Raw genomic sequence first — 58,712 nt, 5'->3', positions numbered from 1 at the left:
TACGTAATACGTAACTCGGTGCTTCGTTTCAGTTGCATCATTGCTGTGTTCACATGGATCTAGATATATTAATCAAACAGATCCGGATCCGTTAACATGTATTTTTTAGGTTAAGAAAAATTCATTTGGTTACATTACCTCTCTTTTTTCCATCTCTCACTGTGAACCCTAGCAACATCTTCTCTATTATCATTAACGGAATTGAGCCCTTCGACTAGCACTTCGGTGGTACATTGCATGGTTGCTTCCTCTGCAAGCTTAGTTGCTATTTGCTGGCCACCGTGAGTCACCTGATTCCTTGTTTTCCTGATTATTAGGCTGTAGTTTTGCTCAATGTTTTTTTTTTTAATATTTTGTTTTGTTTGATTATTTGCTTGAATGAGTAAAGTGAGTCGAATAAAGAGTTATTTTGCATGATTTATGGGTTGTGATATTGAGATGAATCGGTGAATTAATGAAAAATTTGGATGGGAACTTTGATGCCCAAATAATGATTTGTTATGGTGTAAAAGATTGTGTTTTTTTCCCAGTTTTTGGGTGGTATATCGAATCCATGTGTCGTGTTTGAGTTATTGTTTTGTCGAAAGCTTGTTCTTTACCGATTTGTTGAAATAACCAAGTCTTTGTAATATGGTTGTAAGTCCTGGTCTTTAGGATCTAGCACATAGTGGATGGCTTGCACGTTGTCACATGATCTGTAATTTCAGGTTAACCATTTCAGCCTTGTTTGGCAATATAAATAGCACATCACCTGCGACTTAAGGTGTGTACAAGATTGCTCCATATTCTTCTTCTTCTACTTATTTTGTCATGGTACCAGAGCTTGGTTGCACCACATCAACCATGTCTATCTCCACCTCCATGACCAACACCTCTTCTATTCCTCTGCCCGGCCTACTCCCTATTCCCAACTTCAGTCACCTCATCAACGTCAAATTGACGCGCAACAACTATTTGCTGTGGAAGGCCCAGTTCATGCCATATCACCAATGGTAGATGGCTCGATTGTTTGTCCCGCAGCAACAATCACTGAAACCACAACCTCTGGCACAACATAAGTACCAAACATGGCGTATCACCAATGGTTGTAACAAGATCAATTGGTTATAAACACCCTCTGTCCTCCTTATCAGAAGAGGTACTTTCTCATGTGTTGTTCCTTACAACTTCCGCCGATGTTTGGATTGCTTTGGAACACATGTTTGCATCTAGTTCCAGAGCAAGAGCAATACAAATTATATTGCAATTGTCCACCATCAAGAAGAATGATCTTTTTGTTACTGATTACTTTAATAAAGTCAAGAACCTTACAAACACTTTGTAGGCTATAGGACAACAATTAAGAGAATAAAATATTGTTTCATACATGCTTGCTAGTCTAGATTCAGATTATGATGCATTGGTTACATTGATCAGTACAAGATTCGATCCCATATCATTCACTGATCTTTATGCACACATGTTGAGCTTTGAACTGCTCAAGGAGCACAATATCAATGCTTTTCAAACACTGGGGTCATTTGCCAATGATGTGATACGCGGTAATCATGGAGGCCGCAATGCTACAAGAAGGTGAAGGCGGGACTGTGGTAGACCAGCCTCAGGGAACAGCTCCAACTCACCTCAGAACACAAGTAGCCCAACCTGACAAGTTTGTGGCAAAATTGGTCATGTCGCATTGAAGTGCTTTCACAGATTTAATCATTCATACCAAGCTGAAGACACTCATGCAGCTACAATGGTGACAACACCCCTCATATGCCATTGACTCAAACTGGTACACAGATTCTGGAGTAATCGACCACATCATCGGTGACCTTGACAAGCTGTCAATTCAGGAGAAATACCATGGGAAGGATCAAGTCCAGGTGGCAAACGGATTGGGTTTGCCTATTCTTCACACTGGTCACTCTCATATTTCTACTACTTCTCGATTTCTAAAAATGTCCAATATTCTACATGTTCCCAACATTACTAGAAACTTGCTATCTATTCATCATTTTTCAACAAACAATAATGTTTTCTTTGAATTTCATCCTACCTGTTTTCTTATAAAGGATCGAATCACGAAGAAACTTCTCTTTCAAGGCAAATGTAAAGGAGGATTATATCCTTTGGTGTCGTTCGACAATGCCTTGAATAAGAAAGCTCTCACAAGTGTTAAGGTTTCTCAAGACCTATGCCATTGTCAACTCGGTCAACCTTCCTCCACTATTGTTTAGCATGTCCTTCAAGAAAACAATCTCCCTCTATTTGTCAATAATGACAATTCCACTATCTGTAATGCTTTGTGGGATAGAAAATACGTGCCTTAGCGTCGTGTCGGTGAAGAGACACCAGGCGATATATATCGAATCACAAATGTAATTTATTTTGTTTATTTTATTTTTGTGTATTCTTCCATTCCTAATAGAGGCAAGCCTCTATTATTAATTACCCCATATTAAAATTTTGGAAACCTCCGATTAAGAGCTCGAGTACAAGTAAAGACAAGAACATTACGAATTATTTATTTTTGTTTATTATATATATATATATTACATCATTTATATATGGAGATATAACTTATATATATTATAGTGTTGTCACTGCCTATGCTTCGTCACAATGTTGCATGCCTCATTGCCCGCCTTGATATGTATCATACCTTATTGCCATCTTGAGATGTATATCTCATAATCACCTTGAAATTTGCTATTGACTCAAGATAAACATTCTTGTCGTTGATTTGAAGTGATCATTTTTACCGTTTCTTCAGGATGAGTATTTTTTCATTTTACAACATTATACATGGTACAGGTCATCTTGAAGGGTTTCACATATAGGAAATAGTCAGTTGCTTTGGGTTTTGCTTCCTTCCAATCAAGGTCCTTCATAACAACAGTTGCATGTTGATAACTATGGATATATATATATATATATGTGTGTGTGTGTGTGTGTGTGTGTGTGTGTGTGTGTGTGTGTGTGTAAATATTTAAATGTGAAGCAAGCCTATTACTGATGGACAACACGTTGCTCGAGAATAGTGTGTATGCATATAAAGGCCTTCAAGTGTTTCCATTGGTTGGGCACGTACATGCTTGCATGCATGCCTATGATGCCTTTTTTTTTATTTACCACTATATATATATATATATAATTGAGAGGAAGCATAAACATATATCCATTTTTTATAACTTCAAATGCAACATTTTGGTATCCATATACAAAAGTAGATCCAAAAGAATTTTTCATGGAGTATGGATCATTGCTTTTATAACTTCAGTAGCATCCTTCAATAAGCTAGTAGGTGAGGAGGAACCATGAGGTATAGGATACATTTCTCCATCAAGACAAGTGAAGCAAATATAATATTCTTCCACATTTGGATTAGCCCCTGTATCAACAGCAAATGTAGCTTCAGAATGTGCATCTTCTACATGCTCAAAAGGATCCATGTTGGCAGTTAATTTGAAGAATCTATCAAAGTAAGATCCTTTCACCAACTTGATTTTTTTTTATTTTTTATTTTTAGCTTGTGATCGAAATGCTCCCCCTAGTTGTTCTTGACACGGAAGAGCAAGCTGTTGACGTTACAAGTGAGGAACTTGTGTGGCCCTGCTTTCATGGCCAATGATTCAACATTAAATCCATCGGCGGGTGTAGGCAAAGATGAAGAGGAGGAAGAGGAACATGGTTTCTTCGTGGACCCATCCTTCTCCACTGGTTTAAGAAAAAGCACTTCATGACTTCTTTATGTAAAAGTCGCCCACCAAGCTCTCCAATGATTGCTTCAATTTCAGGTTCTTCTAATTGATGAAAACCATCTTGATAGTATCCCTTCAAGACGTCTCCTTATAGTTCTTCTACAAAAAATTCAGTCATAGAAATCGAGTTTCTCCCAGTCACATTCACCTTCCACACTGAAAAGGTCCCAAAAGGATCTGTCTAATACAGTGACAGCATACCAGTATAGGGATCAAACCCGACAATGAGCTTAGACAGCCCAAATAACCGGACATTGGCAGTCTACATATACTTTTGTTGCATTCCGGCGATGTATTGAGTGATGTACTCAATGGTGCCAGGATCCTCTACAGTGAGACGATGACTCTGACATTCGATCCTTACCTTGTTGACATGCACATCCGCCTTCAACCCTGTACATGCCAATGCGATGTGATTGTCTTGGTTGATAATATTCTTCACCGTCCGAGAGTCTTGCAAATTGGTAGTAGACTTCATCTCAACACCTAGAATGATCGTGTCAGTGCCGCAGACGCCAACAACAGTGTTGCCCTTGAGTACGGCTTCAAGGACTAGGAAGAGGCGGCCTTCAGAGAAGAAGACGGTGATAGCGCAATCGTAGCAAGCCATGGATGGATCAATCAATGAGCGATCTCACAAGGATTCTAGGGTTTCTTCTCTTTGATCTTTGGATGGAGTTCTTAAATGAAGAAAAAAAAGAGCTTGGAAGAAAATGCCATTTTTAGGGTTATTTCTCTCTCTGCTAGCAAGTGGTAGCACCTCTTTATTGAGGATCATGTCTCTGATATCCTTCATGGAAACTCCTTTTCCCACCTCTTGATCGATGAAATCCAAGAATTTTGGAACTCTTGTCAGCAGCCATGGCTTCTACATTGGCATCCATTTCTTTAAGTTCGGAATGAGATAGAGTGCTCGGGGAGTAGAACGAATGATAAGATACAAAGACCAAGAAGAGAAGAGTAGAAGTTTGGAAGAGGAGTGTGGAGTTTTTAGAGATAACTTGTAGGATACTTTGCATTCAAAAATAGTCTACTGAAGAACATAAGACTACATCCAAATATAAAGACTCACAAAAGCGAACATACAGACAGCCCACAAAACATTAAAGACCAATACAACAAAGACAACAAAGACAACAAAGACAATGACAAATCCTTTAGATATGGTTCATTCCAATCACATATGGTGTAGTAGACATCTTGATGCATGAGAACTACAAGCCACCGACAAGTCAGCATAGCCCGCATTCTGTCTACTCACTAGTGCTCGATGTATCTAAGTGATATTCAACATGCTCTCGTTACTCAGAAACTCTTCAACCCAAGTTGTTCTGCAAAGTATTTGTGCTTGTGCGATGGCAGAGCTTTTGTAAATATATCGGCCACTTGATCATTAATGCTGCAGTGAATTAATTTGATTACTCCTTCACTAATTAATCCTCGGATGAAGTGGTAATGAGTATCGATGTGCTTTGTGTGACCTTGTAACATTGGGTTCTTGGCAAGAGTGATCGCTGACTTATTGTCATAGAAGATCAATGTGGGTTCGACTTGCTTCTCATTCATGTCTTGTAATAACCTCCTCATCCATACATCTTGGCAAGTTGCTAAGGTTGTCGAGATGTATTCGGCTTCAGTGCTGGACAGAGCCATTATTTCTTGTATTTTGAGCACCATGTAACTGCTGTTGAACCAAGATGAAAAACCCAGCCCAAGGTACTCTTACAGTCATCTACCGAGCCACCCCAGTGGCTATCTATATATCTGGGGAGATTCAATTAATTGGTATGTTCATATAGCAACCCAACATTGATTGTTTCTGCCACATAGTGTAAAATGCGCTTCACTGCACCAAGATGATGTTTTGTTGGTTGATGCATGTAACATGAGACAACAGAGACAACAAACATAAGATCTGGTCTGGTATGAGTGAGGTATAGAAGGTTGCCCACCAATTTTCTGTATCTCCTTGCATCGGCTTCACCCGAGTCATCATTCAGGCTGAATTTGTCAGTTGTATTCATTGGGCTTGCCATGGTCTTGCGATGAAGCATCCCGGATTTCCTCAGAAGATCTTCAGCATATAGTTTTTGTGAGACAAACACACAATCATTCTCTTGTTGCACTTCAAGGCCCAAAAAATAGTGAAGATGTCTGAGATCAGTCATCTCGAAGGTTTTCATCATGCAATCTTTGAACTCATGTAACATTTCAATAGATGAGCTCATGTAGATGATGTCATCTACGATATAGACAACAGTAGGATGTGTGAAGCTCCATGAAGCTTTTTGTAAAGAGTGGGCTCGTTTGTGTTGCGTTCGAACCCAACTCGTGGAAGTGTTAATCTACCTTGTTGTACCATGCCCTGGGCGCCTGTCGTAGCCCATACAATGCTTTCCTGAGCTTATATACCATCCTCTCTTGTCCCTTGATAACAAATCCTTCCGGCTGCATCATTTATACTTCTTATTTCAGGTCCCCATTCAAGAACACCGACTTGACATCTAGTTGGTAGATGGGCCATCTCCTTTGAGCTCCGACAGCAAGAAAAATACGAACGGTCTCCATGCGAGCGACTGGAGCGAATACCTCGTCGAAATCAATGCCCTCCTTTTCCGAGTATCCCTTTGCTACAAGAGGGGCATTTTCTTTTGTGTAGCACACTTCAGTGTTATATTTGGATTTGAAGATCCATTTTAAGCCAACTGCTCGCTTGCCTTCCGGTAGATCGATTAATTCCCATGTATGGTTGCGGTAGATAGCAGTGATTTCTTCAATCATGGTGGCTTGCCATCCTTCATCTTTGACAGCATCTTCAAATGTAGTGGGATCCATGGTAGCAAGAGTGAAAGAACATGTGTTGTAAATATCTTATAGTGCTTTATACCTTACAGGGGAATCTCCTTCTGAATTTGGAGATGAGTTCTCGGAATTTGATAGAGTGGAGTTGTTGTCTTGTTGTGATATCTCAGACTTGACATTAACTTGGTTTGTGTTTCGCATGTCAATAAACACAAACTTAGATGCAATATCGTGAGGCTGAGTCATGTCCCAACTGACGTCTTCAAAGAAGCTAACTTCTCTGCTAATTTGGACTTTTCCTGTTGAAGGGACAAGCATTCTGTAGCCTTTTGTCTCCTCACAATACCCAATGAAAACATGTCTCTGTGTCTTGGAATCAAGTTTGCTTCTTGCATGTGAGTTAACGAGCACATGGCCAATACATCCAAAGACTCAGAGATGTTCTACAAAGGGACTCCTTCCATTGAGTGCTTCATATGGAGTTTGATGTTTTAGAGCACTAGTGGGCGATCGATTTAGAAGATAAATTGCTGATGTGGCTACTTCTGCCCACAGAGAAATGGGAAGCTTCATCTCATGCAACATAGTCCGTGCCATCTCAATTACCATTCGATTTTTTTCTTTCTGCCACCACGTTCTGTTGGGGCGAGATGGAACCGTGAGTTGTCGGTGAATGCCATGCTTTTCACAATAACGAGCAAACTCTTTAGAGGTAAATTCTCCATCCCTGTCAGTGCGAAGAGCTTTTAGAGGAAGACCAACTTGCTTCTCTTGTAGTTGTTTAAAGGCTTTTAAATGATCCAGCGCTTCTGATTTGCATTGTAAGAAGAAAGTCCAACAATACCTGGAATAGTCATCAGTTAAGAGAAAGTTGTATGTATTACCTCCAAGAGATGTCATTTGCATGGGCCCGACCAGATCACCATGTACAAGTTCCAAAGGTTTCATCGCACGCCTGGCTTGTCCATTTGGAAAAGAATGTCTTGTTTGTTTTCCTAAAGAACAAACTTCACATGGACCAACCAGTGCTATGCGAGGTAGCCCTTTCAAAAGTTGTTTTTGAGCCATCAGTTCCATACTTCTAGAGTTCAGATGCTCGAACCTTCAATGCCAATGTTTGGATTCTTTAGTCTCTCCCAGTGCCATTTGAGCAGACCCGATATCTCCACCATCCAGGGGAAACATCCTGTGGGTTGTCATCCGAATGCATGCAATTGCTATGTCTACATGTCGGTCTGAGATTTTACATTCACCATCTTGAAACTGAACTGTGTATCCAGATGTCATTAGTTGACCCATACTGGGAAGATTGTGGGCCAACTTAGGAACATACTAGACATTGGTGAGCAAACTAATCTTCCCGGCATTTGAATAGAGAGGAACGCTACCAATACCAGCAACCTTCAAAACCTTACCATCTCCAAGTCTCACAGTTTGCTGAGAGGTGTTTACCAAATTCTGGAACAACTCCTTGTTTCCAGACATGTGGTTGGAACAACCACTATCAATGAGCCATACTTCACTTGCTTCTTCACTTCCATTGACCATGAACAACAGTCCTTCAATTTCTTCGTTTTTAGTTTCTTCTCCTGCGTTTTCAGCAACATTGGCTTCTTTGTCATTATACCAACATTGAGCTTTTGTATGACCGAACTTCTTGCACATATAACACTAAACACCAAGTCTTTGTTGTTGCCTTGATACAAGGTCAGTCCCTCTACCTCTGCCTCAGCCACGAAAATGTCCCCTGAAGGGGCCATGAACATTGCCTCTCTCTCCTCTAAGACTAGTTTCAGCAAGGAAGTTGGTTACAACTTGAAAGGCAGTTTCTTCTTCTTGTCCTGCAGAGAGTAAGAGGATGGCCTCATGACTTTTCAGTGAACCCCCCAGCTCTTCAACAGTTAGCATGGCCAGATTTTTTGCTTCTACAATAGAAGAAACAACATGGGTGAACTTGGGAGTGAGGATCCTTAGAATTTTTCCCACCACTGTTGACTCAGGTACATCTTCGCCAAGCATTCTGATCTGATAGACCACATCCAAGACTCTGCTGATGAAGTCTTGGATTCTCTCACCGTTTTTCATCTTGGTAGTCTCGAGTTCTTGCTAAAGTGAATAAAACTTGACAGAGAGTATTTTTGTGTTTGCTTGGTACTCAGTTTTAAGGATGTCCCAAGCTTGTTTGGCAGTTTCAGCCTCAACAATCCGAATGAGAATCCTCTCATCTAAGCCTTGCTGAATGAGGTAGAGAGCATCCGCATCTTGCTTCCTGATTTCCTCCACTAGTGCTTCAGCTCCTTCCTCACTAAAACCTTTCTCAATAAGAGGCCAGAGTCTTTTTGATCGAAACATTGTCTTCATCTTAAAAGTCCACAAGTTGAAGTTTTCGCTATTGAAAATGGGAACATGTGTTTGTGAGGTGGTGCTGCTCTTGGCCATGGAAGTTTAGTGAAAGAGAGCTTGAGCTATGATACCACTGATAAGATATAAAGACCAAGAAGAGAAAAGTAGAAGTTTGCAAGAGGAGTGTGGAGTTTTTAGAGATAACTTGCAGGATACTTTGTATTCAGAACTACTCTGCTGAAGAACATAAGACTACAGCCAAATATAAAGACTCATAAAAGCAAACATACAGACATAGCCCACAAAACATTAAAGACCAATACAACAAAGACAACAAAGACAATGCCAACTCCTTTAGATATGGTTCAATCTAATCACACATGGTGTAGTGGACATCTTGATGCATGAACCTTACAAGCCACCGACAAGTCAGCATAGCCCGCATTCTGTCTACTCACTAATGCTCGATGTATCTGAGTGATATTTAACAACGAATGTTTCTTCTCTTTAGGATTTTTTTTTAACCTGTGAATCCAATTCTTCAGGTCGGATTCATTCTGCGGACTTGGCAGCGACGATGACGATGGCAGCAGCGGCAACAACGACAATGATGAGAGTCTTGGCAATGGCTGCAGTAGTAGCAACAATGATCTCTCTCTCCAGCGGCAGCTTCAATATCTTCTTTGGCGACAACAGTAAAGTGGCAAGCGGCGATAGGCAACAACGACAGGCGAGGAACAGATGAGCGACAACAGCGGTAGGCGTGAGCAATGTAGCATAAACAACATGATTCTTTTTAACTTTTTTTATGTAGATATATATAGGTATACGAGGAGAGCAAGACCTTCTTCTTCTTCTTCTTCTTCTTCTTCTTCTTCTTCTTCTTCTCTTGTCTTCTTCAAAACCTCCTTTCTTCAATCTTCTCCTTCCTCCAATCTTCTTTCTCCTCGCTTGTTCCTCCTTCTTCTTTCTCTTTTCTTCACCGGTCCCCTCATTCTGTTCTTCAGCCAGTCCCTTTTTAAAGACTTTCACATGGCGGTTGCGCGGTTGTGTCGATCGTAAAGCGGCGCGACATTTGTAAGGCGACATGGAGCAGTTGCTACAGTTCTTTTGATTATGGGACCTGAGCGTGAGGACCACGACCAGCATGTTTTCCTATTTGTTTATTATTCATTATTTTTTTATGATTATATATATTACACATATATATTTTATATTATAATTATATATTAAATATTTCATATTCATTATTTTAATTATTTTTGGATGATCGTGGGGTGGCCACGCCCCACTTCCTCAATTTTTTTATTGTATTTTATTTTATTTTAATTTATTATATTTATATATTATTATTTTAATTTATTATATTTATTTATTTATTTTATCATCATTTAATTTTATATATATATTTGATTTGATTTGATTTTTCTTTTAACTTTATCTGATTTGGATTTGTTATTATTTATTTATATTTATTTTATATTTATTATATTTATCTGATTTTTTTTCTTTATCAATATTATATATATATATATATATATATTATTTGTATTATTTATTTTTTTATTATTATTATCATTAGTTTTTATATATATATTTTTAATTTGCCTCGTGATTTGTATTCATAGTTGATCTTGGCTTGAGATCGTCTTGAGATATGTGCTCTCGGCTGATTTTCAGATTTAGGTATTTTAGATTGATTCGAGATCTATACTCTTAGCTAATCTAAGGATTTGTGTATTTTAGATTGTCTCGAGCATAGTAGTCAAATCGAGATTCGAATCGTGAATCGAAATTCTAAATTTACGAATCGAGAATAGTGAATCAAATCGAATCGTAAGATTCGGTTCAATATTTATATATATACATATATATATATATATACATATATATATATATATATATACATATATATATATATATATATATATACATATATATATATAACATGATTATACCAAAAAAATAAAAAATAAAAAATTCTAAGTCATGTATTAAACATAAAATATATAATTAAAAACAACTTAGTTCAAAACACTTATCCACCAACCAAGTTAATATTTTAAAAACTAAAAAAAGCTCAAAGGCCCAAACTCAATTGCTCAAACTATGAAATTATAAGTTTCATGTCCATGATGCCATATCAACACTCATTCAAATTTGTAACCCTTCATCGCCATCATCCTCATCTTCTACCATAACATCTTCTTGCTCCTCTTCCTCTGTATTAGCTTCGTCATCATCATCTGCCTCCTCTACCTCCTCTTCAACTACAAAGGCTTTTCTTTTTCTTTTCCTATCAAGTTTTAAGTTTCTTGGTTCTATATAAAATACATTATACATTATATAAAATGTTAGAATTCAATATTTTAAATAATGAATGCTTATGCATTTAGAGAGTGAGTTATTTACCTCGTTTTCTTTTGTTATTCGATCCAAGCACTCCATCATCTTCAAAACATTCATTCATATCCATCCATGAATTGTCTTGGGGTAAACAAGCGTCTTCTACTTCGGTGATCCACTCATCATCGCCCTCCATATCACTCAAACAAATTGGATCATATGTCTCACCTCTTTTCTCCCTTTTTTCTTGTCTTAATTCAAGTTGAATATTGTACTTGACAAACACAAGAGCATTTAATCTTTGTTGCTCCAAACGGTTTCTCTCTTTGGAATGCACATGCTCAAATGTACTCCAATTTCTTTCACATCCTGTGGCGCTACATGTAAGGCTTAGAACCCGAATGGCAAGATTTTGAAGCTCTTTGCATTCTTCCTCATAACTTTCCCACCATAAAGCTAGATTACATAAGATAGGTAGTTAGATTTTTTATTTTGGCAGAACTAAAACTAAAAAAAAAATTCACAATTCATCTACAAAATTAAAAAAAATTACCAGGTTGCTTCTTTTCTCTAGTTAAAATAGCCATGCTCATGCCAAATAATCCCTCCGCTTTCTTAAACTTTTCTAATTGTTGATCAATTTTGATTCTTGTTGCAAGATCGGGATACATTTTCTCTATTGTCTTGTACAATCCCATTTTTACTTCCATGTCCGCATTGGAAGAATCACTATATTGGAACCTACAAAATTATAAAATTCAATGCAATGCAAGTAAAAATTAGCCAAACTTGAAAATGAAAATTAACAAAAATACTTTGTAAATTTACTTGGGATTGAGAAAATAGCCCGCCACATGAAGTGGCCTATGGAGTTGCAAATCCCATCTTGTGTCAATAATATGCCAAATGCGTTCGTATCTTGCCTTTTGACAATTGAAATTTTGAGCAATTTGTTCTTTTGCTCTATCCATGGCTTCATATATGTAACCCATTGTGGGTTTCGCATCACCATCCACAAGTCTTAAAACTTTAATGAGAGGACTTGCACACTTCAAACAATACTTAATAGATTTCCAAAACTTGTCATCTAATAAAAAGATTGCCTCTACTTTCTTTGCCTCCATCTTAGAAGAATAAGAACATCTAGCCCACTCTTCCGATGCAAACATTGCCCTAAGAGCAAGTTTAGAGTCATCAATACTTTTCAAAGTGAGAAATGATGTAGCAAATCTTGTAACCCCCGGCCTCTTCAATTCTTTCTTCTTGGAGTAATTTCTAAACATGTTAAGAACCCAAACATGTCGATAGATGTAAACACACACTTCCTTTGCTTATTTTATAGCATCTCTAAAAATTGGCAATTCACCCATGTCATGCAAAATCAGGTTAATGCAATGTGCAGCACAAGGAGACCAAAATAATTTTGTCCTATTCTGCATTAACAAATCACCAGCAGCCACATAAGCAGAAGCACTATCGGTCACCACATGCACGACATTTTCCTCCCCAATTTCCTCCACAATTGAATCAAGCAACTCAAACAACTTCTGAGCATCTTTTACTACATCTGAGGTATCGACAGATTTAAGGAAAACAGTTCCACTCGGGCTATTAACCAAAAAATTAGTGACAGATATATTTTTCCGATCACTCCATCCATCAGACATCAAAGTACATCCCGTCTTTTTCCACTCCTTTTTATAATTCTCCATCATTGAGTTCACATTATCAACTTCTTTTTTCAAAAATGAAACTCTAGCTTCATGATATGAAGGAAGTTTTAACCCTCTCCCATATTCACCAACCATCTCCATCATTGAAGAAAATAGTGGACTTTTTACCAAAGTAAAGGGCAAAGCATGCCCATACAAAAATCTGCAAATGCTCTAAACAACCGGTTCTCTTTTTTTAACCATTGCATTTATAGTTTGTTGCTTGACTCCCTTCTCTTTGATGATAAAGGCATCCATAGCTTTTCCTTTTCCTTTTCCTCCTACGCATTGAACATCTTCTCCCACTTGTTCTTGAAAGCATTCATTCCCATCTAAAATTTTCTGGCTTTCCATTTCCTTTAAAAGCTTGGTAAAATTTTTCTCTCACATTATTTGGACATTGTTTGCAAGGAGCAACGTTATCATGAGTGCCGGCTAAATGATGTTTCATTCGAATTATCCCTCCCCACTTTTCAAGTCCACAATAATTGCATTTCAAATGCATTCTATTATCTCCAATTCGAGAGCAATGTTCCCAAGTCGGATCAATTTTCTTAGTTTGAGATCCTTTTTTAAGCGTGGAAGACATTTTCAATTATTAGGCAAACCTATATATATTTAAAAAAAAACACATTAGTTATTTCAAAAATAGTTCAGATTTAAAAATAATAAAATAATTTTAAATTATGTTACAGATTAGTTTTTTAATTAAAAAATATTCTTCTATAACAAGATTTAAAATTAAAAAAAAAACATTATCTTTTAATTAATCTTTAAATTTGTTATTAACAAATTTAAAGATTAATTAAATAAAAACTAATTTAAAGAATTTTTAAATAACTAAAATAGTCGATTGTATATATTATAATAAAGAATTAAAAAAAAAAGAAGAACCGCAAGAAAGATGAAGAGATATGAAAAATACCTTCTGTTGAGGACGTTGGAATAAAACCACAATTTCTCCTTCTATGCTTCTTTCTCTTTTTAGTCTTCCTTTTGCTTTGATTTTTTTCTTCGTCTATGCTTTTTTCTCTGTTTAGTCTTCCCTTTGATTTTTTTTTTTAAAATTTTGGTATCTAGATCGTCAGGCTCTTCGTTTTCTACAAGGACTAATTTGTCTTTTTCTTTTTTTAAAAGGACTGATTTGTCTTTTTCTTTTTTAAATTCAAAATTCAGGAAATCAATAACTGAATCGTTGATCTTCTCGATTCATGTCGATTCGACCGATTCAAACGATTCATTCATGATTCTGGATTAATTTTGATTCTTCTATAAGATTCGAACTGTTACAGATGGAAAACGATATGAATCGTACGATTTGTATCGAGAATCATACGATTCTAACTACTATGGTCTCGAGATATATGCTCTTGGCTGATCTCGTATTTTAGACCGTCTCGAGATCTGTGCTCTCGGTTGGTCTTGAGATTTGGATATTTTTGATCGCCTCGAAATATGTGCTCTCTGCTGATTATGAGATTTGAGTATTTTATACTGTCTCGATGTCTGTGGTCTCGATTGATCTTGAGATTTGAGTATTTTAGAACGCCTCAAGATCTGTGCTCTTTTTTATGGTCTTGAGATTTGGATATTTTGGAACGCCTTGAAATCTGTGGTCTCGGCTAATCCTAAGATTTGAGTATTTTAGACTGCTTTGAGGTCTGTGATCTCGGCTGATCTTGAGATTTAGATATTTTAGAACGCCTCGAGATATGTGCTCTCTGTTAATCCTGAGATTTGAGTATTTTAGACAGCCTCTAGGTATGTGCTCTCGGCTGATCTTGAGATTTGAGTATTTTAGACCGCTTCGAGATCTATGCTCTCGGCTGGTCTTTAGATTTGGATATTTTGAATCTTCTCGAGATATGTGCTCTCGACTGATCATGAGATTTGAATATTTTAAACCGCCTTGAGATCTGTACTCTCGGCTGATCTTGAGATTTGAGTGTTTTAGATCGCCTCGAGATCTATGCTCTCGGTTGGTCTTGAGATTTGGATATTTTATAATTAATATTTTTTAAAAAATAGGAGATGCATTTAATTAATTAATTAATTATTATTATCATTATCATTATTTATATGAACATGCTTGTCAACAAGCATAGAGTCATCAACTTCCTTTCTCTTTATCAAACAATGTTTCCTCTTCTCCTCCTGAGCTTGTGTTCACTGATGTATAGGGCCCTACCTTATCTTCAGTAGGGGAAACAAATATTATGTCAGCTTTATAGATGATTTCAGAAAATTCACTTGGATATATTGTCTTAAGTGTAAATCCAATGTTGCTCAAGTTTTCACTCAATTTTAGAAGCACATTGAAAGGTTGTTTAATAAGACAATCTTATGTGTCTAATCTAACTGGGGTGGGGAATACCAAACTCTTCATAAACTTTTTCAACAAATTGTTATCAAACATCAGGATTCATGTCACTGTACTCATCAACAAAATGGGGCAACAGAAAGAAAACATAGACACATTGTAGAAGTAGGACTCTCACTTCTTTCTCAAGCTTCCATGCCTCTGAAGTTTTGGGATAAAGCATTTCAAACTGCATGTTTTCTCATTAACCGACTTCCTAGTCATGTTATTCAGTTTACAACTCCTCTACAAAAGCACTTTAATAGAAAACCTGATTATTCTTTACTTAAAACCTTTGGTTGTGCCTGTTGCCCTAATTTATGGCCTTATAATTCACACAAATTATAATTTCAATCACAACAATATGTGTTTTTTAGTTATAGCCACTTGCATAATGGATATAAATGTCTTTATAGACCCACTATTCATGTATATATTTCTAGAGATGTTTTTTTATGAAAAAGTATTCCCTTTTGCTTTAGATCATAATTCTCACCCCACTATTTCCGACAGATTGATGTCCTTCTATTTCTTCCGTCTCTGTGTCAACCACTTGAACAACCACAAACTTCCAACTTCTTCTCCTACCTCAAATCCTGAGAGTGATCATGTGGAGGACAATAACCAATCCACTCATATTGTCACTAATGATATAGATAACTATGTTGTTTTAGACCATTCACAGGTAAAACATCAAGGCATGAGTACCAGACTATAGAACAATATTCAAAAGCCAAAACAGTACACTGATGGTTGTACGCTACTCAATAAAGAGGAGAGCATTCATTGTTGCTCTTGAACCATCATGCCATACTGAAGCTATGGATGTTGAGTATGTAGTTTTTTTGAAGAATAAAACTTGGCACTTGGATCCTTCTCATCATAGCTTGAATGTTATTGATTCTAAATGGGTTTTCAAGCTCAAGAGAAAACCATATGGCTCAATTAACAAATTTAAAGCTTAGCTTGTTGCCAAGGGATTCAAATAAAGGTATGGTATAGACTATAAAGATAATTTTAATCCTGTCTTTAAGTCGGCAACAATTAAGCTCATTCTTGCCTTAGCAATTTCAAGAGGTTGGAATTTAAGACAAGTGGATATCCAAAATGCCTTTTTACATGGTGTTTTGAAAGAAGATGTTTACATGAAACAACCACCTAATTATGAAGATGTCAAGTTCCCACATTATCTCTTCAAGTTGGATAAGGCTCTTTATAGGCTTAAACAAGCACCCCGAGCATGGATTTCTAGGCTCAGCTCAAAGCTACATGAACTGGGATTTGCACCATCTACGACAGATACCTCTTTGTTTATATACAACCATGGTGGAAAGATCATCTATGTACTCATTTATATGGATGATATAATTATTACTAGTTCGTCTCCTCAAGCCATTGATAAACTTGTTCAACATCTGCACAAGGATTTTGCTTCAAAGGACCTAGGTGATCTTCATTACTTTCTGTGAGTTGAGGTGTTGCACAGAGCTGATGACATTATATTGTCACAATGCAAGTATATTGGAGATGTATTGAAGCGAGTCAACATGGAAAACTGCAAGCCTATTACTACTCCTATGGCATCCACAACAAAGCTGTCCAAGACTAAAGGCACAACTCTAAGTGTCATAGAAGCTACAAGATAGAGAAGCACTATTGGGGTATTACAGTATTTGATGATAACTCGTCTTGACATTGCTTACTCAGTAAATAAAGTTTGTTAATACTTGCATTCACCTACGAATGACCATTGGATACCAGTGAAGGGCATTCTCATATACTTGAAACATACTTGTGACTTGGGCTTGTTCATTAAAAAGTCAGATTTTACCCTAGTTAGTGTATTTTTAGATGTAGATTGGGTAGGGTGTTCTAACGATCGTAGGTCCACATGAGGATATGCAGTTTATTTTGGAATTAACTTGGTCTCTTGGAGTTCTCGCAACCAAGCTACAGTATCATGTTCTAGTACCGAATTAGAATATAAAGCTTTGGCGAATGCAATGGCTAAAGTGATCTAGATACAATCGTTGTTGGGAGAGCTAGGAGTATTTTAATTGAGACCACTATCTCTGTGGTGCGACTACCTGGGAGCAACCTAACTCTCGGCTAATCCTGTTTTTCACGTATATACCAAACATATCGAGGTGGCTTTCCACTTTGTACGAGAAAAGGTTGCACCAAGAATGCTTGAGATAAAGTTCATCTCCTCTCAAGATCAAATAACTGACATATTTACTAAACCACTATCAATTCAAAGTTTTTCATATTTCTGCAGCAATCTCAATTTGTTTTCTATAAGTTAAAATGACCATGTCTTTGTAATGTGGTCATCAGTCTTGGTCTTTAGGATCTAGTGGATGGCTTGCACGTTGTCACATGATCTGTAATTTCAAGTTAACCGTTTCGGCCTTGTCTGGTAATATAAGTAGCATATCACTTGCAACTTAAGGTATGTGCAAGATTGCCCCATATTCTTCTTCTTCTACTTATTCTATTACGGTTTGCCCATTGGATGGTGAGGAAATGAAAGTAGGTGATTTTTCAAGCTTGCTAGGTAACTATATATTTATGTTTGCTTGTACTTCACCGGTTTGCCCATTGAATGAGAATGAACTTAGGATAACTTGTTTTGGAGTTTGGATGACTGAATGTGGATTAAATACTTGAGATGAAACTAACTTATAGTTAATTTCGTCTCAAGTATTTTGTTGATCAAGTTTTCTCGATATGATTTCATTGTTTTTCACTTTGGATTGTTGTAAATGTGGATACATCAAAATAAGTAAATTAAGAGGGAAGGAGACTTTACAGCTTTCTATTCTTACTATGGTTAATAGTTTTTACAGAGGAATTTGATTTTGAATTATGCCCAGAAATAATTCTGATTCATCTCTAGGTCTTGAGTGCGAACAAGCTTCCCTAATTAGGAGCACTGATTCATCTCCAGGAGAACCACTACTACAACTTATATAATAACTCTCATTTTTTACTCTTTTCCATTAAAACTTTTACTGTATTGCCATAAGAAAGAATCCAAACTCAGTAACTAGTGTCATGTTTGTTCCACTAAGAAAAAAAAAATGATTAACTAGTGTCATGTTGATATTTTAATATATGTATATATATACATATTCATTACACTATGTATATATACACATAAAAATAAATACTTTCTAGCAACATTGTGGCTGGACCATGGACCGACGTCGATGGTGTTGGGTATGTTAATGCAGTCAGAGGTACAACCGCTGATGCTCGTGCCATCGTAGTCGTAGAAGTAGGCCAACATGTAGCCAATGGCAGTGAATATATTTCTGGTTTGAGAGACATCGTAGGGCAGTTGATCACCATCAAGGTTGGCTCTCACCCAACTATATGTCTTACAAGGGATCCCATTGCTAGTGCCAGAATCACATTCAACAGAAGCTGCAATAAGGAGGTTGATGATAACCACATCATCTGTGATATTGAAAATGTTGATGTCACCAAATTCAATGAATGGCTTTGGTGGATTGTAGGTGTCATTGCATGTGATGTCAAAACCGGAGAGGCTACAGTCGGAGATGCCGAAGGGGTAGGGGATGGTGACGTGGCCACACTTGTTAGGCAAGTTGCCATTCAAGGCTAGACAAGGAGAACAACAACACATGTCAAGCAAACAGAGAGACATATCTCAAACTCCTCCTTCCTTTATCTCCTCCTATTGTTGAAAAGTATTTATTTCTATGTGTATATATAGTGGAATGAATATATATATATACACATTACCTAACATATATTAAAATTTCAGTAACTAGTGTCATGTTGTCTAACTAGGATCAAACTTCTATTTCCATTAAAACTTTTACTAATGTAAAACTTTTAATGATTTAATGCTTACATTTACTTGACATATATATTTTCTCTTATGCTTGACTTCTAAGCTGCCAACTTTGTTTCTAACCATAAAAGTGCATGTATTAAAATATTAGTAAGCAAGTTATTTCAAAATGAGCATGTATTTTTTTAATGATAAAACAATGATTACTTTTATTAATATTTCATGCTAATTTTATGAATTCAATCATAAAAGTATTTATTTTTCTTTCGCAATGTGTTGCAACACCTCGATTAGTTGAAATCTCTTTGCTACCATTTGACAAGTTTGGTTAGTCTTATTCAGAATATTGGCAATTTGGCATATAATTAAGTGAAGCACTTTGGAAAGGTAAGTACTATGTTTTTTTTATTTATATGAATTTAAAAAGAAAATTAGATTTTTTACGTACTCTAATAGCTAGGGTCATATGTACATGATATTTCATGTCACTAGATATACAAAAATGTTTACTGATTACATCCTTTTATAACACAGTGCTTATTAAAATGAATTCAGAAAGGAGTTGGATGTATGTTAGGCTTAAAGATGGCTTTCTAAACCCTGATTTTTTATAAGGTATCAATGACTTTATTGAGTTTGCAAAGGTGCATCCAGAATGTATAGATGGAATTAAAATTAAGTGTCCATGTAATCATCGCAAATGCCAAAATCGTGTCTTTTGGGATGAATATACAGTTATGTATCATCTAATGAAGTATGGATTCAGAAGGTACAATTACCAATGGATTCACCATGGAGAACCTAATGAGCCATATATTGATGCTCATGGTGAATAAGGTGTAACCGCTAAACTAGTCACAAGTTTTGGACCATCATCATATAATATATATGAATAGATGGTCATAGATGATGGATGGTTTGGTTTCTCACCTACTTATATGGAGGCACCTCCAAATGTGGTAGCTCAAAAATGGTTTGATATGTTAAGAGCAGCTAACCAAGAGGCGTGGCCAGTCTGTGAAAATCATTCACAACTATCAGCAATTGCAAGAATGTTAAATATGAAGGCAAAACATCATTTATCTAAAAGGTGTTTCAATGACTTTTGTCAATTTTTGAAAGAAATATTACCAGTCTATAATGCAATACGAAGTAACTTTTACAGCACAAAGAAGTTAGTTCTAGGCTTGGGTCTACTGGTTGAAAAAATTCATTGTTGTCTTAATGGATGCATGATATATTGGGGAGGAGATAGTGAACTAATGAGTTGCAAAATTTGCGAGCATCCTAGGTATAAGTGTCGATAAGGTAGCTCATTCAAAAACAAGGAAAATATTCCACACAAGAAAATGTATTACTTTCCTTTAACAGCAAGGCTACAAAGATTATATGCATCAAATGCAATAACAAAATAAATGAGATGGCATGCGGAGCATGAGCTTGAAGAAAGGGTGATGTGTCATTATTCTGATTGCCTATGTGGAATCATTTTAATAACACCCACCCTTCATTTGCAGCAGAAAGTCAAAATGTGAGATTGGGGTTGTGCACTGATGGATTCCTACCTTTTGGGCAGTCAAGTCAACAGTATTTCTCTTGGTCAGTAATTGTCACTCCTTACAATTTGTCATCTTCGATGTGTATGAAAGAGGAGTATATTATTCCTAACGGTGATAGTTCCTGGGCCAAGCAATCTAAAAGATATGTTGGATGTGTATTTGCAGCCTCTCACTACAGAATTGAGGCAATTGTGAGAAATTGCATCTAAAACGTATGATGCATCAAGAAAGAATAATTTTCAAATGTGTGTTGCACTTATGTGGACCATAAGTGATTTTCCAGCATTTTCGATGTTGTCCTGATGGAGCACTGCAAGTAGAAGAGCTTGTCCCTATTGCAAGGAAGATTCAGATGCATTTACTTTAACAAAAGGGGGGAAGCAATCATGGTTTGATAATCACCGTAAATCCTTATCTCCTAATTATCCATTTAGAAAGAACAAAACTGCTTTCATGGTGACAAAAGTGGCTCTTGCTATCCACACTAGTGAAGAAACCCTAAAAGAAATACAAGATATGAAGCTAAAAAGGGTCATGGATACTGGTGCATATGAGACCAATAGCCGCATTGCTAAGACTACTGGCTAGAGAAAATGTAAAGGATAACAAACATGAACTTACATCTGTCACAATTTCACTTAAATTTTTTTGTAATATGATTTGATACTTATCAACTGTTTGAATTGAATGCATGGGTAGATGCATAAGTAGCTGATGTTGGTACCAACCTCTTATGATACCTTTATGCCACCAAATCTAAATATGTGAATTACTCCCATTATTTAATTATTTAAATATATAGTATAAATATAATATATTTATTTTCATGTTAAACTATAGAAACACTTCATCTAGGACGAGTCAATTTCATCTATTATCAAGATGGCATGGTAGCACAAAGCTGCAGAACGTTATAGATCATTGATGTATGTCTTTAAAAAAGTTAAAGGAAAAACATTGTATGTAACTGATACTAAGTGGAAAATATGGAATGAAGCACGAAATTCCCCATAGTTTAAAGCTTGAAGCCTAAAATTTTCTGCAAATCATCTTACTGAGGCTGAAGGACCTGGATCTGGACATCCCGCACTCAAGAGGCTCTATTTCTCACATATGTCATGCAGAGAAATTAATAATGCATTTTAATTTATATAAATGTAACTTTATTCTCCATATTTTGTCTAACATTAATTTTAACTTAATACAAGTTGTTATATTGTTGTAGCGATCGAGGCTTCGTTGTGACCCTCTTCCATATGAGCTTTTCGAAGCGACACATACAAAGAAGGGTACCTCTAAGCTTATTGATGCAAGAGCTCAGACCATTAAGGTAAATAGATCAATACTCTCTTAATGTATATGTGAGTTGTAGATGATTAATTTATTTTTATATATTTAAATTGTAGACTTTGTTTATATTTCATTAGTTTTTATTATATTGTGTTAATCACAGTATTTGAGTTCTCAAATTTATTGTGGCAGGATCATTATTTGAACCTTTTGGATCAAGCATCACAAATGCAAGAAGCGAGTAATGAGCCTTCGATTGTAGACAAAGAAAATATATTCCTTCAAGCTACGGGAGGAGAAAAAAATGTCAAGTTTATGGAGTGAGCTCCCAAGCATCTATTTTTTATCCCTAGCTACCACAAAGCTCATCTACAGGTATATCATCTATGGACCTACATGCTAATATTAGGCAAACATGTGATATTGTTGATTTGCTTTTCATCTACAGATCCATCATCCAAGGAGCTACAAGTTAAGATTACACGGCTGTGTGAGACATTGACCAGCTACAAGATAAAAATAAAGAGCTTTTAGTCTGCACGAGGTGAAGAATGATAACAAGGGGCTTTAGCAGAGTTTGTACAACATGAGACAGAGAAAAATGAGTATAGGGATCAGATGATGCGTCAGATGCAGGATATGATGGTGGAGTTCGAGGCTAGGATCATTTAGAACTCATAGTTCACGTAGGACTCACAACCAGCTAGTAATGATCATGATATTGACCATCTAGATGAGTTGTAGTTTATTTATTATTTGTTAGTATTTTTCTTTTGTTAAACATCATTTTTTTTAACATATTTTTTAAAATGCATTAATGAAATCATTTTTTGTTAGCTTTATTGGATGAAAAATTTTGATATAACAAATATTATTTATATCAATTATGAAAATAAATGTCATATTTTTTTATTATTTGGTTTTTAGCAATGGATTACAAACAGATTAATTTACTTCAAAATATAATTATATATATATATATATATATATATTAAAATTTTAGCTATGGATTTGCAACGAAATATTTTTTTTCTAATAAAAAAAATTAAAACAAAATATGTTCCATTGCAAATCTGTTTCTGCATTTTGAAATGACAATTATTCCATTGCAAATTGGTTGTTACATTCTGAAACAAATTAGTAACAAAATAAATTCTGTTGTAGAATGTGGCAACGCTTTTGAAACGGAATAGTTTCCGTTGTGATTTTCAAAAATTGTAAACGGAAAAATTTTCTTTACAAACCCATTGCTAATGTCTGAAACGAAATTTTATTTTGTTTGTAATAAATTAGCAACACATTCTAGAAAACAAAAAAAATTCCGTTTCTAATCTGTTGCTAATTCAATTTAGCAACGGATTAAAAACGAAAAACACTATTTGTAAATTGCAATTCTTTTGTAGTGAGCCCTTTCTTAACGAGGAAGGTAAGTGTCCTACAGTAGTCATGTTTGCAAATGGCTTAGTCTTTCTGGGAGATTATAAGTGATGGTTGCTAGTAATACTAATGCATATTTAGATGCCTCATCTCTAGCTCAAGAGGTAGCTTTGGAAAAGATCAAGGCTTCGATTCATGATTTTCTAAAAAAGTGCTCAATGTCAAGAGAGACTGCAAACTTAACTTTTTACTAGGTTTTTGGAGAAGACCCTTTCTTTCAAACAGATCAAGTTGGCTTTTGTCATGACTCTACCTACTGTCAAGCTCTCAACAACCACCATGACAACAACCATTTCACAAATCCAACAACATCATATCACAAACAAAAATAGTCTCTTCAATTTTAAAAACCACTATTATCATGTATACATTAAAAAAAAAACATAACATTACATGATATAGGATATTTTAATACAAATATATTTAGTATGTACTAGGGCTTGGACCAAAACATGGTATAGAACATTTAATACTTCAAATAATAAAATGTTTTGAATCAAGCTGTAAAACATTCCCAAGCAAATAATGATTTAGACAATAAAATATGGATTGCATGGTAAAGGCATAAAATGATCAAGCTATAATGAAATAGATTATAAGAGCATAATAGGCCCATTATAAAAGCATGTTAGAACAATTTATGGAGCATTGCGATATAAAGAATAAAACCAATGGGAATGGATTTTCCTTTGAAGTATTTGTGTATAATAACTAGCTTCTACACTATATTTATTCTTTTACTCCGTTGCCTTGAGCAAAACCCAATATCTTGCTTAGACTTCTATTCCAATTTCATCTTTCCTTCCTTTTCAACTTCATCCCTATGAATATTTCTCTTATGATCCCAACTTCATATCAAAAGATAATCAAACTCCCTAGCACGTCACTTGCATGCCTACTTTCTAAAGCATAGCTTCAAAACATAGTTCATTTCTCTAGTCCTTTGGAATTTTACACATCATCATAAGGTTTTCACATGATAATGACGATGATGATGATGATGATTGTGGTGTTTTGACTTTTTCAAGTGAGTAGAATTGAACTTGGATCAAGCCAGTTTACTGTTAGTTAGTTAAACTAAGCTTGTTTGGATGTGTGTTCGAGCCTTTTCTAGGCTTGCACAGTGGTGCGTGCGCGTGCATGCTTGCCTTCGAGGCTTGGACCGAAGGCCGAATCGTATGCTCGCTCTCATTGGGGCCGCTTGCACCTGTCAGGCGAGTGCTAGGTGCACCTAGGCCTGCCTGCTTTCGCGGGACACGTTAGGCGAGCCCATGCGGGCCGCTAGCGCCCACAGGGCGCTCGCACCTTGGTGGGTGTGTGCGGGCCGCCTGCGCCCGCAGGCGTGCTCGTGGGGCATGACCTACCTTGTTTTTAAGGCTTTTGAGCCTTCTTTTTGACTTGTTTTGGATGCCCTCTCTTCCACCTCTCTTCTCCTTTCTTCCTCCTCTCCCTTGTGCTTCCATTGGAGTTAGAAGAGAAGTTCCTAGCATTGTTTTTGCACCAATAGAGCCAAGTTTCATCCATTGAATCCTTGAATTCTTGAGGTAATCTCTTCTCCTTGATTGTCTTTGTTGATAGAGAATAGTTGATCTTGAGTTGAATATTGGTTCATCCTTTGTTCTTCTTGTTGATCATTGCTTTTTAGTAAAGTGTTAGATTTAGATTGTTATCAATTTTTTGGGTAGTAAAGTGTTACTGTAGCACAGGATAAACTTAGTTGTTTCTTGGAATTCTTTGTTTTGTAGTGAAGCTCTAACCCGTAGGAATTCATGACTCTTGAAACCAGTTTTGAGCCAACTTTAGAGCTGATCTAGGGTTATTTATCATTAGTAAAACCTAGGGTTTCATTTATTTAGTTTTCTTTGTATAATGCTTGCATGTTGTTTGTGTTGGTGCTTTGGCTAGGCGGTGAGAACTCGTCTAGAGGTGAGGAGCCGGCCGAGGATTAGCGCGTATGGGAATTTAAATCGCCGAAGTGGTGAGTGGATTTACATTGATGCACATTATTTAGTAGAATAAGATTTAAATGTCTTCCTTGTTTGATGGATAATTATGTCTTGATTTTATCGTATTTAAATCGATATGTTGATTGATTTGGATGGAATTTATGGCTTTAAATTTATATTGGAAAACTCTTGTTGGTTGAATGGAAGTATTATGCCATTATTTTCTCTTGCTTCAAGAAATTAAAAATGATTTTTGTAAGCATGTTTAGTATGCTTTTGCCATTGAGACTTATGGAATTGGTTTTCATCCCAGGTATAGGGATGGTGTCATGGTTCTGGACTTGATGATTGTTATACATGTATTATATTATTGAGCTTCCACATGTTTTGTTGGTGACCCGGCAGAGCTCTACCCTACTGAAGTAGGTGGTCTTCATGGCCAATCTTTTGGGTTGGTGTAAATAGCTGAGTTATTGTCCAGTTCAGGTGGCATGTAGAATCTTAAATGGATACGCATCAAGAATTTAGAGTCACCACACGGGCTCTCGGTGGGCTGATAAGTGCTTGTGTGATAAGAATGCGAAGTTTTCTTTCCTTACAATGAGCATTACTTTTATCAGGTTTAAGCACTAATACATGTGTATTTGTGTTCTTTTGCGCATGTAGGGTTATGAAGCTATGTTTTAAGAAAAGAAGCAAAAAGTAGATCGTGTACGCACTATTTGGTGGAATCTTAGAAGCAACAATGCGAAGACACAAGTGGGGCTCTAAGATACGTGAATGTGTGTCAACCTCCATGTATTCAAGCCATTACAATGAGTTGAAGGGGCACGAAGGCAGTCACATATGTGTATCCCAACTTGTGCAATGATAGCAAGATCTTCACTAATGAAATCGTTTATTGAAGAAGCGACACGATCTACGGCATAAACGTGTGCCTGTTTATGTTGCCTCGATGAAAAGTGGATTCGGGAGTGTAGCAGATTTCTATAGAAGATTACTGTTCACAGCCGGCCGAAAATCAGAATTCCAAAGAATTCACAAGGGCGTGTGAAAATTCCACACGCCCATGTGGATGCCCGATTAATTCCAGCCCTTTAAAGATACGATTCAGCCCCGATTTCTCCATATTTTCCCCTATCTTTTCTTCCACCTTTCCCCATCTTTGGAGGCACCGGTGGCTAGGGTTTGGAGAGGCTTTGGCAAGGCTTTGGAGAGGTTTGACGGCCTTTGACACCGCGTTTCCTTCGAAAGAGAGCTACTGGGGGAGCTTTCGTCGGCACCGATCCGGCGAGGTGTGCCCTAGGTTTGACGAGGGGACCTTTGAAGAAGACGCGACTGATCCACAAGACCTTCTGCACGAACACAAGGAGGTTTTCATTCATGGATTGCATCTCTTTACTTTTGATTTCATTATCTATTGTATTTTGCTCCATGGAGAGCTAAACCCCTAGTGGGTACTTGGGTATTTGTGAACCCTATGATGTATTCGTTTTATTGAATCTCTTTATTATGCTTTCAATTAATTGATGTTTATTGTGAGTTCCAATCTTATAGGCTTAATTGTTTGAATACTCCCCTAGAGTGACACTAGAGTTGAGAGTTCTTGTTGGTAACTCTTGTGAGTGAGTGACACATCACGAGAGTTAGACAAAGCTAGATTGGAGAGGGTTTAGAGGATGAGTTGAGAGGTAGCGGAGCGTCCCCTTTCCCCTTCGGTGTGATCTATCCTACCTCCACGTTCCAAAAGTTCTTTGCGCCCATAGTAGAGTGAATGGGCTAAGGGAGGACCTTCCGCTGGAGCTTAGTTGTGAGTGTAACGGAGTGAAGCGTTGAAGTGATTTTAGCATCTATGGCTTAATTGTGGCGAGGGATCTTTCACCTGGACCAAAGGGTTAGGTCTATACATAGGAATAGGGTTCATCACTTGGAATCCCTAGAGCTCATTGCAATTCTATGCGAGTGCGAGGTTGAGAGGTTATTCAATCCTTCCTCCGGGACATGTATAGAGTTAGGCATGGTTGACCTTAGATTTGGGATCATGTAATTAAGGATTTCCATGACTCATTGTTGCATCAATTAGGAAGTATAATAGAGGGTTCTTACACTTGAAACGATTGTCCTAGGCGGATCAATATCCGGGTACCCCATCTTTATCGATTGCCTTACCTTCTCCTTTACTTGTGCTCTCTATCTTGTTGCTTTTATTTTCGTTATTTCATATTTTGTCACACATATCACTATTTATCTTCTACATTAGTTAAGAAACAACTTACGTGTCTTTATTCCCTACTCTCTGTGGATACGATACCCACTCATCTGGGATTATTACTTTGACACCCGTGCACTTGCGGTTTACACGCATATTCGAACGTGCCATGGGCCAACATCAAGGTTATGAATACCTCGATGACTCTCAACCTAGTCGCGATGGTGACTAAGTTGGAGAGTGTTTTTAGGCCATTACTCATTCCTTTAAGATGAACTTTAGTATTTGAGAAAATTTTGGTTTCATGCAATCGGGCTTTTGAGTAGCATTCTATTGTTTATATTCAGGATTGATGCTCGATGAGGAGTTTACCTTATAAGGATTATTGGAACTTGTGTTTATGTAACCCTTGGATTTTAAGTTGTTGAAAAACTTACATGATCTAAAATGGGTTTAAGAGGTTTATTGATTTCGTTCATGTAGCTTGTGTTTATTTATACTTATGTGAAATGTTAAGAATTATGTTATAGTGAGAGATTTTGTTTAAGAAAAATTCATTGGTCTATTCATGTATTCTACTAGAATTATGCTAACCCATTCACTGAGTGACTTAGGTTAGTCACCCTCTCCTTCCTTTCCAAGCTATAGTAGGCAGTATTATGGCGATGCAGCAGAGTGTTGGACATTATTCTACTATCTTCTCATTTCCTGTCTTACATATATTTCTTTTTGAGCATTTTACATAATATAAAGATATGGATCAACTAGTGAATGTGTTACTTTATTTGTATGTTTTTTATGTTGTTTGCTTTTTGAAACCTCGTGGTATTTATGACCAGTATCTTTCTTGAACTCCATTATTAGGTTTTGTTGTTGTTGTTTCCTCTATGTTATTGTTGTACTCTTGGTTTTGTATATCTTCCTGTAAAGGTGATTTCTGATTCAGTGTTGTTTATTTCATGGATTGTGTTAGCCTTGCAGTGTCTCAGAGGTTGAGTGGTGCAGTATCCCTCCTCAGGTCATCGGGGCGTGACAACAACAACAACAACAACAACAACAACAACAACAACAATAATAATAATAATAATAATAATAAAACCATTTTACCATTTTAGTATACAAATTCAATCACATCCCATATTACCATTATCCATAAAGCTTCTTTAGCAAAACAAAAACCATAATAATTTACCTCCAGTTGTACCTATGAAGCTTGCTTCCATATATGTATCCCCCTTATTACCTCTCATTATCTTATTTATATGATCAACAACAAGTTATGAAAATATTCACCGCCTCATATTTGCAAAAGTAAGTCTAATCTCATGCTTAATTATAGGAAACACTTATGCCTAAAATATATAAACTTATGCATGCCAAGTTTCCTCTCTAATCCTTCCTTCTATTTTCTAAATGCTTGAAAGGGGTTTACATACTTGAAGAAAATTTACATGCATGATGCAAATAAAACTATACCATCAAGACCCTTGAGGATTGTTTTTGACATAACTTTGAGTACCTTTTTCCAAATCACATATTCTTGCCAATGTTTTTAAAACCGGATCGGACCTGCCGGTCTGTTGGAAAAATTGGGAACTGGACTGCAGTCTGGTCCGAGTTAATACCAATATTTGACCAACCTTGGAACCGGTCAAATTTGGCTAAAACTAGTGAACTGGGCGATTGGGCTTGAACCTGGCAAAACCCGATTTATGAATTAGGTTTGATTCTTTTGAAATGTTCTCTTTTTCTCAATCCAGACTCACAGCCTCCTGCCTGGCGGCCTCTCATTCATTTTTCTCATCTTCTCAATGTTCTCATCTCCCGGTCAATCTCACCCATTTTGCTGAAAAAAGAGGAAAGAAAAGAGAAGGCCTACTACAAGGATAGATCTCTCTCTGCTACAACTACAAAGAGAAGGTGAAGGCTTGCTGCAAGGAGAAGGAGATTTTTTCCTACTAGATGACCAAAGGCCTGTCGCAAGGACAAGGAGGTTAAATCTTTCTTTCTCCAAGTTTTTTTTGGTAAATCTTTACCGATATAAGTATATATTAGCAATTTACTCTCTATTATATCTCCAATTAGGCAACATGACTTGGTTTGCATATTCTGAACTTTATTAATCACTAAGCGGCTACTTGTGTCCCAAGAGATTGAAGAGAGTTCCTTGATCAAACTCAGTTACTCAAACAAGTTCAATCCTATACTATTATAAATATACTCCTCAAACAATTGTTTCAAATTTCAACTTTCAACCATGTTCATACCTAAGAACTCATTATGGTTCTCATTTTTATCAATTTATGGATTGTGCTTTGTCTAAAGAGAGATATTAGTAATTGTGCAAAATATTGATTTTTCTGTTTTTTGTTCTCTTTATGCACACATATTTTAATTATTATGCTATCTCAATTATATTAGGTAAAGATTATGTATATGTATATTGTATATTAATTGATTATGAAATTATTATGTTTTGTATTTTCTTTTTGTTTGATCTCAAATTAAATTTGTTGTTATGATTTTATCTTATTAAATATTTTTTTAAAATTGTTAGTTTAATATATATTATTTAATTGTCACACAAAATATTTATAATTTTATATTAATTTTTTAATATATATATATACATGTATACATATGACATCATTCGGTCCAACCAGAACTGGTTATCCAGTCGGACCGACCAACCCATAACCCACATATGAGGCCAATTCGCTTCCCGGTCTGGTTTTAAAAACATTGATTCTTGCTTAACTAGGAAAACTAAACATAGAAGACTATAACATTTCTAGAGTTCACAGTAATTAGAGCACTCCACAATTTATGGTAACCATTTGAATCTCCACCTATTTCTACACACTGTAATGCAGACATATCCCCTTTTAAACATGCGTATCTTCCAACATATATCTCCAAATGTAATAGCATTTTACATGTAGATAGCTTATTCAAAGAGGGACATCCTTCCTATTTTGCAATATATCCAATTCAATCTCTAAGGGCAGGAAAAATACCAATAAATTTTCAGGTTCTACATAAGAGATCTAATTCAAGGCAGTTATACTAATATAGCCCTATCTCATAAACCGAATAGAATTTGAAATTTTGCAGGCATTTACTTAAGACCAAACTCTACATGTTTCATATGTTTGCTTATCTTAAAATTATGTCTCTAAGACCCCTGAAATTTAAGTAAGATTTATGCTATTTCATTAACAAAATCCTGAAATTTCTCATCCTAACAACTCAATTAGTAATCATGCAATAATTCAAGAATAAAGCTCGATATTGAACACATTCATATATAGAGGTGGGCACTGGCCGGTTAACCGGGCCCGCCGGGTCCGGTTCGGTGAAAACCACCGAACCGGACCCGGAACCGGCCCGTGCTAAGTAAAGGCCCGCCGGGTCCGGTTCACTCAAAGAATGAACCGGACCCGGCCCGTTTTACCCGGGGGGTTTTTATCATATTAAATAATATTTTATTATTAAATTATAATATTTTATTTACAAATGAAATGAATAAACTTTCAAAAATAAGGCCAAAGATGAGATTCGAACCGAGGACCATCACCATAGGAATTATCACATTAACCAATTGATCTACACATCTTTCATGTTTAAATATAAACAATAAATAAATATAAAGAAGTTGCAAATTTTTTTTAAAAAATTTAATTCCAAACAACAAAAAAATTAAAATAATTTATAATAACTAAAATTTTTTTAAGAAATATCAAAATAATTTCAAAAAGGATAAAATAAGTTACATTTTTATTTGTTTATCTATCAAATTAAATTATTAGCACACCTTTTTAAGTTCAACAAAAATTGCATATCAAGTAGTATTCTTATTTTAAATTAAAGTTATCATCAACTTATTTATTTATTATAGTTTAGGTTGCCTCTAGATTTCAATTTGGTCTTTAACTATAGGATTATTATTGTGCTCATCATGTTGTCATTGAAAAAAGTTACTAATCAAAATAATATGGTGTTAACTATTATTCAAAGATATTCCTTTTTTACTAATATATTTTTTATAAATTAATATACATAATTTAAAAATAATTTTTTGTAATTTAATTTTTTATTTTATAAATTGAAACAAAATAATCTAATATATATGTGACAAATAAAAGCGCTTCTATTTAAGAGAATTTAAGAGTGTGCATGTGTAGGAATTAGTGCTTATGAGCCAAAAGACGATTAACAAAATAATTATTTTTAAAGAAAAATATTTATAAAAATTTATTTTTTGATACTTTGATATTTTTACATATTGATTTATATAGTTTTTTAATTTATTATATGGTCTCTTAATTTTTTATAAATTAAATATATATGTAAAATATTTTGATCCATATCCTACATCTATCTATATATAATTTTCTAACGGATGTCAAAAATAAAGAGTAGCTCAAGTGGTTTGTTTTTGTTGTTCAAGTTTAAGGTCATGGGTTCAAATCCCATGACCAACATGGTTCAAATAATAAACCATGTTGCACAGCTTATTTCTTACATGGGCTTGGCCTGGCGGGTTGGCCCGCCGGTTCTTACATGGGCTTGGCCGGCGGGTTGGCCCGCCGGTTGGACCAGCGAGCCAACCCGCCCGCCACGCGGTTGAGAAGCCCAACCCGTAACCGGTCCGTCTAGAATACGGGCGGTTGCAGATCGATAATCCGACCCGCCCGGTTCGGTGACCGAGCGGGCGGGCACGGGTTGCCGGACGGCCCGTGCCCACCTCTATTCATATACAACCTCTCCCAACCTATCTTCCCTAACAAAATCAAACCCCTTATAGGTATCCTCTAAAACACAAATTACCACACGCAACCCACTCTAATTAAGTTTCTAATTAACAAGTACAACACAAATACTAATCATATATTTAAGATCACAATAAAGAATATCATGAATAAAAGTCTCATACATCGCAACCCCACATGTCTAGTTTACCAACTAATACCACTCTTATGCAACACGCATTCTATAAATAATTATGCATATCATCCTTTTCCTTAAATCCTCCCAACTTCCTACCATCTCTTAGGCTCGAAAGTCAATACCAAATACAACAAACAAGTAAAGACAAAAATTCTCCCAACAATTAAATAGACTAAAATCATAATACTCCTAATGGGTCATTAAAGCTTGACAAGAAATCCAAAATAATTCAATTAAACTGAAAACCATACAATATTTCATAAATAGGGAGCATCAAAAGAAGTCTACTCACCAAATAGAGCTACCCCAAAACTCCCTCCTCCTCCTCTTCTTCCTTTTATTCTCCTTCTTCTAATCTAGCCTCTCAACCCTTCAAATATTTCTATTCTCTTCTTTAACATGTAACCCAGTCTTTTCTCTTATTCCTCCCTGATTAGAATCTCAAAGAAAAATAAATCATTTATGGGTCTATAATAATCTTTGCAACAATTATAATCTATAATAGCACTGTAATGGATCAAATTTAGCTATATTAATACTATGCAATAAAAACAGTTACGAGTGATAGGATTTGAGGCACTACAAATAGTATTATTGTCTTTTGACGTTCCTCGATTAGACTAGTTAAGCTTTTACCCTGCTCTTGATATTTAGACATAATTTTGTACTTTGTAGATCAAATTAAAAATTTCTATATAATTCATAAATTACTAGTGTGTTTTTAGCTATATATATATATATATATATATATGAAAAACTACTATCTTAAAAAGCCAATTTTAGTTATTATTCAATAACAAAATAGTCTTATTTTTGTTGCATGCATAGTTATGGGTATTGTATTATTCATGTTTGATGATATATTTTATTTTAGGGTTGCATTGTATAGAAATCAAATTAATGATGTAAGACATGATTATCCATATTCCTTGCACCCCAAAATAGTTCACAACCCATGATTAAAATAAGATTTTTTAATCATTATTGGTTGCCACATATTGTATTACTGTATGTGATAGAGTTGTATGCCTCATTCACAAAAGTGGAAACTTAACATTATGAGAATTTGTAGTTAACAAATCTTGAACTAGACCACTAAAGAACTCTTAGACCAAACACTGTCATGGAGAGAAAGAATTATTTTGTTACAGAAAGTCCTTATTACTTGAGAGTGTTATTAAATCTTATGTATAAATTATATTACTTTGATAGTGTAAACCGGTGATGTTTAATTGGAGGTTATATACAAACACATTGGGTTATATAATGAATACATGAAGGTTTATAGTTATCCAATATGGGATCTATCACTTTTATTATAGGAGAGAATATTTTAGATTGTGTTTCTTATGTGTTGAATGAAAATTTGACAGGTTAATTTTATAAAGTATTTTATTATATAAAATATATATTATTATACATGTTTCTTAAAAATTATTTTATGTCCAATAGTATAAAGAAATACACATATAAGTGGGGAGCAATAGTGTCATTGGTGATCTAATCATACCCACTTATATGGAATATTTATTGATAGAGTGACTAATATATAAAATATTATATTGGGGTCTCACATAAATATATCTAATCATTGGATTAAATTGCAATTTGTTGATGGACATGATTGTGATTATTAAAATTGGTATAGACTAACTTGCTAAATATCTAGAGATCACTTCTAACCTTATATGATTATTCCCTATTGTTAGGGCTAGAAGCTTAAGTTGGCATTATATGACAAACACGGAGATGATGTGACACAGACAATGGTGACATGGAAAATGAAATGACTTGGCAGACAAAGTGACAAGGATGATGAAATGGCAAAAGCACATTATGATAAAGACACAAAGGCCAAAAGATAATGTTAGGATCATATGTTTGGAGGATTTCTCTCAATGAACCATATGGAAAAAATCTATTAGGAAGACTATCTTTGGAAAGAGCATCAAGGTGAAAGAATCTCTCTTGAAGAGCAAATTTATCTTAAATATGATATAATTTATCTCCAGTAAGATCCAAGATGATAAAATCTATCTTTAATAAACTCTTTTCTTATAAGAGGTTTATTTCTAAAGAAAGGAATAATATATTGTTAGCAAGGATAAATATCATCACTTGGAGACAAGGATTGCATGGAGCTTAGTTTGATGTGAAGCTATTTGAAGATACAAACTAAGAAAGGCAAAGACAAGCCAACATGATTCTCCAGACCATAATTAGCAATACACTTTAAAGAAAAAAGATCTAAAGCTAATTATGGGTGGAACTATTTGAAGACATAATCTATTCAAGGATACAAGACATTTAAGCAAGATTTGATTGAAGATTGAAGACCCAAGCTTGGATGAATGAAGATCATGCTTGGAAGATATTGAAGATCTAAACTTGGATAAGAGGAGATCAAGTTTAGTAACAATATATTGAAGACCAATCTTGAATGAATGAAGATCAAGTTTGAAGATTTTGTGAAGACCAAACTTGGACCAAGTTTGGAAAGAAGATCGAGGAGATCTTTGCAGACCATCTTTGGTGAGATGGATTCAATTCTAGGTGGGTGTGACCTTTTGGACAAGGACTCGCTGATATGACATGAGGAAGGAGGCTAATTGCTGGTGGCAAGAGCTCGGGAGGAGTGGATTGCATCAACGTGAACTAGAGCAATTGGGTGGGTTGAAAGTGTCGTAAGCTGTGTTGCAATGGGAGCTGGAACTCAGTCAGGATCAATAGGTGGGCTGTGTTGTAAGCTCGGTTGCAACTGGAGTTACAACATCTAACTTTGGAAGGTGTCCAAGCTAAGCAACAGCGAAGAATCTAAAAGAGGAACCTTTGTTGGGATGTAGAGACGTCAATATAAAATACCCTATTTGAAGATTTAGGATGAGCCAAGAGTGAGAAACCCTAGTATATGGGTTGAGGAGAGTGGGCATCTGGCAATGCAAAGAGGGTTATTCTTTGTTATGTGTGAGAGAGAGTGAGTGTTGTAACTCTTCTTTCTTTTTCTCTTTTAGTGGATTATTTTTTCTGGGCTCAACCCCCCAGACGTAGGCAAGGTTGTACCGAACTGGGTAACCAATTTGTGTGTCTCCTTTCTCTTGCATAATAGATTGTGTGAGATCTACCTTGTTATAACCAGTTTTTACTATAGATTGAACTAGCCTATTAATATAGTTTTTTCAGCCCAATACTGTAGCGGTTTGGTTTTGTACCAGTCTGGTTCTATAACGGTCTGGTTCTATAGCAGCCCGGTCCTGTAGTTGTCTATTACTGTAGCAGTCTGTTACTGTAGTAGTACGAATTTTTTACTCTAAAAGCCTTTCTTCCTTTGTTCTTCTTCTTCCCTAGTTTGGCCGAACCCTTCTCTCATCCTAAAATTTTTTCCTGCGAGATTTTCCAGCGAACCAAGTGTCCTTTCCCTTCCTCCCTCACTCTTGAACTTGGTAAGCTTGGATTTAATGTTTTATACCGTATTTTTTTCTTGTATTTTCTTGTTTTTAGATTTTTTTAAAACCAAGATTTATCCATGGATTTAGTTGTTTATTCGCTCAAATTGAAGCTATTGACTTGTTGTTCATGTATGAGAATGTTTGTGAAGAAATTTCTTGAATTGGTGTTGTAAATTGGGAGAAAATCATAGCATAAGGGACGGTTTTACTGTAGCAAATTCGAGGTTACTGTAGCACCGCCAATCTTTAGTTGTTTCTTTGATTTTTTTGGACTAGAGTGAAGCTAAAACCCTCAGGAATTCATTGGTAACCTTTAGACCTAGCTTTGAGTTAACCCTAAGATCGTTTTAGGGTTCTTTGTTAGAAAACTTAGGGTTTTTCTTGTGCGATTTGTTTTATTTGCTAATTATTGTTGTGTTTTGTTATACTTTGGCAAGGAGAAGACTTGGCTTGAGGCAAAGATTTAGCCGAGGAGTAGCTATAGTTATTATTGAGAAAATCTTGGATGTCTCATTTGGCTTTTGATTTGTTATTGTTGGATTTGTGATTGATATATATATATATATATATATATATATATATATATATATATATATATATATATATATGAGTTTGTGAAATCCTTATTTTGTATGAAACTTTAGATTTGTTGTGGAAATTATTGATTTTGTGAAATCTAAGGCTTTGAAACTCATTTTTAAATGGTTGAAAGGAAATGGTTACCATGTTGTTTCTTGTGTGGGATTTGTAAATTAAATTGTGTTAAAAGCTTGAGCTTTCCTTGTGTTTTATCATGTCCTCGTACAATGGTCGAGGTGTTGTTGATAGATGAATTTGGATGACTTTTATACTCCGTGTGGAGTTGTGTTTATTGTGGTGACTGTATGGTGATATCCTACTGCAGTAGGCGGTCTCTACGGCCAGCTTGTTGAGGTGGCGTGATGACCAGCTGATTACTATGAGGGCCAATTCAGGTGGGAGTGTAGAGCCCTGACTGGATATTCATCGGGTAGTCGGAGTCACCAACCGGTGAACTGATGAGTTAACGTCAAGGGCATGAGTACCTTGATGGCTCTGAACCTAGCCATGGACACGGCGAAGGTTTAGAGAGTTTTCTAGACCACGTTATGCTGGGTGAGTGTTGGGTATTGTGCTTATTTATTAAAACCATGTTGTGTGGTTTTGGTGTTGTAAACCCTAGTTGGGGTAAAATGGGGTTTTTGGTATTATTATGTTATTTTAATCCTTTTGAAGACTTCTATTATATGTGTTATGTTTCTAAACTAGTATTGTTTTGGTAAAGCTTTTATTTTGATGTTTTATTATTGTTATTACTGTTGGTGTATTTCTGCTAAAGTTGTGCTAACCTCCCCTCACTGAGTAACTTGAGTTACTCATCCCTCTTTCTTCCTCCCAGTCTGTTCCAGGTAGTAGGTGTAACTGTGTGGCAGTGTACTGGGCATTTGCTACTGTTCTATCTTATGTTGTATTTCCTTCAGTTTAGTATGTTGTTGTTGTTGTTGTTGTTGTCATGGAACATATTATAAGACCTATGGATCCACTAGTGTGTAGAAAACTTTGTTGCGTGGTTTAGTATCTAAATAACTCTTAAACTTTCATGTACTAGCATTTCCTACTGTTGTTAATGTTGTTTCCTTGTGTATTTGTGAACCTCTATATTTTCTATATCCTACTGTTGTTGTTGTTGTTGTTGTTGTTACTATTGTTGAATTCCAGGTGTATTGATCAGTCTTGCGGCGTCCTGAGGATTGAGTGGCGGGGTATCCCTCCTCAGGATTGCTGCGGTGATTGTCGCGTCCCTTGGGCCTGCAGGTTGGGGCATGACATACCTCTTCAAAACTTACACCTATAAACATGTGATATGAGATTAGAGTTTTAGGGTCCATTTAATTTATTCATAAGAACAACACAAGCGGTACAATACATGACAAATGGTTGAAGTACAGTACAAATGCTTGTGTTATTCTATGTTTGATGTTTATTGGACAACACAAAATTTTTTGTGTTGTTTGGTGTTTGATTTGCAAAAATATAGAACTAAAATTTATAAATTTACTATAATGCTCTTATTCTATATTAGTTTTATAATATAAGAACATTCAACACAATACTTTTTAAAAATCCAAAGATTTGATCCAAACAAAACATAATTTAAAAATACTTTAGATCCACAACTAACAAACTCCCATTAAAATCCTAATTTAAAAAAAAACAGACAAATAAATAATGTAATCACATTGCTCTAGATAAAGAACTATAAAAATAAATCTCATCTCCATTCAAAAAGAGAAAAAAAAAAAACCTAATTACCTAGTGAAAACTAATTCCCTTTCAAATATATTAATGTAATTTTTAATTTTAGGTAGGACGATATGGTCTTTAAGTTGTCCTGTACTTCGATAAGATTTTTGTACCATACTTTTAGTGGTACAAAAAAATTAGGCAGTTGTGTTGTACTCAATCAACCGTTTGTACTGTACTCACTTTTTTATAAATCAAACAAGTAACAATTTAAGTTGTTCCGTGTTGTTATGTAAAATCTTACGTATCAAACGGACCCTTAATGAACAATTATTTTTATTACATTAGTTGCTATCATTTGTGTGTGCATGTTGGATGATATTTGTGAGGTAACCTATCCATCACATATATTCATATGTTCATATGATATGTCATTAATAATTAATTAATTATTGATTAAATATCAATAAATAGTAATTAATAGTTTTTTTATTAGAATGATTTTTTAAAACTCTAACTCATCTAACAACAATATATATCCGTATACCACATCATCATTATATAAAATTAATTTTTTAAAAATAAAATAGCTTTTGCAGCTCACATGCTTTATTAACATAATTCATCTGAAAAATGTATATATTATGTAAAAATTATTAATTTAATACTGATTAACAGAATTATTTCTGGGTCAGCAACTTATATGGTTCGGAAATTATTGTTGCTTTGGTACAGTTTCACCCAAAAATATAATACTAAAAAAAAAACACTTAAAGAAGATCTTGGAATTTTGAATATAAAATAGACGTTATTAATTGTAGAAAAAGAGAGCATAAAATAGAGTATTAAATAGACATTGGTGACAGCTAACATCCTGCAATAATAACGTGAACACAGCCAGAACATACCATGCATTATATTACATAAAAACAAAAAGAGTAACACAATCCAATTAAACACCCAATCTTTACTAATAAAAACCTATGTTAATACTTTCTCCAATTAAACCAACCATCTCCAATATACAATAGTAACCAATCAAGCCGAAGTTCCAATTCCTCGGTGTCAGATTTTAAATCAACAAAAAATAAGGTCAAAATTTGATGTAATTAGGATGTTTATTTCAAGAAAAATGATCTAAAATGAAAAAGTGAGAGATAAAGTGAAGATAAGTAACATCACTTTTATTATATGAGGTGTTAATTTGTCAAAATAAATAAATAAATAAATAAATAAATAAGCATGAGACCAAAAAAGATTTGGATATTAAGATGAAGTCTTAAAAATTCAAAACAATTTTAAAAATAGAACAATGTAAGTTTTTACAGGGTAATTAACATTCCTCCATAACAATAAAATAGTACTCTCTCCATTTTTTTAATCTGTCATGGTTAATCAAATTTCACGTACGAAGAAACTTAGTTATTTTACAAAATTTTATAAAAAATCAGTTATTTATTTAAAATTATCCTTAATTTATATCTTTATATTTCTCTCTTGTATTTAATTTTAATTAAAAAATTAACTAAAGTGTTGAGAATAATTTTAAAAATAATAATAATAAATTTTTCAAAAAATATAAATTTATAACAAATAAAAAAGAGCGGAAAGTGTTAAGGGTAAATTTATAACAAATAAAGTCGGGGATTATTTCTTAATTTTCCTCCTCTTCCCAAAACAAACATACTCAATTAAATAGATACCCAAGTAAGTCACCTCTTAAATAGATAGCCAATAATCGAATGCCACCTAAGCTACTTTCAAGATGCCAGTAAAGGCACCCAGTTAGTCGGCCACCGCTTCAATGTTTGCGGCCACTAAAGAGACCCAAAAAGTCACCCAGACTTTGACACCCGTTTGAAACGGGACCGATTCTTATATAAATATCGCGCCCCTTTCACTGCCCCACCTCTCTTTTCCGCCTCCGCCCCCAAACCGCTAGGGCTTCTCTTCTCTTCTCTTCTTCTCCTCCTCTCTCTCTCCATCGGCGCGGTGCGGCGGAGGATTCGCGAGGATGAGTGACGACAAGCAGAAGGACGGCCTTAACATCTCCGATCTTAGCGCTGCTCTCCCTGCCAACGTCCCTGGTTTGATGTTTCTCCCGGTTTTGGTGCTTTTGGTTTGTTTGATTCTTCTTGGAAGTGATTTAGCGGGTGCTTTTCAGGTCTCAGTGCGGAGGATCGGGCTGACCTCGTGAATGCTCTCAAGGTGGGTTTTTGTTTGATTTGTGGTTTTGTTTTGGTTTGCCAATGATTTGAGAAATGTTTGTGGGTTTTGATGGGGTTTTATGGGTTGTAGAACAAGCTGCATAGCCTAGCGGGGCAGCACTCGGATGTTTTGGAGAGCCTCCCGACAAAGGTCAGAAAGCGGGTTGAAGTCTTAAGGGAAATACAGGTTTGATTTTCTTTTCTTTTTCCTTGGAAATGTGTTTTTTTTATCCGATGTTTTCTATTGAATCTCTTGCTTTTGATTATTAAAGTTTGTTTTACTGATTGTTTTGGATATCTTGGTTTCTATTGTTTACCATTTGAGGTTCATTCTCTTGCTGATCAAATGCCGATGTACTTTTAGTTGTTGCTTGAAGTGATCTTCTTGTTCAATAGGTTTAGGCATTGGTGATCGGTTTGCCTTTGCCATCAATACATTTCCCTTGTTATTAATAATTTGAAATGCTCATTTACGGATTGGGTTGGGGGTTAGTAACTTTTGTTGGATTTGTCTTCGTTACATAATATAGTTGATGTGCTTGAATTTGTGGGGTCATGATTCCCTGGTTATGAATCTTTTTACTGTCCTGATGCAAGCATTCTTCCTGGTGATGATTTGTGTTTGGCAACTCTTATTGTAGTATAAGAAATTATGTTGGTTGCTTCTTGATTTTATAATATTTATATAGGAGATTCTATGTCTATATTAATTCATCTTTCCTTGTTTGTTTGTTTGTTTTTTTTGTTTTTTTTGTTTTTTTTTTGAGGCAACTTGGGTGACTGAACCTTCTGAATATTTGGTATGGCTATCATATTATGGGTGGGTCTTGTTAAAATAATTTGCATTGTCTAAGATTTGGACACGAGAGGAATAATTTCATTGGTATATTGTGGTTGTGTTTTGTTAACAAATATTTGTATGATCCAAGATGTTGGTCATTTTCACTTGTGTCTGTTGCTTTGATATATGTTGGGTTAATTTGTCACAGAAATTATGGACTGAATTTGTTAAATTTTTATTCTAGCAGTTTGTTGGTTATGAGCAATATTGAATAATGCTATAGAAAAGTTCTACCTTGTCTGGTGTAATACCTTGTTAGGGGTGTATACACAATCATCAATGTTTCTTTTGCAACTTTGGTGATGTTGATATTCTATTCTGTGGTGAATTTCACAACTTATGTTCATTTTATTTTCCTGGCTTTTTTCCCATTTACTATTGAAAAACTAAAGCTAATGATGGTTTAACAAAGTTCAGCAATCCATTGTTTGTGAATTGTATTGCCCAATTGGAGATCTTTGGTCATTCTTATAGTTTATAATCTTTGTTTTCCTCAGAGTCAACATGATGAGCTTGAAGCTAAATTTTTCGAGGAAAGAGCAGCCCTTGAAGCTAAGTACCAAAAACTTTATGAGCCATTATACACCAAGGTATCCTTGCTTTTCAGCAGTAGCCATTGCTCATATACTTTTCTTAACTGTTAAATGATGCTATATAGCCATTTATGTTGGCATTTTAAGTGTTAAATGATGCTAGATAGCCCTTTATGTTGGCATCCTACGAGGGAAACATTATTAGCTAGTTGTTTTTAGCCTTTGCTCATTCAATTTTCCTTTTTTTCTTTTTTAATGTCTTAGCGATATGAAATTGTGAATGGTGTGGTTGAAGTGGAAACTGTTAAAGGTGAAGGCACGGAAGAAGCACCTGCCGAGGAAAAAGAAACTGAAGGTTTTCATCATTAACTCATGTTGTGCACTGCCTTTTTCGTTAGTACTATATGCTTATTTTATTTTTGAATCTCAGAAAAAGGTGTGCCTGACTTTTGGCTGACTGCTATGAAGACCAATGAAGTACTGGGTGAGGAGGTCAGCAAGTGCCTGACTTTCTCCGCATTCGCGTTTGCATTTGCATGTGCATGTGCAAGTTTCATTTGATGATTACTTGTTGTTTCCTTTCCTATTGAAAATTTTGGCAATTTCATTCAGATCCAAGAACGGGATGAGGCAGCACTGAAGTATTTGAAGGATATCAAGTGGTACAGAATAGATAATCCAAAGGGTTTTAAGCTTGAATTCTTTTTTGACACCAATCCGTTTTTCAAGAATTCTGTTCTCTCCAAAACCTATCACATGATTGATGATGATGAACCTATTCTGGAGAAAGCAATTGGGTGAGTTTGTCCCCCTCGCTAGGTGAGTATCCATAACGGGTGATGTTTTAGTTAACAATATTGTTTTTGGCTTATATGCAGGACTGAGATAGAATGGCACCCTGGGAAGTGTTTAACCCAAAAGATTCTGAAAAAGAAGCCTAAGAAAGGATCAAAGAATGCCAAGCCCATTACCAAAACTGAGAATTGTGAAAGTTTCTTTAATTTCTTCAATCCACCCTCAAGTTCCAGAAGATGATGAGGATATTGATGATGAGACTGTGAGTGAATTTTTATTTCCTATGCAATAGTTTTTAGAAAGAGGAACCAATGGAAGCCTGTTGTTGGTAATTACTTATCCGCTTCTATTCATATTGTCAGGCTGAACAACTACAGAGCCAGATGGAACAAGATTATGATATTGGGTCAGCTGCTTCCCTCACCTTATCTAGAAGATGCTTGCCTACTTGTTCGTTTTAGTTCACTTGCATATATTATTGATAGTGTAATTGGATTTTGACCCTGTTGCTCGCTGTTTTACAGATCCACTATTAGGGATAAGATAATTCCTCATGCTGTTTCATGGTTTACGGGAGAGGCTGTTCAAGGAGAAGATTTTGAGGACTTGGGTGATGTTGATGAGGAAGATGGAGATGAAGAGGATGAAAATGAAGATGAGGATGAAGAAGAAGATGACGAGGATGAGGATGATGACGAAGAGGAAGTAAAAACCAGGAAGAAGGTACACTGGCTTTGCTATGTATATCTTTTCATGTGTCATTGTCCTTCAAGAAATTCCTTAGCTATAATAACAAACAATGGATTCTCATAACTGCAGAAGTCAGGTGGAACCCATGCCGCGGAGGGTCAGCCAGTTGATCGGCCCGCAGAATGCAAGCAGCAGTGACTTTGTTTAGTATGAAAAACATTGCTATTAGCGCAATTGTGCGTAGTATCGGAGGTTTTGGTGGTGAGTGAACTTGTCTGGTTCTGATTTTCCTGTTGTGTTGTATTGGGGGAAAAACCTGGACTGGGATTTGGGGACTGGAGTTTTGTTGTCCTAGTAGGCTTCTGTTAGTATATCCTATTATTGGTTATTCCTTTGCTCTTTTCCTTATTATTGTGCTATATAAATATCTCGGCTTGGTCTAAATTTCCGTGATTATTTTGGATGCCTATTTATTAAGCGAGACATAAATTGGCAGAAAATCATTTTTTTTTTATTTTTTTTATTTTTTTGGCATCCCTGTTATCCATTATTCTGTTTGACATTAAGTAAAATTGGTAAGTGCTCTTTAACCCCTTGTTTGTTTGGCTGTAAGAAAATGGGGACAGCACGAGTTTAGTGGGGCGGTGCATCTCTCTCTCGTCATCTTACATGGATAAAATTGTCCCTGTGAAAATAGTTTTTTTTTAATATAATTATTCCTGTTAAAAATATATTATCAAATATATTATCTTTGTTTATTTTAAATTTTTAGATTAGTTTAATAATAATAATAATAATAATAATAAAGTTTATATAAAATAATATATAAAAAAGATGTGTAAATAATTATTTTAAAAAAAGTATAAAAGACCCCTTCTCTGTTGTCTTGGCTTCCCCTATTCCAACTCCCACGTGCATTCCGGAGAGCAAGCCATAGTTTCACACTCGTGCATAATAAACTCATAATTGGCAAATTATACTAGAGAGTAGAGACTTTGGCCTTGGCCTGTTGATCCTGAGACAATCCACACAGGATTAGATTTTTAGCTCTTTCCGAGTAGTATTTCACTGATCCTCCATCTCAACTGCAACTGCATGGGAGTGACTCAAACCAAATCCTCGAAAATAATAAAGTTTTATAAGGTCTTTTTGGTCCGCATCATCACAGACATATCTATTTTACTTAGTCTCCTCTGAGACAGTGCCCAGATTGTCAACGCCTTGCCTTTCGTGAGGATCGAAATTTACTCAACAAGAAATTTTGCCTTAACAGTTACTGTCATTATTGATCACTACTCTAGGACTTCAATCACTGGCTACCTGGTTATTAGGTCATCAACTTCATCTTTCTATAAAATTCTTCTCTTGAATATCACCTAAAAAAAATTTCACAGTGGCCACTATTCCAGAAAATTAGCAATCTAAAGTTCCAGATTTTTATTAAATGAGAGAGAAACCCGCCATGGCAAAAATACTATAGATAGAAGATCCAGTAGGAAAACCAATGCTTCCCTTTTCTTTTTCAGTTTTATCTGAGACTTAATTATTAGTAATGAACTTACTTCAATCGTTCTCTGAACCAAAGGCAGGGTTAAGGCATTACACATGGCCTTAATTCTAATCAGATAAAAAAAAAAAGGCACCAAAATATAGGAGAACATAGGAAAAACGTAGCCATCAAGGGATTTCCCATTTATTAACAAACAAGTAGAGCATTACCTACATGCCAATTACGAAAGGCCCTAGGAAAACAATTCAATCAAGACCTTTTCTCTGTATACATGTATTCATTAGTGGAAAGAAAAATGAATCAGTTAAATAAAAAAACACAAAAAGTCATTTTACTAGGCATGCAAGCCTTCTCACCTCTATTTCCTTTAGATTGTGCTCATTTGTGAGTCGAAAAAATTTGAGGCATGATTATTACCTCCTGTTCTTGTCACAAAACCACCCCATTTCATAAATTTCTTGACTTCATCATACAAAAACCAAGATCGCAGCTGCTCCAGTACTTCTAAACATATTAGAAACTGCTCCGCTGATAAAAGGAAGCCACACCCTCCATCATATAAATCTTCTTCCAACAATCTAGTGTGTTCTTGTACATTAGTTCTTGCATCCCGGACTGCATCATCATCCTCCTTCGGACAGTGTCTAACGGGTACGATATCAATCCTGCTGAGGTAGTCACAGCCTCGCGCCACGAGCCAACGCTTTCCACAGAGGTGCTTCCTCCATCTTTGAATGATCAGAAGTAGTCATGTACTCCCTTTGCTGTGTCGAAACCACCAAAGTAAAGGCCACGGTGGACAATCATGCCGTGGAGGGAAGCAGGAAGACCTCGTAAATGCCCCGAATCCCGCTCTTTCTTGTAGATGGCACGAAGAAAGTGGCAGATTCCTCTGAATTCACGCGAGTCTGTGCTGCCAAGGTCAGCAGCGAGGCGGGTGTGGGCAATATCAAGTGGATAGATGATAACTAGTGTGGTGCAACCTGCTGCAGACCCTGCAATGAAGTTGGCAGCTGCCCCAGAAAAAATATGGGAATTCTGTGATGCTTCACCACTCCCTTTAGCATGGCCCTGTACAAATCCTGTGCCAAAAATAAAAAATAAAAAAACTCATGTTATGCACCACCCAGGTATCTTGAAAAACAAGATGTTGTGGATATAATTTAAGTTGCGTTTATTCCTAGCAATAACGCTTAAGACTTCTGGAATAAATTCTTAAAGGAAATATGCCAAAAATCACATAGAAATAGATTGATCCAATAGATCTCTGACCAGGATAACTCATACAAGTTGTTAATTGAAGTCAGTTTCATCTTTTCTCTATGTTGGCACAATAAAGGCTTATTCTATTGATACCAACTAAGGGCATGTAAACTAAACTAACGTGCAGTACGCACTATAAATCTCGGAAGGTTGCATAAAAAGTACATGGCGTACTTTCACACTTTCCATAATGTCCTATTCTAGAAGTTCATAGATACAGGTAAGCAAATAAATTAAAAGAATACAACGACAAAATTCCTTCTAGTGATCAAATGAACAAAATTCGGTTTTATAAACTAAACTAAAAATACACAAAAAAGCAACAGGCCTTCATCAACATTAATACATTATCAACATGCAAGAAAAATACCTGATATTCTCAATATACACGTATATAATAATGTAAATGAACTAAAGAGAACAACCATTGAATCACAATGCCAATAGTCCACTTTAGTGGTAAAAGCTGTACATACTATAAAGTTAGAGAAATAGAATAGAATAGAATCCCATTCATTGGCAAATAATCCTCCTCAAGATGAAATGATAGATTTTTTGGTAGATTCCCCTTTATTAAAGGTGATTGATAATAATTATCGACCATACTTCTCCCTCTTCATTTTACATCAACTAAATTAGTAAAAGTTCAACCTTTTATTGCATGCCATTCACCCCCATTAAGGTGAACATCAGCCAATAACTTGTGACGGTGATCTAGCAAACAAATTGTCAATACAGATAGATTTTTCATACCATTATTTCCATCCTTCAAGAATTCCTAGAATACAACCCCAGGCCAATAACAATAGTTTGATTCCCCAAAAAGCATATTGAAAAAAAGAACCCTCACAAGATTTGCTGGTTTCTATCAACATCAATTTAATAATAACCAAAAAGTTCTGATAAAAAAAGCTACTGTCACATGAACTATAACCAATCCAAGAGAACAAAAGAATTGATACAAAACCCTAATCTTTAATAATTCAAAGCAAAAGTTCTAATTCCATCTCACAAGATCACCACCTTTTGACCACAAACCCCACAAAATCCAAAGAAATTCTCAAACTAGTTTTCCAAGAACCAACAACAAACACCTCATAAGCATCTTAATTAACCCATGAACCAAAAAAAAGTTGACACAAACCCTAACCTTTTCCAGATTCCTTTCACAAGATCACAAACAAACAAACAAAAGAATCCAAACAAATTCCCATACAAGTCCTCTAAGAACCAAGATCAAACACCTAATACGCATTCCCAACAACCCACCCACCACCAATCCAAATTTCCAAAACACCAATCCAATGAAAACCAAACAAGAATGCCACCAATCAACAAATCAAACATCAAAAAACTCCCCAAAATCAAATCAAATCAAATCAAATACCTTGAGAGAAAAGTTCAACGCGACGGAAGGATAATACCGAAGAACACTAGTCCCATTGCCACGCCAAAGCGACATCACGCCCTCATCCCGAACAGTACGCGCGATGCAATCAAGCATACCACGGAACCTCCGACGCCGAGGTCTACCTCCAAGACCAAGCACAGAAGCGTTGCTCTCCTGCGTCTGGAGCAGCAACTTCGCGCGTTCGATCGGCGCAACAACGGTGTGCACAACACCACCCATCGCCGCTCCGGCAAGCATATCCCTCTGGAACTCGCCCGCCCATCCCTCCTCCCCATTCCTCCTCCTTCTCCTCCTCCTCCTCGTCCCTTCATCCTCGTCCTCATCTCCTCCCATTTCTTGGCCTTTCTTTGTTTTTCTTATTCCAATTTGGGAATTGGAATTAACGCTATTCCAATGGTGCTAAACCGGTATAAAAATGTTTGGTTATGTGGGGGTTTTTGTGAATATGTCCCTCATTATATGTGTATTTATAGATTGGAGGGGTAAATGACACGTGTCAGTTTATGGGGGGATTGGTGGAGGTATTAGGTTTTATTTGCTATGATGGACACGCATCTTGAGGGAATTTTAATGGATGAGATTGGATTAGATTGTTGATGATGATTAGGTGGTGACGTGTGCATGCTCAGCCCTGCTGTTTCTCTTGTAGGGGCTCTTTTTCAATTGGCACTTTTTTTCTTTTTTTATTTATTTTTTGTTCTTTTGTTTGATTTTAATTTAATTTAGTTTGAAACTTGAAAGCAACATGACATGTATGAACTAAATTATGTATATATATATTGTATAATCTTGCTTTTGATGTTTGACTCGTTAGCTTAGGATTGATTATTTCTGGTCAGAATTGAATTATGTTATTTATTAATGTTCTTAATTTGGATTGATGACGAATTGAATAAGGTTACATGTATAAATTAAAGTATAAATCTCGTTGAACTAATTGGACATGCAAACGGATTTTATAAATTAAGATTAAAGATATTTGTAATTATAATTAGTATAAATATTGAACATAAACAAAATAAAATTGTTTTGAATACTCACAATGAATTATTCGTAGCATCATTTTTTCATTAAACTGTTACCTACCGCAATTTATAACTTTAATTCATTGATAGTAAAAAAAAAAAGGTGAAAAAGCCTACTCACTAGAATCATATTGTTTAAACAGAATAATTTGATGAATTTTGACAAAAAAAAAAGAGAGAAATAAAAAAAGATGAGAAGGTTGCTTTGATCTCAAACTTGAACTTTCATTCATGATGAAGAACAGTCTGCTACAAGGTATTTAAGGCCTATACAGATCAAAAAGAATAACCAGAAAAGGAGATATGACATGCCACAAGACAAAAGAAAGCTAACATGTTAGTGTATTTCAGTTGATATTTGCGAAAATTCACAACTGTATGATCACAATGTCATGTAACAATTTCGAGAGGCATTAATACGGGTTGAATTTGCGCTTTTTGAATCATATCGTTGACTTTTGCTGGCCTTCGCCGGATCTTCCACTTCCACTGCAGGCAATTACAAGAATGACGAAGAGCAGTAAACAGACAACCGCATCATCGTAGTGTAGTCTGCTCCGACATCGATCCCGGCCAAGTTTTAGTGGTCGGGTCGATCGGCTCGACCGAGTCGAACCAAGGGTGAACCGCAATAATAATAAAATATTAAAAATATATTATAATAATTAATAATGATAAAAATAATATAACTTATATTTTTAATAATTAAAAAAACACAATTAATTAAAATGTTATTTTTAAAATTTTTATTTTTATATATATTTGTTGATTTTTAAAAAAATATTTAAAAATAGAATTAAATCTAATATTTAAAATTTTAGGTTTATATAAAATATTAAAAATAAAATATTTAAAAAGCCCTAATCATCTCCCACACTTCTCTATTGGGACTCACAAAGAAAAAAAACAAATTAAAAACATCCCCTTTTCTTGGGACTCACTAACGAGGGAATAAAAAAAACTATTTGAGTGCTCTCTCTTTCTTTCTCTTGTGTCTCTCTCTCTCATTCTTCTGGTCTAGTGGCCTTCACCGGCGTCTCTCTCTCATTTCTTCTTGTTCTTCTCCGGTTCTCCCTTGTTTCTCTCGCGCTCCCCGTCGTTGCTTGAAGTCACTCGCCATAGAAATTTTTTATGGCTGATATATGGAAAATCTCACTTTCTCCCGCCATAGAAAAATTTTTTTATAAATTTTAATTCTTTTAACCCAGTAGATCCGGCCGGGTCAACCCGTTTCCGGGTTAACCGGCCGGGTCACCGGTTTTTGGCCGGGTTACTTCAACACCGAGTCGAGGGTAGCTGGACCGGCTCATGGCTGGTTCCCGGTTTTTCGGTCGAGCAGCGGTCGGTCCAGTTTGGCTACAACACCGACCGCAATTAGGATCAGCTGACAATTTTGACATTTCCGAGATCTACATGTAAAATGTAGTTGGGCTTGAGAATCACAAACAATCATCAAAATTCGAAATTGAAGATTAATGAATACAGGTTGGACAATAAAATACAATGTGTCACAATTGGCCTGATGTAAATATGACACAAAATAGAATGAAGAAAATCTTTCATTTGTTTATCAGCATGTTATTCAAGGTGAGAAATGAAGCCATGACACCTAGCTTTAAAAGTGACATGCAATCTTAAAAAAGTGAGCCATGACACCCAGCTTAATCATTTGTTATAGAAAGAAGAAAATCTTTCATTTGACGGCTTGCAATCTTAAAAAAGAAATAAATAAATAAAAGTGAGCCATGACACCAGCTTAATAGAACTGTCAACTAACATGCATTTGGAAAGTGGTCATCACTTATCAGCTAAGATTATTGGCACCAATGGAGTACCTGGTGCAGCATAACTCCAGTCAAGCATTGGCTGAAGCATATACAACAACTTAATATTGCAGGAGTGGCATGCATCTCAAGCAGGAAATAAATACATGAGCAACTCACCAAAACCACTTGTCTATTTATGTTCACAATTTATCATACCTGCACATATTGTCCATTTGGGAAGGACAATTTGGTGGCAGAGGACCTTTCTGTGTATTAGGTCCTATTGCACCTTTCTTTACAGTTTGAGCTTTTCCAAGGTCGCACTCAAGGACTCGACATGTCATTAAACCAGTAAAGTGGCATACAAGGGTGAACCACAGCCAATACCAGAAGAGTAAATAGAATATTTATGGATAAAATATTTTTACCATCTAGATGGTATCTCTCAGAATTCCGTAATGCTTTCTTGGCTGCTGACCGCTCACTAAAATGCACAAAACCATATTCACACTATGGAGTTGGAAGGTCCACAGTATTGATTTTTCCGTGGTGCTCAAATAGCCTTCTCAATTGATCTTCAGTCACATTATTAGGTAAGTTTTTTACATAAATTGAATTCACCTGGAAAAATAAACAAAGGTCAATGCAAGCCAAAAGTTCTGGAAAACTCCACTTTAACATATAAACACATCACAAAATGGAGAGTCAAAAGTAATCAAAAAGACATTGTAGAACCTGAGAAGCTGAAGGATTATAGTAAGTCACCGTAGGCGCATTACCATCCAGTTTGAATGTTGGATCAGACATTTTCTCTTTAGAATATTTTGCACGATCATGGTCACGATACTCAACAAAAGCAAAATGCTTATTACAGCCACGATATGTATTCTTTATCATAGAACAGTCAAGAATGAAAACAAACACAATGTGTGAATCAGAAAAAGGTGAGTAACACAATTATTTCATAGTTAATGCAATATCCTGGGAGATAGGTGTCTGCAGTTTACCATCACCAAATCCACTTTAGTGACTCCAACACCTATCGCTTCCACCATTTCTCTCAGAACATCTTCTGTCCAGTGTTTAGGAATATTACCAATGAATAAGCAATGTTGTTTTTCTTGAGCTCTTGAGCACGTTACTTTCTTTCCCTGAGACCAAAGAAAAGCCTCAAACAAAAAGAATCTGAAGGCTGAGCTCTATAAGAATAAGCACCTAAATATTTTCTCTATCATATTATCCAGATCTGCTTGTTTCATTTTTCTAGGTAAGACCAAACATCTCTGAAAAATAAGCAACAGCCAATATCTACCTCCTCTTTAGATTCATTTGGTTGTACAGGTTCTGCTGGTTTAACAGATTCAGCTTGCTTAACAGAAGCAGCTCGGTCCTTTCTACTACGCATCTTCTAATCCAGAAAAACTCTTGCAAGGAAACTGCAATAGGGGCACAGAAGCCAGAAGCATTTGGAGATGGAAACAAACATATTTGGAAAGGAAGGGAAAAGTCGAGACCCCCAAAAGAGTTCCAGCGTAAGAATGGTGATTCGAACCAAGCCATAGCTTCGGGTCGAAGGAGAATCAATAAGCAAGAATCTCTGTGGGGTGATAGCAGAGCAGTAAAAATTGAGATGAGCAAGATAGATTTTCATAATGACAATTAAGAGCACAACACTCAATATGTGCCATCAATTAAGAGATCAGTTTCATGAGGCATAGCATCAGCCTGAAGCACAGATATTGTCAAAAATACAGTTTATGGTGTTATTGCATTACCAAAATTTAGATCCATAAATCAAAAATTTATAGAAAGCAAACAAAATGAGAAATACTAAATAGAAAGAGTATACAGTAAAATGAAGAGCCAATAATACTGTCAAATCAAACTATACATACATGAGATACAACAAACAGTATCTATGAGCCAAAAAATGGATAAAAGACATCATAGAATCACAAAGTAACAGTGAAGCAAGAGCTCTACAGCTTGGATGCTAAAAAATGCAAATCAATGCTATCAAGATATGAAGGAGCCCCACCAATATTGAAATTTTTAATCTAAAACAAGGAACAATTTGCTGCAAACTGAGTTCCAAGAACTGAAATTTTTGACAATAGAAACAAGAATTTAATTTTATGAATTTTATCCACTGAAAAAAGTTGACCAACGTTATATTTAGGCACTATAGATAAACACCTTCAATCCAAAAGACCTGACAACCTAAATAGGAAAAAGAAAAGAAACAAAAGAAAAAGTTAATGAGGGTCTAGATTATTCATATTGAAGGAAATTACAGGACAGCCTTTTCTAAAATAGATCATTTTCTTAGCTTCTTTTCTGTTTCCCAGTGCCAAAACACACTCTAAAGCAGTTTTAGCCCATGAACAGCATGAAATCCTTCAAAATCACCGAAAATTCACACCTCTTAAAAAAATATCAGGAAATAGATGGGAAACTCCTAATTCAACAAAAACAAAATCAAGAAAAAAAATCACCAAATAGATGAAAATCCAAAAAACAGAGAAATAAAAAGGCAAACAAGTAGTTTGGATCTAAGAAAATCAAATGACATCCATTTTCTAGAAAAACATCAATTTCTTAGCCTTCCTTTCTGTTTCCCCGCATTCCAAACACACTTTGAGGCAATTTTAGGCGACGAACAGCATGAAATCCTTAAAAATCATAAAAAATTCACACATTTCTCAAGAAAACACTGGGAAAATGATGGGAAAAATCGTAATTGAAGAAAACTCAAGAAATCATCAACAGAATAGATGCAAATCCACACAAACATTCAAATGATTCCAAGAAACCCGAAGATATCTGAACCAATCATCAAGAAAGAAAGAATCGAGAGCGAGAGCATACCAGCGAAGCTGCGAGAGTTCGACGTCGACCAGAAATCACACCTGATGTGGTTTCGTTATACGAATGTTGAGAAAACACTTCGTTGTATGCTTTCAAAAGAGAGAAATTTGCATAAAAGCCCTGCGTTTTATTTATATATATTAACAAGCTAAATCATAAAATTATTTATCCCATTATCCTTTTTAAAAATATAATAAAAAAATACATATATATATATATATATATATATATTTATAATACGCATGATGCGGAAGACATGTCCCTGGGTCGGGCCACATTCATAATTAATAAAATTTGAGCTTGCTCAAGTCCGGCCTTACCCAGTAATACAAGTCTTCATTTTTACCAAAGTATGCCTAAAGGGTATGCCTAAATTTTATAGCATTTAACCAAGATCCGTCAAATAGATTTTTTCATCAAATAATAGATAATTTATAAAAAAAATTAACAATAATATTAATTTGTGAACACTACCCAATATTATTCTACAAAATAAATTAAAATCAAAATACCAAATATACATTTTTGTTCAATTACAATAACTAAATTTAAACTCTTATAACCCATTTTTAAAACTAAATAAATCAAACTGGGTCGGCCGGGCATTTAACAATAAAAACCAGACGAGGTCTTTTTTAGAAACGGGTTTCATATTTTGTCCAATCCTAGTCATCGAGCCTCATATATTTGTTCAAATTCTCTCAATTTTCGAGCGAGCCTTTGGACTTTAGCGAGTAGCCCAGCCCTTGGACAGGTCTATGTAGAATCAACAAGTTTTTTTTATATATAAAATTTGATCCAGGGAGAAACTTTTTAGAGGAGATATTTTAAAAATGAAATTTTATTTTTATGAAAATAATAAATGTTTATTATAAGTACAAATTAATTATTTTTATTTCAAAATTTTTTTGGTTGAGGGAATAATTCTTATCCCTAATAAAATATGGGGTAATTATCGCCAATAACATCCAATAAAAGAACTCCCTACCCCTTATTAAATGCAAGCATAGGGTTAATATAATTCATACAGTTTGTCAACTGTCCAAATGCAAAATAATCTCACTAGATATATATTTAAGAAACTCATTTTTTTTTTTAATATTATGATCAGATGTTGAATTTGATTTATGTCTATCATTTTGTTAATCCTCAATAGTGATGTGAGTATTGATACAACAAACTCTTGTAAAACATCACTTGACTTTTAGCAAAGAAAATAAAAACAAAAAGAATCAAAATAGCCTTAAATATTTTGAACATAAATGAAGAAAATCACATAAAATATAACTCATTTTTACCGGTAAAAAATACACTATATTAAACAAATAAATATCTACCAATTGATAATAAAAAAAAATACAGAGATGTATTAGTGAGTAATAAAACTAACTTCATTCCAATCGCATCTGACTAGTAAACCAGTTTCAATAGATCAAATCCAATTCAAATCTTTTAAATCAAAATTTTCAGTCTAACAAAGAATATGATGTTGCGGATACCAATGGTTATCATCAATCAATGTTATTTTGCATTAATTATATGCATTTGCTATCCATTCTTCATTTGCTTGAAACACTCACCATAATTTGGTCACACAATTACCATCCTGCATTTGTTGACACAAATCCTCAAGGATTCCACAAAATGTAGGAAATATACTACTGAATAGCATGCAAATGCTACAAACTATAATATGCAAAACACAAATTACAATAATAATTCAAAAATAACAGTTAGAAATTTCCACCGTAGGCGGCGAAAAACATCGCCCTAACGATGAATCGGGCTCTCGCAGTGATTTTTCCCGCCTCACCCCAGCGCAGGATAGACTCAACCCCGGAAGTAAGAACTCGTAGCCTCAAAGCACGCTCGTGCCCGAGATATCCCAAGAGCACCCGCAGGTTCAGCAGAGAACCACGAAACAAAATGTTTAGGGTTTTCCAGCACGCAAAAGCACACCCGCCCAGGACCAGCATACCCGTGAGAAGAATATGAGGCAGTAAAGAAGCTAGCGTGTTTTTGGGTTCATGGCTTGGACATGCATTTATGGAGAGAGTTCATTAGCAACCTTCAAAATAGGCAATGTGACTCAAAAGAACGAGGGATTTGGCTTTGAGCGAAAACATGGGACCAAGTGGGACCCACAGATCCATCATCTTCATCTCACTCACATCTCATAACTTAGCAACAACGATACGATGCAACAAAGATGTCGAAGATAATCAATCAGTAAAATGATCAGCATCGACGGGATGAACAACCGAACTCGTCACCGATCGCATGTCTTTGCAGACTTGATCTCAACTCACGTTTTCAATCGAGCAGAGTGGAACCGAGTTTCTGATCCACAACTCTGACTCGAATTCAATTCTAATGATAATCTGTGATCGTACTTGGATAAACGGGTCGAGCTGCCATCGGACTAATAATCTCCATGAAATGATATCGAGCGACGGCCACAATGCGCCAACCCCGCTTATCCAAGTGCAATCACAAGATTATCATTAAAAGTTGAATTCTGATTCAAGGAGTTGTAGTTCAAGAACCTCGCTCACTACCATCTCTATCACTTGAAACTCTAATGAAAGGTTAAGGTTCAAGTCTTCAAAGACACCTTAGCTTGATCGAGTGAAAACCCAAGGTTCGAGTCGTTTCATCCCTTCATTATTCTTTTTGATCATTTACTTTTGATTGATTATCTTCCCGAAAAATCTTTGTTGCATCTCGTTATCATTGTTGGTCGTACTTAGGTTATGAGTGTAGTGGGGGATTGTTAGATGTGGGTCCTGTGGGTCCAACTTGGTCCCACTTGTTTTACACTCAAACCAAATCCCTCTCATTCTTTTAGTCCCACATTGCCTATTTTGAAGAGTTGCTAATGAACTCTCTCCTATAAATGCATGTCCAAACCATGAACCCAAAAGCACACTAGCTTACTTACTTCTTCTCTTATATTCTTCTCCTGGGTGTGCTTTTGAGTACCTAGAACTGAGTGTGCTTTTGCGTGCCCGGAAAACCTAAACATTTTGTTTTGTGGTTCTCTGCCTGAACCTTGCGGGTGCTCTTGGGATATCTCGACGCCGAACGTGCTAGGCTACGAGAGTTCTTCCTTCCTGGGTTAGTGTATCATGCGCTTGGAGTGAGGCCGAAAAATCCTACACGATGGAGGCCAATTCATCATTAGGGCAGTTCTTACGCACGCCTACCCCAGGCTGGAAATTTCTAATTGTTATTTTTGAATTATTATTGTAGTTTGTGGTTTGCATATTATAGTTTGTAGTATTTGCATGCTATTTAGTAGTATATTTCCTATGTGTGACTCTTGGAAACGGCTCAGTAGCACACGTGTTAGGGAGAGGACGGATTAATTTGAAGATGACATCTGGGAAAGTTCCAGAGGAGGGTTCACCCATCTCAAATACATTTACTTGCAGTTTGGGTGGACCGGAATTTTTGATGACAGGTTCAGTCTTGCGAAAGAAGCAATCTCGGGCAACATGGTTTGTCCTACCACAAACAAAACAGTGTTTAGGACTTTTCTCATAAGGTTTAGGAGCAGAAGATTTGGGTTGCTGAGAGGTTTGAGAACGAGAATGGGTTAGCTTCCTCAATTCTAATGGTGTTGTAAACTCCTACAAGGTCCAAGGAATCGATCTTGTGTCTAAGTCCATTCGCAAAGCCTGACCAAGAAAGTGGTAGCTTGTTCAGGAGAATGGACACAATGTGGCTCTCATTGTATACAATACCGCACTTCTCTATGGCACTAAGGTAGTCTTGAAAGGTGTGAATCAGTTCTCCCATCTCTACTCCGTCTACCATCTTGTAGTTTTCAAACTCTATGCTCAGGTGGCTAATCGTAGTAGCATTATCAGGGCCATACTCCTTTTCTAGGGCACTCCATATATCCTTAGCAGTCTTATAATCAAAGTATTTGTCATAAAGACGATCATAAAGAATGCTAAGAATTCTATGGCGGCAGTGGAAATCGATCTCTTTAGGAGTTTTACTAGGAGCTAAGGAGCTAGATGTTTGGTCTACAGTCGAGATGGATAATCGGCGAAGTCCACTAGGATCAAGATCAGAGGAATCAAAATCAGAGGATAGAGTAAGAGCTGTGGATACTCCTAAGGTGTACAACCAAAATTCAGCCTGATGTTTCCACCTCCTAAAGTTCACCTTACCGTTAAACTTGACAGGTTTACACGAAGTATCAAATTGTGCATCCATGTGTGTGTAATGTATGTTAATCAGGTTCACGGTCTACTAATGTGACACAAGCAAGTTTTAATGTGCAGAAATTGATTTGTAGAAATACAATACTGTAGAACTATATGTACAGGAATACGAGATGCAATATTATATGTATGAATACAGTATACAGGATATCTACATATAAAATACAACCTATAGTATTATTCGTACAAAATATAATATTGCAGAATACAAACTACAATAATAATTCAAAAACAACAGTTAGAAATTTCCATCCTGGGGTAGGCGTGCGTAAGCACTGCCCTAACGCTGAATTGGCCTCCCTCGTGCAGGATTTTCCGGCCTCACTTCAAGCGTAGGATACACTAACCCGGGAAGGAAGAACACTCATAGCCTAACACGTTCGGTGTCGAGATATCCCAAGAGCACCCGCAAGGTTCAGGCAGAGAACCACAGAACAAAATGTTTAGGTTTTCCAGGCACGCAATAGCACACCCGGGAGAAGAATATGAGAGAAGAAGTAAGTAAGCTAGTGTGTTTTTGGGTTCATGGTTTGGACATGCATTTATAGGAGAGAGTTCATTAGCAACTTTTCAAAATAGGCAATGTGGGACTAAAAGAATGAGAGGGATTTGGTTTGAGTGTAAAACATGTGGGACCAAATGGGACCCACATCCAACACAAACTACTTTTGCACCATGCGGCATTAAAAACATTAAATTTTGCAAGTATGAATTTGGATTTCAGAATTACCTTCCACTTAACACTTTCCCTCCTCTTTTTAATTGATTTGGCTTTTGTTTTAGGGGCAGCCCTGTCATCTTTTTTCCAATTTAATTTGCACAAAAATGATCTAAAATTCTATTGTGAACAGTTAACCTAAAAGGAAAAGTTTCCCTCCATGTTCAAATGAATCATATCTTCTAAATATAATGTTGCGTTTCTACCACATCAATAATTTCGTGATCTGAACTATTTAAAAATTTAATTATGGTGGCTTCTCAATTCTCCTATACATTAGCTTGAATCATAGCAACTTCCCTCTCCTTGTAATACTGCCCAACACTTTTTGATCCTTCAGCTAGGAGTTGCAATTTTTGAAATAAATCCCTATAATCAAGATTACCTTCTCATCTTCTCAATTGTCAATACACCTTTCATAGTTCCTTCACCTATCAACATAAGTTGATCCCACTAAATAATAGCATAGTTAGTAACTCAATAACATTGATTTTTTTACTTTTTCTCTTTGGTGTAATAGTGATGGTCAAAAACCATCTTCATCTTCTTTTCCCACTAAAAAGTCATTTCTCCTTTGGAATGGAAAAATCTTTTTTATGTTTCTAAGGTTGTCAATTCAC

At 35.7% G+C, this 58,712-nt stretch overlaps 4 protein-coding genes, 1 non-coding gene and 1 pseudogene across 5 annotated transcripts; 2 read left to right on the top strand and 4 right to left on the bottom strand.

The window, feature by feature from the left end:
* The first annotated feature begins 1,336 nt into the window (after positions 1 to 1,336).
* LOC120262688 lies at positions 1,337 to 1,475 on the top strand. The gene has a single exon (XR_005536945.1). It is a non-coding gene; the product is annotated as a small nucleolar RNA Z247 (small nucleolar RNA).
* A 2,533-nt stretch (positions 1,476 to 4,008) lies between these two features.
* LOC120262330 (proteasome subunit alpha type-7-like) lies at positions 4,009 to 4,356 on the bottom strand. Its single transcript, XM_039270423.1, has one exon. The coding sequence runs from the start codon at positions 4,354 to 4,356 to the stop codon at positions 4,009 to 4,011; it is 348 nt and encodes a 115-aa protein (XP_039126357.1).
* Positions 4,357 to 11,045: 6,689 nt separating this feature from the next.
* Positions 11,046 to 12,949, bottom strand: LOC120260074. Its single transcript, XM_039267519.1, has 5 exons — positions 12,681 to 12,949; positions 12,066 to 12,512; positions 11,791 to 11,978; positions 11,304 to 11,693; positions 11,046 to 11,212 (listed from the first exon to the last, which is right to left on the bottom strand). The coding sequence occupies exons 1-5, from the start codon at positions 12,947 to 12,949 to the stop codon at positions 11,046 to 11,048; spliced, it is 1,461 nt and encodes a 486-aa protein (XP_039123453.1).
* A 27,193-nt stretch (positions 12,950 to 40,142) lies between these two features.
* LOC120261342 (nucleosome assembly protein 1;2-like) lies at positions 40,143 to 43,763 on the top strand. Its single transcript, XM_039269204.1, is given in 12 exon segments — positions 40,143 to 40,317; positions 40,395 to 40,438; positions 40,529 to 40,624; positions 41,776 to 41,868; positions 42,076 to 42,166; positions 42,242 to 42,303; positions 42,424 to 42,608; positions 42,690 to 42,825; positions 42,827 to 42,868; positions 42,969 to 43,012; positions 43,131 to 43,329; positions 43,426 to 43,763. Coding segments are annotated over 12 exon segments (1,134 nt in total). The 5' UTR covers positions 40,143 to 40,244; the 3' UTR covers positions 43,495 to 43,763.
* A 1,195-nt stretch (positions 43,764 to 44,958) lies between these two features.
* On the bottom strand, positions 44,959 to 47,902 carry LOC120261343 (annotated as a pseudogene).
* A 1,970-nt stretch (positions 47,903 to 49,872) lies between these two features.
* Positions 49,873 to 53,261, bottom strand: LOC120261344 (heterogeneous nuclear ribonucleoprotein Q-like). The gene is made up of 6 exons (XM_039269205.1): positions 53,140 to 53,261; positions 51,584 to 51,996; positions 51,279 to 51,422; positions 51,007 to 51,159; positions 50,488 to 50,892; positions 49,873 to 49,914 (listed from the first exon to the last, which is right to left on the bottom strand). Exons 2-5 carry the CDS (start codon positions 51,674 to 51,676, stop codon positions 50,782 to 50,784), a joined length of 501 nt encoding a protein of 166 aa, XP_039125139.1. The 5' UTR covers positions 51,677 to 51,996; positions 53,140 to 53,261; the 3' UTR covers positions 49,873 to 49,914; positions 50,488 to 50,781.
* Positions 53,262 to 58,712: the final 5,451 nt, after the last annotated feature.

Source organism: Dioscorea cayenensis, chromosome 5 (genome assembly GCF_009730915.1).
Source record: "Dioscorea cayenensis subsp. rotundata cultivar TDr96_F1 chromosome 5, TDr96_F1_v2_PseudoChromosome.rev07_lg8_w22 25.fasta, whole genome shotgun sequence".
Taxonomy (NCBI): Eukaryota; Viridiplantae; Streptophyta; class Magnoliopsida; order Dioscoreales; family Dioscoreaceae; genus Dioscorea; species Dioscorea cayenensis.
The sequence above is the reverse complement of the archived record's forward strand: the minus strand, read 5'-3'. Positions and strand labels throughout refer to the sequence as shown.

What these genes read in the sequence shown, in the direction of transcription:
- LOC120260074 (XM_039267519.1), bottom strand. Translation starts at nt 12,949, where the DNA reads ATGGAGAATTATAAAAAGGAGTGGAAAAAGACGGGATGTACTTTGATG. An exon ending in TATGTGGCTGCTGGTGATTT is followed by an intron (nt 12,513 to 12,680) that starts GTTAATGCAGAA and finishes TAACATGTTTAG; the next exon opens with AAATTACTCCAAGAAGAAAG. An exon ending in GGCTATTTTCTCAATCCCAA is followed by an intron (nt 11,979 to 12,065) that starts GTAAATTTACAA and finishes ATAATTTTGTAG; the next exon opens with GTTCCAATATAGTGATTCTT.
- LOC120262330 (XM_039270423.1), bottom strand. Translation starts at nt 4,356, where the DNA reads ATGGCTTGCTACGATTGCGCTATCACCGTCTTCTTCTCTGAAGGCCGC.
- LOC120261344 (XM_039269205.1), bottom strand. Translation starts at nt 51,676, where the DNA reads ATGCGTAGTAGAAAGGACCGAGCTGCTTCTGTTAAGCAAGCTGAATCT. An exon ending in CTAAAGTGGATTTGGTGATG is followed by an intron (nt 51,160 to 51,278) that starts GTAAACTGCAGA and finishes TCTATGATAAAG; the next exon opens with AATACATATCGTGGCTGTAA. An exon ending in ATAATCCTTCAGCTTCTCAG is followed by an intron (nt 50,893 to 51,006) that starts GTTCTACAATGT and finishes TTATTTTTCCAG; the next exon opens with GTGAATTCAATTTATGTAAA.